This window comes from Clinocottus analis, unplaced genomic scaffold, assembly GCF_023055335.1.
Source record: "Clinocottus analis isolate CAN_PGR_092001 unplaced genomic scaffold, fCliAna1.0.p SCAF_13, whole genome shotgun sequence".
NCBI classification, from domain to species: Eukaryota; Metazoa; Chordata; class Actinopteri; order Perciformes; family Cottidae; genus Clinocottus; species Clinocottus analis.
In genome coordinates this window covers 14,640,001-14,692,500 of record NW_027175854.1, presented here as the reverse complement: position 1 = coordinate 14,692,500, position 52,500 = coordinate 14,640,001, and the positions used below count along the sequence as shown (strand labels likewise).

At 41.2% G+C, this 52,500-nt stretch overlaps 4 protein-coding genes across 11 annotated transcripts in view; 2 read left to right on the top strand and 2 right to left on the bottom strand.

Annotated features, from left to right (window-relative positions):
• The first annotated feature begins 9,293 nt into the window (after positions 1 to 9,293).
• On the top strand, positions 9,294 to 14,234 carry tacr1b (tachykinin receptor 1b). 2 transcript variants are annotated; one of them, XM_068574132.1, is made up of 8 exons: positions 9,294 to 9,380; positions 9,486 to 9,705; positions 12,068 to 12,243; positions 12,614 to 12,808; positions 13,040 to 13,190; positions 13,442 to 13,638; positions 13,761 to 13,857; positions 14,125 to 14,234. In XM_068574132.1, exons 2-8 carry the CDS (start codon positions 9,505 to 9,507, stop codon positions 14,224 to 14,226), a joined length of 1,119 nt encoding a protein of 372 aa, XP_068430233.1. In that variant the 5' UTR covers positions 9,294 to 9,380; positions 9,486 to 9,504; the 3' UTR covers positions 14,227 to 14,234. The 2 variants fall into 2 exon arrangements, with proteins under 2 accessions (XP_068430233.1, XP_068430232.1); XM_068574131.1 differs by lacking the exon at positions 9,294 to 9,380 and having other exon boundaries at positions 9,424 to 9,705.
• Positions 14,235 to 18,114: 3,880 nt separating this feature from the next.
• Positions 18,115 to 34,005, bottom strand: scarb1 (scavenger receptor class B, member 1). 4 transcript variants are annotated; one of them, XM_068574607.1, is made up of 14 exons: positions 33,886 to 34,005; positions 29,898 to 30,058; positions 27,026 to 27,167; positions 26,231 to 26,434; positions 25,931 to 26,026; positions 25,720 to 25,835; positions 25,471 to 25,637; positions 24,690 to 24,808; positions 22,039 to 22,112; positions 21,852 to 21,903; positions 21,300 to 21,446; positions 20,962 to 21,012; positions 20,351 to 20,420; positions 18,115 to 19,193 (listed from the first exon to the last, which is right to left on the bottom strand). In XM_068574607.1, exons 1-13 carry the CDS (start codon positions 34,003 to 34,005, stop codon positions 20,352 to 20,354), a joined length of 1,518 nt encoding a protein of 505 aa, XP_068430708.1. In that variant the 3' UTR covers positions 18,115 to 19,193; position 20,351. The 4 variants fall into 4 exon arrangements, with proteins under 4 accessions (XP_068430708.1, XP_068430707.1, XP_068430710.1 ...); XM_068574606.1 differs by lacking the exon at positions 33,886 to 34,005 and adding an exon at positions 31,973 to 32,273; XM_068574609.1 differs by lacking the exon at positions 20,962 to 21,012.
• An 8,993-nt stretch (positions 34,006 to 42,998) lies between these two features.
• grk5 (G protein-coupled receptor kinase 5) lies at positions 42,999 to 51,875 on the top strand. Its single transcript, XM_068573990.1, has 16 exons — positions 42,999 to 43,058; positions 43,698 to 43,781; positions 43,906 to 44,018; positions 45,143 to 45,220; positions 45,314 to 45,415; positions 45,580 to 45,668; positions 45,859 to 45,922; positions 47,342 to 47,482; positions 47,738 to 47,928; positions 48,801 to 48,838; positions 49,216 to 49,305; positions 50,090 to 50,298; positions 50,390 to 50,527; positions 50,779 to 50,916; positions 51,008 to 51,139; positions 51,439 to 51,875. The coding sequence occupies exons 1-16, from the start codon at positions 43,007 to 43,009 to the stop codon at positions 51,523 to 51,525; spliced, it is 1,746 nt and encodes a 581-aa protein (XP_068430091.1). The 5' UTR covers positions 42,999 to 43,006; the 3' UTR covers positions 51,526 to 51,875.
• A 295-nt stretch (positions 51,876 to 52,170) lies between these two features.
• Positions 52,171 to 52,500, bottom strand: part of ash2l (ash2 like, histone lysine methyltransferase complex subunit) — a 9,696-nt gene continuing 9,366 nt past the window's right edge. For all 4 annotated transcript variants that reach the window (XM_068574777.1, XM_068574778.1, XM_068574779.1 and 1 more), the window contains one exon: positions 52,171 to 52,500. This exon is cut by the window's right edge and continues 113 nt beyond it. The gene's annotated coding sequence lies outside the window, so the exon portion shown is untranslated.

Here is a 52,500-nt window from a genome sequence, read left to right as displayed (position 1 = left end):
GCGGCCCCGGCGGGAGGGGCCGGCAGCCCGCTGTCCTGCATGTTCTCTGGTCCTCTGAGCACCAGAGAGGGAAACCCAGTGCAGAGATCCTCAGAGCAGAACGTCTCACTTCCTGTTCTCTAGATGAGGCTGAGTATCCTCAGACGTTCCCCATGAGCGAGGGGGGCGGGGCATGGGGGGGTCGTGGATGGGGGATAGTAACTCACTCCCCCTCACATACACGCTGGTTTCTGAGTTTTAGTTATTTAAATGATCTAAATGACCGGTCTCTGCGCTTGAGGCAGAAATCTACTGAAGGCTGCTGAGCAGCAGAGAGCCTTTAAGAGGTTGACACACACCACAGAGCCCTGGAGGACCTCCTCTTAGAAGCACACACACCACAGAGCCTTGGAGGACCTCCTCCCAGAGGCACACACACAACACAAACACACACACACACACACACACAAACACACACACACACACACACACACAGAACCAGTGAGGACATCCTCCCCAACGTAATATCTACTTTCTGGCTCTGCACCAGCAGCTCCAACTCTCCACATGTCTGACTGGAATCATCCAAATAAAACACACACACACACACACACACACACACACACACACACACACACACACACATAAACACACGCACACAGCGTTCCTCGGCTCTAATCAGCTTACGGGCTTCAGACTTCACGGCCCGTTCAGGAACAGGACTGTGCTGCAAACACATTGACCACAAACGTGCAAATCAGCAAGCCTTGACCCTACCCCCAAACCCCCCCCCCCTCCCACACACACACACACACACACACACACACACACACACAGGTCAATCTAACCTCTGTGCAATATGCAACTACCTTCTTAAGGCCCGAGCACAAGAAACTTGTTGATTTTGACATACATGACTCAGGACTAGGGATGGGTATCGCTTGGGTTTTTTCCGATACCGGTGCTAAACCGATACTTTTCAAACGATACCAGTGCCTAAACCGATACTTTTTTATGACCAAGGCCATTTTTTTCTTCTAATTGAACAATATATTAACTGTTTGAAGTATACTATGAATATAAATACATACAAAACACTTCAAACTTTTTGACTTCAAACTATAAACTATATATATATATATATATATATATATATATATATATATATATATATATATATATATATATATATAGTTATATATAGTTATATATAGTTATTTATTTATTTTAAAAAAGAACAGAGCAGCATCAGGTGGCCTGATAGGGAGCGTTTGCAACAGAACACTGGTAAAACTTTTTGAGTTTGGCTCTATAGCACCCCCTAGAGTTATTTTTGGGCCACACCCTTCCAATGACCGATTGACTTGAAATGTGACACATATGTCCGGTTGTGTCTGCTCTACGAAAAAAGTCAATATTTTGTGAAAGAAGAAATTATTCCGAACTCCACTACACTCTGCCTGATAGACACCACATTGGCTGTTGATCTTAATTGGTTCAATGTCATCAAAGGATATCAAAAGCTTGTTGATATCTCATAGTGTTTATAAAATATAGACCAATGAACATTTAAGGGGCGTGGCTTAGTACATCAATCCACATAACGTCCTAAACAATTGGCCTATCATCACCAAATGTATAGCATATGCTCACATAGCATTCTTTAACTTACCCTATAATTTTCATTATATTCAAGCACTCGGGGGCGCTGCAATGAATCGGACAATGTCTGCTTTTTTGCCATTTTTCATAGTTTTTAGGTTTTTTATAAATAAACAAACTTCTTCTCCAAAATGTTTGCGATCAACCTCAATTTTGGTCAAAGATGATCTGAAGACCTTGATGCTCAAAAGTGATCAAATTGGTTAGTCGTCCTTGGACGGCCTTGACGTGGTGGCCATGACACGCCCATTTCCTGCAGTTTTGCCAAGAAAGGGGAAGTTGTTGTAACTCCAATCTACACTATCCAATCTGTGCCTAATATATCATGCATGATGCTGGTTCAAGAGTGAACACAATTCCATGCAAAAATGCTCACATAGTCATAGCGCCACCTACTGGACAAACGTGAATGACACATTTCATACGTTGATGTATTACTCGTGGCCAGTTGACCAGATCAGTGTCAAATTTTGTAAGCAAAGCCGTAACACATTGATGATACTTCATCGCGAATATTGTAACTTTTTGTTAAATGCGTCATTCGCCATGAAAAAAAAACCTTTTTGTGATTGTCCCTCACTGTTACTTTACTGTGTTCATTCTTTTGACTTTGTTCATTATTCTGTTTACTTTGTTCTTTTCCCTTGTAAAACACCAGCATTAGTTGTACAGTATATTATTACGTAGTGTTGCGTTCAGGAGACCACACACAAACCGTGGTATAGACGGACATGCAACTCTCACCCGAGGGGTCCGCGTGCCCGTGGCGCTCCGCGCCGCTCTCGTCGTCGCCATACTGCTCCTCTCGGTCGTGGGCGTAGCCGCGGGGCGCGTGCTCGCGGTGCGTGTGGTGGTCGTAGTGCAGGTGCCGCGAGTCGCGCTCCGCGTCGCTGCCGCTGGAGTGATGCCGGCGCCTCTTCCGCCTGTGAGAGGCCGGAACCCCGATGAACACCGGCTGGGGCTCTGGGGGCGGGAGATTTGTCAAAGTAAATATAAGTAAACAACAGAAGTGTAAACACACAAACAAACAGATATACAGGAAGGTATGTGAGCCCCCAAAACATCCCCGTAATTATTGTCTGATTTTCATCTTTACGATGGTCCTTGAACACATCATGTGTGGCTTTAGGAAAAGCAGCCAAAACGAAGCTTAACATTAGGATATTTCAACAAAAATATAATTTACCACAAATAAACTGTTTACTTTCACCAGATTGTGTTAAAAACATCAAACTCTGATCTTCTCAGTGAAACTATGACGTCACGAGTGATACACCTGAGACAGTCATGTGACCACATGAGGAGGAACTCTGACTGAACTTCAGGAAGCAATAATCTGTTCTTTTTATTTGTCTGCTGGCAAAGATATTTACTAAAATGTTGAGAGTTTCCTGTTAAATCGAGCGTGTTTCTCAGATCCAGAACCGTTAATAGAAATGATGATTGTAGTTCTTAATTTAACTTATTGTTTTCCTCACCGTCTTCGTCCTCGTAGCGCCGGTGACCTCTGCTCCTGCCGCGCTGCCAGTCGTGATGGTCCATGCTGAGAAAAGACAACACACTTCAACCTTTTGAACCCCATTCCCCTCCAGCAGCTTTTCGGCACTAACAAAAAATTATCTCTCAATTATCTCGGCAACCACATTGTTTATTAACTTCATTTAAATTTCTACAATACCGTAACCCTCGTGAGACGATGACGTTGGTTTTAAAAGAAATAATAAGTAACCGTTTTGGCTCAGAGGGTTTTATTGCTGCTTATTTCTCCCTGCTTGAAGATGTCGGGGCGGTCTGCTAGCCTCTGTGTGTAAACAGTGAAAAGTGATAAAATGTCGTATTTAAACTAACAATGAGGATTCAAAGCATACAGTAAACCTTCAATGATACAAATGAATGAGAGACAATAGTTTGATTAAAAGAATAAACATTTATAAAGATGCCTGTATGTATGCCTGCTTATATTTTGAGCCTCTTTCTCTTAAAAGCATATTCATTGTTTCAAACTCAGCGTAAATGAACAACATGAACACATGAATATAACATGAACACATGAATATAACACATTTACTGGACTTTCATTACACTTTGGGGGATTTTATTTTTCTCAAGGACTTTTCCAGGTTCTCTATGAGCATATCAACTCTGCAGAGGGACCAGACTGCGGCTCTAGTCCAGCTGGAAACCCCCCAAAAAATCAATAAAAAAGCTGGGATTTCCCAGCATTCAAAGCGAAAATGCTGCTGGACTTTGTTTTCCATCGTTTGGTTAAAAAGTACAAGTTGGCTATTTAAATGTAACTGCGTGTGATGAACCCGCTGGAGAGTAAATGAGCCTCAGAGACGACATTGTCATCATCAGCTCTGCTTCCTCTTCCTCTTCCTGAAGCTCCATGACGTTTTCTAGGCTGATCAATAAATGTCATTGTGATCGCTTCCTCGTCCCTGAAGCTGATCAGTGACTGTGAAGGACAGTCACATGAGTCTAGTCTCACACACACACACACACACACACACACACACACACACACACACACACACACACACACACACACACACACACACACACACACACGCACACACACACTAATGAGAAGCATTGGGTCATATTGAACCTTTTCAAATGGAAATCAGGAGAGAAAAAAGCTTTAAGCTTCTTTTCAAAGTGAAATTTTGCTTTTTGTTGATGTTCAGAGACGATGTCATCGACACAATTATGCTTTTTATAAAATATCTTTTGAGGAAAAACAGTAATTAGAAGCCTCGGAGACGAGGTTATAGTTTCCCTCTCCAGGCGTATATCCTGATAAACAGTGCCGGCCGCGGGGCGGTGAGCTGATGACCTGCAGGACGCGTTACACGTCACATGAATTCATGACATCATTTTGTCCGCTTGTGGTTTTTGTTGATGAACTTTTGCAGATAAAAACAACAATGAAAGAGTTGAAGTTTGAGTCGTTTCTTCTTCGACTGTTCTCCAACAAACCAGCAGCAGAGCGAGCGTGTATGTGCACGCGCATCGTGTACTAGTACACTAATTAGTACACATGCATTGACTGACGTGCTGAACGAGGCCAACCGGAGAGTCGATACCCGGAGAGGAATAATCTGAATGCTTGTTGAAATTCATTTATTTTTATTATATATATATATATATATATATATATATATATATATATATATATATATATATATATATATACATATATATATATATATATATATATATATATATATATATATATATATATATATATATATATATATATATATAGTTGTATTTTAGTAGAATACTAAAAGCAGCGCTGAGTTCACTTCAATCATAATATCACATTAACAACATTATGTTCCTCATCACGAGACGTTCTGTCTCTTTGAAACAAAACGAATGAAGATAAACTCAAAGGTTCATAATATTTTACTCAGTGACCTCCGACCCCTCATGATAATGATGATGATGATTATTATTATTATTATTAGCAGTAGTAGTAGTAGTAGTAGTAGTAGTAGTAGTAGTAGTAGTAGTAGTAGTAGTAGTAGTAGTAGTAGTATATAAACGCTTTTCTGAATATTAAAACCAGCGTGAAGCAGAAAGATAATGAAAATTCAGGACTCACCTGACGAGAGACGGAGCAAAGAATCAAAATGAAGAAAGTACCTCAGAAAGTATCCTAGAAAGTACTTCAGTATTTATGTCAAAGTATCCTGGAAACTACAAAGTATTCAACTAAGAAAAATACAGAAAAATACTGCGACCCTATTTCAACAACTGATCAGACGGTCTGAGCACTATATCCTGGACGCTGTGTGTGTGTGTGTGTGTGTGTGTGTGTGTGTGTGTGTGTGTGTGTGTGTGTAAAATCCATATACATTTTCCTCTGCTTTCTATATAACGAGTGAAAGCGCTTCATTCACTTTGTATTAAAGTATATTTCAGATAAACTTTAGCATAACTATTATTAACTATTATACTTTAGTATATTCATTATTTTACTTGCGTATAATAATATAGTATAGTATAATCTCATGCAGTATTTGCGCATCTTTATACTTCTGTATTACAGACATTTTATTCCGCTTCATTAGCAGGAATATTTTGACTTTTTTTCTGAATATTTTGTGAACGTAAACGTTTTTCGTGGGATTCATTGACAGTAAGGTTAATTCATAATAATAATATTTTCTCTCAAAAGCAATTGAAGAATAAGGAAAATGCACTTAAAACACAACTTATACAGACATAAAACTAAATACTTATAATTTTGAGTTTGATACACACATACTACATACTTTGAATGTGATGTATTGATCATAAGAATAATATAAACTGATTATCACTAAACACATCCTTTAATTAACAGGATGACGTGGTGCTGCACCGCGAGTCGCCGCCAGAGGGCGCTGTTTGGCAGCCGGAGATGATGACGTCGTCTGCTGCACACAGAGCAGAGTGAAAACAATTTGGCACAAGAAGCTGAAAATTATTATGTATTCATACTATGTATGTCTTCATAGATCCACACAGAAGGAAATTCATAAAGCAAACATAAGAATACGCGTTAATAAATAAATAAACAAACAAAAAAGACAAAAACAAGGAAAATAAAGGAGAAAAGTCATATTTAAGAAAAACTGTATACAATATAAACATCACATTATATTATATATAATCTAATATTCATAATTATGCAGAATACTCGTGTATCTAGGATGTTATATAGTGTATAACTATAACGATACTCAGTAGAAAGCACATAATAACACAGCATAGTATATATAATTATATATAGTTTTGTTCAAGAATAAATCTAAATCCTATACATTCGTGTAGCAGGAGATAAGATAAAACATGAAGTATATTTTACCAATCTTAATGAATAAAATGATCTCTCCTGACCACCAGGGAGCGACTCCTCTGGTTGTATAGAAGTCTATGCTTCATGTGTTAAAGCTGCATTCTCTGCATCATTATATTTTATATATAATATAGTATTTCTTGATTAAGGAAACAGAGTATATGTACACCATTTCTATTATTGAATGAATCCTCTCTGGACTTGTGTGAATAATCTGATTTTATATTTAATTCCAAATTGTTTTGTGTATTTAATCTATTTTTTCTTATGTATTCATAGGAGTCTTATTTGATATTCCTGACCGGCTCCGGCTTCCCGTCTCTCCGTCATATCTTTCCATTTATTTCTCATCATGTTCTTCATCTTCTTCATCTTCTTCTTCTTTATTTCTCTCCACGTGTTCGTATTAAATTTCTGCCGCTTCATGAATCAACCGATCAGAAAGATAAACACAACACGCTTTTGTTCAAAGAGCTTTCTGGAGGATGATCCGGTGTGACCGTGGCAATCACACACACACATGCACACGCACATGTACACACACACACACACACACACACACACTCACACACACACGCACATACACGCACACGCACTCGCACATAAACATTTCATATCTGATGTAATAACTGGAGCGAGGATCGGGGCTTCGGGACAAAAGAAGCTGATTTCACTTTTTTTTCTCCTGCATTTAGCCTTGACACACACACACACACACACACACACACACACACACACACACACACACACACACACAACATATTTTAAAATTGATTATGATGAAAATGTGTTTCAGTACATTCTTGTTGCAACAGGATTTTAAGATTTTGTTAATCACAGCTATAATTATGTTTCTTTATCATATTCTTCAAGATCTTCAAGACAACTTAAGCGATGAATAAAACGTTTTTATTGAATTATAAATTAATGTTTTATAAAAATTAATCAGTAGTTGAGGAAATACTCGTATCTTTTATTAAATTAAATTAGTATTACAATATTTTTTGTACTGAATGAAGTATAAAAATACATATGTTCTGTTTTTTGTATTATTATTATTTACACCCAGAATTACAGTAATGACTTCAATAAAATATGATATTTAATAAATTATGTATTTTGAATTAAAATCACAGTTCTTGTTCTTTTATGTCACGTATGAATACATGTAACACAAACAGCCCAAAGAGAAGACATATCTATATTATAATGTGTAATTGGCAACACAAAGCCGACGCCTAGTAAACTAAACAAAACTTATAAAATCACTTTCTGGCTTTTGTACTGTTGAAACCAGCTGTCGATGCAGATGAAACACCCCCCATGTGTCACTTCGCCTCCTCATCACTTGTCCAGACATGAGCTGTCTACCTGCTCCAGCCGCCAGCTGAGAGGCGCAGGTGATGAATGAGATTGAATTCCTGGTTCAGTGTTTAGTTTTCTTTCCCTCCAGTGGATTCTAAATATCTCCGATCTGATGCGACACACAGACTCAGTTAGTGGAGGAGAGCCAGGAGACAAACAAGGTTTTTATTATTTCTATGGTGCAGCTGACATGCAATCTAGTGACATCATGATCTTCATGACCTTCATGACCTGTGTGACCTTTACTCATTGAGCCTTTAATTCACAGCAAGACGGGTCAGACGGGGGCGAGCTGATGTAGCAAGAATATGTGGTCATACCCCGTTACTTTCGTGACATGCTACTTTGGTGACCCGCTACTTTGGTGACACGCTACTTTGGTGACCCGCTACATTCGTGACCCGTTACTTTCGCGACATGCTACTTTCGTGACTCGCTACTTTTGTGACTCGTCACTTTTGTAACATGCTACTTTCGTGACACACTATTTTCGTGACACACTACTTTGGTGACTCGTTACTTTTGTGACATGCTATTTTCATGACATGCTACTTTCGTGACTCCTTACTTTCGTGACATGCTACTTTCGTGAAACGCTACTTTGGTGAAACGCTACTTTCGTGACTCGTTACTTTGGTGACTCGTTACTTTCGTGAAACGCTACTTTCGTGACTCGCTACTTTCGTGACATGTTACTTTCGTGACATGCTACTTTCGTGACTCGCTACTTTCGTGACATGCTACTTTCGTGACTCGCTACTTTCGTGACATGTTACTTTCGTGACATGCTACTTTCGTGACATGTTACTTTCGTGACATGCTACTTTCGTGACTCGCTACTTTCGTGACATGCTACTTTCGTGACTCCTTACATTTGTGACATGTTACTTTCGTGACATGCTACTTTCGTGACACGCTACTTTCGTGACAGCTACTTTCGTGACTCGTTACTTTTGTAACAACTAAGTAAAACATTTAAAAAATGTGAAAAACTTTTACGTTGCAATTAAAAAAACTGATTGACTTTTTTTTATTGCCTTTTTTTAAAATAAATGTTAAAACAACATTATAGTGTCATAAACCATCTATTCATTATTCATAGACTGCCACCTGTTGTGGACATTTAAAGCCATCACATTACATAAGTCAATATCATCACAGCGACTCAGAGCGAGCTAATCCTGCTGAGTCCTGATGAATTATTCCGTATTTCAGAGAGATTTCCAATATCTGATATCGGCCAGCGAAGAGCAGGACGAGCACGTGTGTAAATGGGGAAGTGGTGAGAGAGAGAGAGAGAGAGAGAGAGAGAGAGAGAGAGAGAGAGAGAGAGAGAGAGAGAGAGAGAGAGAGAGAGAGAGAGAGTGTGTGTGTGTGTGTGCACGCGCGCGCGTGGGGTGTAATAGTGGAGGGAATGGGTGTGGTGGGTCTAAACAGCCTGGATAACGTCAATTGCGCGCGGCGTCGCTGGGTGTTTGGTGCGTTTTGGACCGCGTGCGTAAAAACGTCTCCACCACAAAATGTGGGAATTGCGCCGTTTATTTCTTTTACATTTCCACGGCTCCTTCTCCTCCCAGACAGGAATCCAGTCCCGTAACAGGACTCTGCTCTATTTTTAAACTCCCAGCGAGCCGAGGTCCAGAAACATGGACTCTCTCTCCAACGCCACCAACGTCTCCGCCAACCGCAGCGACGGCTTCAATCAGTTCGTGCAGCCGGCGTGGCAGATCTCTCTGTGGGCCGTGGCGTACTGCAGCATCGTGGCGGTGTCGGTGGTCGGGAACATGGTGGTCATCTGGATCATTCTGGCGCACAAACGCATGAGGACCGTCACAAACTACTTCCTGGTGAGAGCTTTAAACACTCAAGAAGAAGTCATGTTTACCTCCATGTCTCTGTTTGATAATGCAACTTGTGATGTTTGGGATGATTGTGTTTGATGAAAGCAGATGTAGATGCTGCTCGCACACAAACAGGTGCTCTTGACAGAGGACCAACTGCAGCAATCCATCATTTAAATATAGTCAACCAAATAACACGTGTTGCTTTTTGGTAAATTGTGTTTAGTACACAGTTGCACTGCACATGTCATTTTTCATTTTCTTGCTTCAATTGTCAAAAAGCACATTAAATTAGTTATAGCTCAAGTATACACAACAGTAATGATGGTGTAGAGTATTACAGACAAACAGAAACCAGTACTGACTTTTAGAAATTGGAAGTTATTGCTGTTATTAATTCCAACACAGCGTCAAGATAAATCAATAAATAAAACCGTCCGTACCACAGAAACACTTCATGAATCTAATGAGAGAGCTCAATTTAGTATCTTACGATCGGACCTCGAGCAGATTTGAATTTCTCCGGCTGTGTCGCCGCAGTGAGAACTGGTGCTGGACAAAAGGATTCTCCTTTGTGCCAAGAGGGGTTGAGAAGGCAATGATGTGTTTGTGTTTCTTCATTAAAGTCACCTCCACGCCCCTGAACACTGGAGATGCTCATCCAGGCGTTGGGTGAAATATTCAGATTGAGGGACTCTGATAGGACTTTGAATATTGTCTCCAGTAGTTTGTCAGGTGAGAGCAGAAGCAGAACATGTGAATGAGATCTGCTGGTGAGCCGTGACATCTATTCCTTTACACTGAGTGCCTTGAACTGTAGTACATTTAAACGTGCACACATTACACATTTCAGACCAACTGCACGTGACCGAGTTGATTAACAAATGCATCTCTCTGGACTCTCATTAAACCACAAAGAAGGAAAAACTGAAATGTATGAAGGAACACGATGCATCAAAGTCTTATTTTCAACACGTAGCTCTGTTTTGTGAAACCAGAAGTCCAACAGATCTTAAATCTACGGTCACATGAGACAAAGAAAGATGTAAATTATCACTTTTCTGAAGCGAATGTTTGCAAAATAAATGATTAAAATACTAATTGCCTATAATTTTTCTTCTGTTATGATTAATTTAATAAAATTTGAGCTCAGATAATTGTCGCCCTGCTACCTCACAACATTTAGAAAAGCACGGAGGATAATACACATTTAGTTCTTTCAAATGAAACGAGAGATATCAGAAGGAACCATCTGTTTTCGTATTGATCTCCTGCAGCAGCAGATCTCCATTCGGCCCTTTTTTTTCCTCCAGCAGCCAATCAGATTCATTCGTTTCTTCAACAACAAAAATGTCTTAGAAGATATTAGAGACATCTAAATTGAGTTGACAAAAAGTCAATATGTCTTCAGACACCTGCAGTGGCGGTGCAGCAGGAGGCCGGTCGATGTTTCTGTGGAGCTCCGTCACACCTGCAGCAACACGAGGCAACAGGAAGCTTCATCATGCTGACGAGCATTAATGTTCTGTTCCAGTTTACATCCATTCAAGTAATTAAATCATGAGGAATTGTTTTTATTCGCTGCTGATCTGTGCCATGTCATCAAGAGCCTCCTTAACAACATGTAGGCTCATGCACAAACAAACAGCCATTACCCAGAATGCCATTCTCCATACGACCCAGCAAGAAGACTTTTAAAGTCTGATGTTGAGCTGAAACAACAGCAATCACCTGGAACTCAGCTGCTTTCTCAGAAACAGAGAGGCTCATGGGACGACCATTGACTCAGGGGGGATTACTCACTCGTCCCACCGGGCTTAAAGGGTCAGGGCCATCCCACAAACACACTATGACAATTACAAAGAGACACAAAACAACTACAATGAGACACAAAACAACTACAAAAAGACACAAAACAACTACAAAGAAACAAAGAACAACTACAATGAGAAACAAGAAACTACAAATAGACACAAAACAACTATAAAGAGATACAGAACAGTTTAACAAAAGACACAAAACAAGACAAACAAGAGACACAAAATTACAAAAAAAGACACACACAGCAACTAGGAGACACAAAATGGCCACAAATGGAAATTAAACGACTACAGACACAAAATGATTTTAAAATCACAAAATGGCACAAAATGACAAAAAAGACAAACACTAACACAAACAACGAGCAGACACAAAATGGCCACAAAGAAAAATGAAACCACTACAAAGAGACACAAAACAATTCCAGAGAGTTATAAAACGACCAAAAAGGAAGAATGGTTTTGTGCCCTGGGTCCTGACTGACAGACGCGGAGCCGTCCCGTCCGTGTGTTCGGATGTAAAGCGCCTGTCCCTCGCTCTTCTGCAGGTGAACCTGGCCTTCGCCGAGGCCGCCATGTCGGCCTTCAACACGGTGATCAACTTCACCTACGCCGTGCACAATGAGTGGTACTTCGGTCTGGTGTACTGCCGCTTCCACAACTTCTTCCCCATCGCAGCCATATTCGCCAGCATCTACTCCATGACGGCAATCGCTCTGGACAGGTGTGTGTGTGTGTTATGAGACTGTGTGTACTGACATAAATGTGTTTATACCGTAACTAAACATCTTAAATCCGACAGAAGCCATAAATGTGTCCCTTACAACAGTGCAATGGAGAGGTAACGTTATTTAACATGAAGACATTTTTGGACTCTTGGATTGTTCTATGAGAGGTTATGAGCCCTGCTAGTAGCCATGTGAGTATTTTAGCACGTTAGCTCACATTTCTTGCAGGTATTTGGATGGAAAGCTTTGAAAAATGGTGCGAAATTCTGTAACTCATACACAATATGTAGTTATTTAAACATGCAAAACCACCTGGGTGTATGAAGGCAGTAGAGAGCAGTACCTGATGTGACGTCCTGGCGTTAGGTACATGGCGATCATCCACCCGCTGCAGCCGAGGCTGACCTCCACAGAGACCCGGGTGGTGGTCCTGGTGGTCTGGATGCTGGCTCTGCTGCTGGCGTTCCCTCAGTACTACTTCTCCGCCACCGAGCTGCTGCCGGGACGCACCGTCTGCTACATCGACTGGCCCGAATACCACGCCGCCGACTTCAAGAAGATGTGAGTACCTGACGTACCGAGGATGAATGCAGCTTTAACACATGAAGCATAGACTTCTATACAACCAGAGAAGTCGCCCCCTGGTGGTCAGTAGAGACATTAGTCTCATAATATAACAATCAGATAACAAAGAGATCTTCACCATGAATAATGATGCAGGACACTGAACTCATGGAACGTAGTAAAACTTTCAACAACACGTCATCCATATATTTTTACCTCTTGTCTCAGATACTATGTGTCCGTGACGCTGCTGATCTACTTCATGCCCCTCGGCATCATGGGATGCGCGTACACCATGGTGGGCATCACCCTCTGGGCGAGCGAGATTCCCGGAGACTCTTGTGACCACAACAAGGAACAGCTGATTGCCAAACGCAAGGTGATGCACACACACAACACAAACACACATATACGCTCACATCCACACAGACATCCACACACAGACACACTGGCACACACACGTACGCACACACATACACAGACATAAGCACGTACGCTCACATGCACAGACACACGTGTCTTCCTGTGTCTCGTTACATAAACATCTAATTTAATGGTTTTAATCCCTTAAACACTGAGCGGTGACTCTCAACCCGCTACACGCTCCTGGGTTTTTTTGCCCTGCGGCAGGTGGTGAAGATGATGATCGTGGTCGTGTGCACCTTCGCCGTGTGCTGGCTGCCGTACCACGTCTACTTCCTGCTGCACCAGTTCTTCCCTGACCTGTTCGAGCAGCGCTACATGCAGCAGGTGTACCTGTCCGTCATGTGGCTGGCCATGAGCTCCACCATGTACAACCCGCTCATCTACTACTGCCTCAACAGCAGGTCAGAGGTGGCGAGCCGTCTGCTCCTCGGCCCGCTCGTTAATCTGTCTGTAACCCCGCCCCCTTTGTCTGTAACCCCCGCCGCTTGTGTCTTTAACCCCTCCCTTTTAATCTCCCCTTCAGGTTCAGAGCCGGCTTCCAGCAGGTGTTGTGCTGCTGTGCGGCCACCAGGGCCAAGGAGCAGCTGGAGCTCAAGTCACCGCGCTACCTGCAGACACAGGTGAGGGGCGGAGCTCAGGTACGAGTCAAGTTAGAGACCGGCACAACGTGGACTAGACCCAGACCCTCTAGACCAGATCCTCTAGACCACATCTAGCTTCACCTGCAGCCGGAGCTCTGGAGGGAGGAGGAGAGCTCAGCTCCCGGCGGCAGCAGCGACTCTGTCTCCTCTTCACTTCTTCCTCCTCCCTTCCAGAACCATCACCACCTGAAGTTTCCTGGTCGTGACTCTCCTGACTGACTCCTCCCCTAACTTCTGTCTCTGCAGGTCAGCATCTACCGAGCCAGTCGGATGGAGACCGTCGTCTCTGTCGCCGTCCAGCCGGAGCAGAAGACGTTCACCAGGAGCCCCGACGGGACCCCGCAGTAGAGCCCTGCAGTAGACACCCGCAGTAGAGCCCTGCAGTAGAGCCCCGCAGTAGAGCCCTGCAGTAGACACCCGGCAGGGCCCCGCAGTAGAGCCCTGCAGTAGAGCCCCGCAGTAGAGCCCTGCAGTAGACACCCGGCAGGGCCCCGCAGTAGAGCCCTGCAGTAGACACCCGGCAGGGCCCCGCAGTAGAGCCCTGCAGTAGAACCTCGCAGTAGAGACCTACAATAGACACCCGACAGGGCCCCGCAGTAGAGGCCCGCAGTAGACACCTGACAGGGCCCCACAGTAGAGCCCCGCAGTAGAGCAGCACCGTCAGCTAAAGGGTGAACGTGTGCCGCTGGACAGGAAGTGGTGCTGGTCCGGTGGTTCTGTTCTTTACTTGAGTTTTTTATATTTGTTACGTTCAACACATTCTGTCTTCCAACGCGACACACAGCGGGTCGACACCAGAACATACGTGTGCTGAGAAGCTTCTAAAGACGCTGCAGCTTGTTTACGTTCTTCTTCTGCTCCACATTTAAATGTTCACAAAACCTGAAGAATATAAAATATATAGTTTATGACGTTATTTCATTTAATCTTCTTCACACCTTCTTCTTCTTCTTCTTCTTCTTCTTCTTCTTCCTCTCCTCCATTTCACTCGGCTGTATCTGATGACCCTCTCAGTAAACAGCCGCCTCCACCTGAACTCTGGTAGAAACTCACCGGCTAACGTGAGCCACCGCGACACTTGACTCGCGGCATTCTGAGGCTAGTTTAGGGAAGCGTGGTCCTCCAACAGTGTCGCGCCAAGTCTGTGACGCCGTGTGTGTGTGCTGTTGTGTGTGCGTGTGTGTGTGTGTCTGTCTCACACCTGTTGTTCAGGATTAGCTCTCGTTGTTTTGACAATGTGTTGCGCGGGTTCGGTCTGCGGCGGTCAGGTCGCTGAGCGGCCAAATATAGACGACCGCACATTCTGTGGACGGCGTCCTGCGAGGAAAAAGAAAATGACTGGAAAAAAACACGGGAGCAGTGCCGCCGCTCGAGCGCGACCTCGCGAGGACGACAATGGAGAGGACGTGGGCTATTTCAGCCTCGCAGACAACAGCTGCTGCCACGCCGGCGGTCACATGGCGCAGATTCCCGGCTCCGTGCATTGTGTCGAGCTCACAGAGGACCAAACAGTATCACGTTGTGACGTCTGTTGTCACTTGTTTGTTCCGTGTTATTTACACGGGAAACGACGCGGCGTCGACTTGCTGTTCAACATTAAGGACGCGTCGTTATCTGGGTGAACCAACCCTTTAAAACGCTTTAAGCCCGAGAGTTCTACAGTATATGACCACGATGTCAGTACCAGACGCTCTCGTCCTTGATCTCCAATGAATCCACAAATTATGTTTAAACTGAGTTTCAGCATAAATATAATCAAAAGTCAAGAGTCTGAGCAAAAGATTACTCCTCTGTTGCTCCACAAGTTGTTTAATTGTATTGTTTGATGCCTTCCCCCGTCCTACAGAGTAATACTTTAGAAAGATTACAATTTTAAAGCATCAGAATCTGCAATAATAATTACAAAAAACACAAGCATTGACATGTAAGGAAGCCTATTTAGTCCAGAAACACTGTTTTTCGGTTCAGTATGTGATGGTCTAAGTTGATTTTGTTTCCCACAGTCTCATTGGTTACAAGGATGCGTTTGTGACTGATTTAGTGAACTTGTCGTAACTTGATTTAGTGAAACTTTATAATCGCTTCGTCATTTTAAGCCGTTTACAGAATTTTTAAAATGTAACGATTAAAAAAAAAAAAGTAAACCGACACTTCTCTTCTCAAATGGGTTGCGGTACTTTAGCAATTTAAAAGAATTAAATCTGAACTGTGTGTGAGGAGAAAACACAGTTGCAGGCTTGAACAAACATCATTCTCAGAAGGGGCAAAAAGAGCTGCGGGCTCATGAGGTTCATGGTGGTTTTCAACCTGCTCTTTATTTTAGTGTTTTCAATGCGGACAACCGGTCTTTAAATTGGTCCTGTTGTGAAGGAAAGAGCTGCAATGTTCTGCAACTCCTCGCTGTCATTGAGGTCCATAGAAAGAGCTCGTTGTTGCCTCCTACAGGCTCAGATTTTAACTACACGTCTCACAAAATTATGTAAAATAAGACAAAGAGAACTCTGACTCTGAGGAATCTCTCGCTGGAGGAGAAGTCTCGTTCTGAAAACTGAACTATACAACATTTTCCTTTAATAGTGTTTGAGAACCACTGATAGCTATTAAGTACTCATGTGTTTGATGTCCATGTACACAGACATGTGTGACATTACTGTTTTTTACTGGCTGACATTCAACTTAGTAGGCATTAATAATCCTGAGAAAATAGTAATGTATAAAAGTAAACTGACACCCTGAAGAAGGTTCCACAGCCCAAATATTTTTGATAGATTTGCATTGAATATTATCGTGACTTGAATTTTGTTATTATAATTATTAACTAATCGTTTAAAATTCATGGTGAAAGTGAAGTTGATTCTTTTTTTCTTCACAAAGCTAAATATGTCCATATATTAAAAAAATGTTTTTTCTTCTGTATAATAACTGTAAATAATAAATGTTATTCCATTATCATCATCATGGCAGCTGCTGATTATTTAATTGTCTTAGTCATGCCCATTATATATATATATATATATATATATATATATATATATATATATATATATATATATACACATATATATATATATATAAATACATATATATATATATATTGTTTATATATATATAATTTGATAAAAATATATCTAAATATATGTATTTATAGATGTTTAAAAATAAATATATAATAAGCAGGACTGTAATATATATATATACAAATTTATTTTAATTTTATATTCATATTAATATATATATATATATATATATATATATATATATATATATATAAAACACATATATAACAAGCCAACATGGAAGATTTTAGCAGACTTTGACTTGTAACATCTAAAAAGATAACAGCTGCAGATAAAGAGGTCAAACTCCTCAATCTGTGTTCTCGTAAACAGATAACAATAAAGCATCTTGTGTCAACCTGTCAATCACTTTGTAGCCCCGCCCCAAAGGCGTCCCCTACTTTATGATCTGTTTGACTCTAAATGACCATCAATTACTAAATGAACATCATGCTGTATTGAAAAAGACATAACTAGAGATTGAGGCATAAACTCATGTTTACAATGTTTACTGAGGGATTACATCAAGAGAGAAGTAGAGTCACTTATATAGACTTCTATACAACAGAGGAGTCGCCCCCTGGTGGCCAGGATAGAGAATGCAGCTTTAACACATGAAGTGTAGACTTTTATACAACCAGAGGAGTCGCCCCCTGGTGGTCAGGAGAGAGAAGCTTGAGGAACCTTATGTAACCTTCAGGGAGGCGTTATTTATCATGGATTTTACAAGCAGCTGAGAAATCAAGGGATTCTTTATTACAATAATCAGAGTTCATATTCCCTGGAGGGCCTCCATGTCCTTTTTGGAATGTCACAATTGAAAAAATAAAAACTTCAGGTGGAAAGGCAATTTAGCCATTTGTTTTCCAACAGAATTTATTTTACGTTGCGTAAAGCTGTTTTGTTATACGTATAAGTTTAAAGTTTTCAAGAATATCTAAATAAATAAATATATAAGAGAAGCTTTAACTTTAGACATTGTTAAAGTTCTGTTTATTATATTTAATCTCGTCTGTTAGAAACTAATCTGATCAAACAAACAAACAAAGCATTGTATCAAAGTGATTTAATAGAAATGTCATTTTCATATAAAGCTACTTTGTTAATCTCACAGAATTATTTTTAAAGAAAATCACTCGTTCACAAATCAGATTTTTAAAAGAACATTTATTACCTCCATGTTTCTTTTCATTCATTCACTTTTTGTAATATATATTCATATCTAATAAAAAGGAGGCATTTAGACGCAGCCGTCATCATTCATCTCCATTTCAAGTAAAACACTCAAAAACATTCACGCCTTCACGAAGGAAGTTTGATTCTTCAGTCCTGAGTGCACGTGATATGCTGCGAGTTCCCTTGTTGTTGATGCAGAAACACGTCTTTCCAAAATAAAAAGAGGAAAATCACAGTGAAAAACAAACTGCTGCTGCGGAGACAACGGATATGAAATGTTCCGACCGGCGCAGATTTACATGGAATACTGAGCGGAGCCGGAGAGGCACGCAGGAAGGTTTAGGTTGTTTCGGTCGTTCATTGTACAAAAAAACAAAAAGAAAAGAGGCGTTGAGGGGCGTGGTCACACTCCTCTTCAACACGCTGACTGTCTGTGCAAATTCATCAAAACGTCGTCCTTCAAATCAGAAGTTCCGACTTTTATTTTGAAAGGATTATAGTGAATTTAGTTCTTCACTAAATTAGCAGAGCTTCATAGTAGTCTATTCGTGAATAAAACACGTCTGTTTATCCTGCAGGGAGGAAGAGTCTGCAGCAAACCCGCCGGGGGCTTTTATACTGAAAGAATCATCGTAAAAATTAATTCATGACTAAATTAGCACAGCTTTATGAGCGGCCTTTTTTTTTTAAAAAACCAAGTCAACGAATACTGCAGAAAGGAAAACCCGAGAAAGGACTTTTATCCTGAAAGGATTATCATTGAAAAAATACATACAAATATTAAAAAGACGAGTGTAACCATGGCAACAGATAAAACGACCCCGACCCGTCCGGTGAAAGAGTCGAGCGTCTTCTCGGAGAGAAAAACATGTCGTCTCTTCACTCGCGCGTCCGCATTCAAGGTCCTGGAGAATAACGTCAGTGAGTCCACCACACCTGTGTGTGTGTGTGTGTGTGTGTGTGTGTGTGTGTGTGTGTGTGTGTGTGTGTGTGTGTGTGTGTGTGTGTGTGTGTGTGTGTGTGTGTGTGTGTGTGTGTGTGTGTGTCTTCTCGTCTGACGCGTCGTCGTCTTCACATTCGTTTCTACAAGAAGAGACGCAGCGTTAGGAATCTTCACCAGATGAAACAAACAAACAAACAGCATGCTGCACAAAACAAAAAGAAACGCAAAAATAAATGCACCGCAAACCGTCTTCTGCATATTTAAAAAATGTAATAAATTAGGAAATAAAGACAATATTTGGCGCCTTTTTATGTAAAGATCAAGAGCACAGAAGAGACGCTTCTGTCGCCCGACAGGAAGTTGACATTGCTGGTTTCCTCGTCTCATCCTGTTCGTGGCGGCAACTATGTTGCTTTAATTGAAGTTGCAGCAAATGATGTTGCAGCAAATGAAGTTGCAGCAAATTAAGCGAGGAGACCGGTATCATCTCAGGAGGCTCGTTGGTTTGCAACAACTTTAAAGACTCCAAAAGAGTCAGAATCCCTGAGTCGGCATTATGAACCTGCCCCCGTGCAACTTTCCACCAATCAGACTCCAGCAGTCCACTCTGTTCTCCTTCGGGTCGAGCTGACATGTCGGCCGGTCATTGAACGCCTCTCAGTGAGTCGACTCATGTTTACGCAATCGATCCGGCCGTCAATCATTCACCGCAGCTCCAAGCTTCAGAGCTCACGAGGTGTCACCGCTCTGTGAGGGGCGTTCACTGACCCATTTATGAGTCAGACATGTCAACGTTAAGAGTCACTTCAGCTGTTGAACACACAGCTGATCACAGACGTGTGAACACAACACGTTTGACTGTGAGACGAGGAGACAGGAAGTAACGATTCTGACGCATGTCAGTGAACGCATCATCTTCATGCTCCATTCAGACACTTACATGTTGTGTCATTTTTACCTGATCCAGAATCAGACCAGAGGTTGACTATGTCGTCACAGAAAACTTGAGATTTCATATTCTGAAATCTGCAAAACTACTTATTAAAGCTGCAAAGTTTAACGTCGAGAAGATTCATGAAAACTTAAAAATGAAACATTTGTTTATGAACTTTGAATAATATTAATAGTGAGTCATAAAAAACAATTACATCAAAGTGAATAACTTAAGTGTGAAAACTAAAATTAAAGCTGCTTTTGATGATTTTTTTAAATTTTAACACCAATTTAAGTTTATTTAATAATGTGTGTGTCTTATGTATTCATACATGCATACATGTGTCTTTGTGAGTGCACTCACCTTAATTATTTCTGATACATTTCTCCTTTGTTTCCTGGTGAGCATCGTTTATCCGTTCTTTATCCGAGACCTAAAACACAACATTATTATTATTAATAATATAATTATTATTATTGTTACAGGATGTTTCTGCTGGTCTGGTTGGACTCTGCAGCAGTACGTTGTATTTTAGATTATTAAGTGCAGAGGCATTAGAATTTATTTCATGCTCTTACTATGAAGGCGGCGTGTGATTGGTTGGTTCAGTGTGTTTTTAAACATAAAAGTAATTTTTAAGTGTCATTCGGTGTGTTTGTAGTCTACTGCGAGCTCAGCTGGTTGTGCAGCCTGTCAGCAGCAGGAAGGAAGGACTTAATGGAGCCATTATCATGCAGCAGAGACAATGAGATGGAAAGAGGTGAGAAAATATGGAACAGAACATATGTTTGTGCCAACGGAGACTTCATACGAGAAGAAACAAAGAAGGTTCTCAGAATTTTGCAAAAATAAAAAAAGACCAGATTTTTAAAAGATCTAATCCTGCTGAAAACTGCAGTTATGAATCAACTGATCAACATTCAGAAAAGTCATTTGTGAGACTGAGGTCGGAGGTTTGGGAGCGACAGCTTTACCAACGCGGGGTTGTCTTCTCCAGAGCTCAGCGTTACTTGAGAGCGAGACCTCTGCAAACATAAAGCAGCATAAACACACTCCTTCTCAGCAGTTCTCCTTCCGAAGCCTAGCTTAGCACAAAGACTGGAAACGGAGGGAAACAGCTAGCCTGGCGCCGTCCCAAAGAAAATGGAATAAAATCTATCTCCAAACGCGTCTAAACATTGCAGATTATCTCGCTCTGTGTGGTTAGTTGAATGCTAAGCTAACATGCTAAGCTAACATGCTAACGAGCAAGGCGTGCATCAGTTAGTTGGGTTAACGGGCGCCGTGCGGTCAGAACGCCGCGCGGCCTCACCTTCACCCGGTGGTGCACCAGGGCGGCGATGAGGATGGTGAGCGCGCCGAGGGCGATGAAGCCGTACTGCATGGCCTCCATCACCTGCGGCAGCACCACCAGGTTGGTGTGGAAGGTGGAGAGGATCGGCCCGTCGATGAAGCCGCTCTGCAGGGGGCCGCCAGGGAACAACGCATTGTTAATAAACACTTCAATACCTCAAAACGATTTCTCTATCAAAAAATAAGTTAAAAAAAAACAACAAATAAATAATCTTACAGTTCTGATTTGTTTGATGAGTAAAATTAAAAGACGTAAATATTTCAGGATTTGAGGTCTCTTTATGGTTTAAACTGAGCAGGAAAGGTAAACTGACATGATTTATTATTTAAAATTAAGTTTTCAAAAATACTTTTTATTCCACATTATTCAGGTGCAGAGTTCTGCATCATGATCCTCTTTCTGCTCTTTGTAGAATGTAATAATGAATACTTTGTGTTTTTGCATCAGAGCGGCGGTGACAACCGCTTCCTGCCGCAACGGCGCTAAACTTTTCAACAACAGACAACTCACTTCCTCAAACCAGATCATGGGCATCACCACCTCGGAGATCTTGCCAGTTTCCCTACGAGGTCACAAAGCAAACAGGTGAGAACAGCAGGAAGCGCCTCTCGTAGTGACGGATGGACGGCCGCCGGCACAATGCATGACAAAAAGGTGTGACGCGTTCAGGCGCTCCGGGGAGCAGGCAACTTCTTACGTGATGGCCGACACTTTCTTCATGTAGAGGTTGAGCTGCAGGCGGATGGACACGTTCAGCGGGACGCCGGTCAACTGCAACGACACAGGTTCAAGTCTCAGTGGACCGAGGGAAGTGAACACACACACGGTCAACAAAACAAGGAAGCGCTCGGGTGTCAACGACCCTGTTGGGGATCTGGATTGTGATATCCAATACTTCTGGCACTCGAGAGACGAGACATTATAAAAACGACATCGTTGCGCTCTTTTGTCTTTGAGTTTTACTGCCGACTCCATTCTCTCCTGACCACGCCAGAGAAATATGAAAATACCGTCCACTTCCTCCAGGGCTTTATTCATAAATGTGTATAAATGAGGTCATGGATGCCTTGTGAACAAATCTCTTTAAAAGAGAAGTTTAGCTACATTAACACATCCTGGAGACGCTACAGGGGTGAAAACATGACCTCATAGATATCAGCATGACACTTCACCACTTCACTCACATTGAGACTGTTCTTTTTTGTTTTACACGTTTATTAAATATGCACATGAGGCATGGTCTATTAAAATATGTGCTAATGTTTATACATTTCAATAACAATGTGAACATCGTTTCATTCCGTTTTTATTTTCTGATGGATGTCCTGAAACAGCTCATTCACCATGTGATCAAAAATATAACGACTGAAACAAACAAACTGCTTAAACCTAGAGGAAATTAAACGTCCTCAAGGCCGGAAAAACTGCAGCTTCTCCATAATAACAACAATACTAATAATAACAAGCTGTCGCATGACTACGTTGAGGGAGTGCGTGGTACTAAAACCCAATGAAAAGCAGGAACCTGTTTCCTCAAGAGAGCTGAAACCCTTCAGGGCCTTCGAGCCGCTTTGTTCCACCTGACGGAGCTCTACGACTTCCTTCCCGCTTCGTGAACTCGTGAGACTCAACGTCGGGACGCGGCTGAAGAGAAAAGACCGAAACCAACAACACACCGACCCGCTCGTGTCTTTGGTTCTATACCAGGAAGAAGCAGAAGTCTCTTTTACACGGGTCTAGAAAATTGCCGACATCTGGTTTAGACAAGCAGCTCAACTGCAGCAATTTCAGAGGGGCGACTCCTCTGGTTGTATAGAAGTCTATGCTTCATGTGTTAAGGCTGCATTCTCTCTTCTGACCACCAGGGGGTGACTCCTCTGGTTGTATAGAAGTCTACGCTTCATGTGTTAAAGTTGCATTCTCTCTGCTGACCACCAGGGGGCGACCCATTGTGAACTTCTGTGATGCTCAGGTGTGTTTTTTATCTTATAAATTCATCTGAAATATGTCAACGATTGAGGGAAGCCACTCTGCGTGGGATTGTATGAAGCTGATATGGATCGACAGGCCTCTTGATTCCTGCTCTTTTCTACCTGGAGCCGGTTCATAAAGAGCTTTAATGCTTTTATTGGAGCCATAGAGAGTTCCCTGAACGAGGCCCGATTCACTAACAGCTGCAATTACTGAGAAATAGCCCAATTTCCAATTACCTTATCGCGATGCAGGCTGCAGGCAAGTGCTCTGCTGGTTACACAAGAGAGTTGTAAAAGTTATGACGAGCTGAATCACAACGATTACGGTCACGGTGCGGCAATAAAAATCAGATATCAAGTTCATTGAGATACTTCTGAGCGACCTTTTACTCTGAAGAAAAGCAAACATTAACCTCTAACCTACGTACATTATCAGCCATATATACATACATATAACATAGATATAGTATATAAATTTACAGTGTGGAGGAGATTTGAGGTTTGTTTATATATATATATATATATATATATATATATATATATATATATATATATATATATATATATATATATATATATATAAATAAAATATTCATTAACATAAGTGTGTCCCCACGTTAAAAACGCAATAGCCGAGCTGATGCTTACGTAAACGCTAACGATAAAAACACGGAACAAAGTAACTGAGTTAAAAACTACCAACATCAAAAGAAAATTATGATAATGTGGCTTAAAACTGGATACAAAAAAGTGATGCGACGTTTTTGTCAGAGCTCGCAGCTTCCTCTTGTTCACTAGACGATAAAAACTCGTCCTTGATAATCAACGCACAGATTGCAGGTGTGTGATGTATAATCAGTCCACCTGAGGACATGTCATGTCACCTGCAGGCTGAGGCTCAGGGTCATGTGACTCCTGCTGTCCTTAAAGCTGCAGTTATGTCACTCAACAAGAGCAGTGTCTTCTGGGAGATTTATATCAAAATAACACTTTTCATCTTCCAGTAAAATAATAAATACTTGTTTATTCTCTTTATACACATAAGTGCTATTGTGATTTTTTACTGTTTTCTTATATTTATTACTTATATATATATTTATTACATAACTGGTTTTGCGAGATTATGAATATCATAGAAATGTAAATAAATATTGTAAAGCCTTGTTAACATGTTGCATTATTTGGGGGGATGCCAACACATTTGTTGTGTAAGAATACATTTCATGCACACAAAAACGGTCGGAGAGGAAGTTTTTCTAACTTGATTTTATGGACCGAGAGACAAAGTGTTCATAACATTGATGTGTGCTGGCTGTCGACAGGAAGTCATAGTGCGTGTGCGTGTGTGTGTGCGTGCGTGTGTGTGTGTACTCACTGGATGGATGTCTATGAAGAGGCCGTGCTCTTCCTCCGTGGGCTTCAGGCCGTTCACGAAGTCCAGCAGCACCGGGTCGGCGTTGAAGAAGTGAGGATGAGAGATGAAGACCGGAGAATCTAAACAGGAACAACATTTCATTTTTATCTTTTTTTTCAGTAAACTCTGAAGCAGTTTTGGGCATTTATTTCCTCTGTGGAAACACAACCATCAGGACCTGAAGTAGAGAACTACAACACGTCTTTACTGCAGAACAATTGAAACAATAGAATCTATACGAGAAACATTTGTCCAAGTGTTAACAAATGTTGACAATTTTAGAATTACACAAAGTTCCATGAATTGAGCGAGTTCACTTTCACCAGATTGTGTAACGAACATTAGACGGTTTCTGCGTCGTTCTCTTACGACTGCAGCATTCGTCACACACGATGTGATGAAACTCTGAAGATAATTACCTTTTTTTTTTTTTTTTTACAGCTTCTGGCTGATAAACGGTGAAGTTCTGTTCGATTGTTTGAGAACATGCTGTCGCATCCCGCCGGTGGGTTTCTGGGCTCAGAGGTTAACCTTCTTTAATTTAACAATGTAAAGATTTAAAACAAAAACTAAATTGTTAAATTGTTTTTTTTTAAAAGACAATTTAAAAATTACAAAAGTTAACAATTTAACAATGTAAAACAAAAAAAAAAGTTAAACAAAAAAAAGACAATTCAACAATTACTCGATGCAATGTTAAATTGTTAATTTTCTTGATGAATGAAAAATCGCGTGGACTCACTGTGTCGGCAGCTGCTGACGTTCAGCAGACCCGACTGCCTGCAGGGGCAGAAGCCCTCGTTGGGCTCGTAGTCCGAGCCGTTGGCGAACATGGTCTTGGGGGCGACGTAGCGGTACAGAGGGATGCCCTTCATCACCCCGTCTCGCTGGTAGACCAGCTCCAGGGACCTGAAACCACCACGGGAGATCTGAGTTTGCAGAAGGCCTCGGAGGGAGGTGAGGAAGAGGAAAAGGAGGAGGAGGGGTTTACCTGCAAGCGTCCGGGCTGTAGAAAGGCAACGTGCTCTCTCTGGTCATGAAGGGAGGCCACATCTGTCCGGCGGTGCCGTTGATCATGTTGCACTGGGGAGTCTTCCAGTTGCTGAGCTGCAAACAGAGACAACTGTCCGTCAGACACCTGAACGCAGCGTGGTGAACGCAGCAGACACCTGAACGCAGCAGACACCTGCGGGCGGCCTCACCTTGGTCAGGCCGTTCCACGAGTCCACCATGTGAACCTTCCGGATGTCGTCCTTCCCGGTGTGGATGGTGAAGAGGCCGGTGTTGGAGTTGTTGAACTGAATCAGGACACAGGAGAACACGTTTTATGCAACAATCAGAGAAAACAGAGAACATTTCAGAGAGTGGAACTCGACAGTGATTGGTTCTTTGGGGTCCTTTAACCAAACCAAACTAAATGAAGATGAATTGGCGATCTTCACGATAAAGCCAATCCTCGTTTGTTGACAATACGGGGATATAAACCATATTCGAGCTCTCACTTCAGCAAAGAGGCCGAACTTCCCCGTGGAGGGCAGCATGCCGGGCAAGTATTTGTTGAGGAAGTCCACCAGCCCGCTGTCGTAGCCCCACATCAGCTCCCCCACCGTCTTGGTGAGGAAGGGCCCCTCCTTGAAGGTCTTGAAGGTGGCGCTTATCATTAAACGCACGGCGTAGGGAAGGTTCTCCATCATGACCGCTGCGCCCTGAACACAAAACAACACGATCAGAGGGGAACGCGTAGAACACTACGAGAGAAAAAACATTATCCGAGTTGTGTGAAAGAGCGACACGAGAGAAATGTAGAAGAAAGAACTTTGATATCGTGTCAAAGTATTTGCAGCATCCCAACACAGAAAACACACAAACACGAACCTAAGTGAAATATTTAAAAAAATAACAAAAAACAGCATCTCCCCCTCACCTGCAATACCTCCACGGCCCACGAGAGGGGTGCGCCCCACAGTTTGAGAACCACTGGGTTCATTTTAACACGATCATTTTCTTTATATAATTGAAGAAAAAAAAACCTAACGGATCTCCGCCCGATAGAGAGCCTTTGGATTTATACGAAATATAAATGAGTTTAAATATTATACAGTTTGATAGATACAAACGTGATCAATTAGCTGTTATTGGTTTCAAAATGTTTAAAGAATAAAAGAGCAAAGAAATTGGAACGTGATAATTCAAACTAATGAATCTAAAACATTTAGAGGACACCACTTTGAGAACCACTCTGGAGAACGTGTGTCGATGGTGAGGATGAGGAGGATGGATCAGAAATAAAGTCTCACCAGCACCAACATGTTGGGAATGGTGACGACTTCGGACTCGTTCCCTGAAGACATGGACGGCTCGAAGAAGAACTTTCTGTATTCGAGGTATGAAACCGTCCCGTTGGAGTGAAACGTGACGTTTTCCTTCTGGATGTATTTTCTGCAGAAAGAGGCAAGAAAACCGTTTTACTTTTTGTCCCTTCAGTTAGTTCAGAAGATCCGTCTGAACATTGTGCTCCTCATGCGCAGATGAGAGGTCTGGGTTCATAAAAATGTAATTATAGGTAGAAGTAGAAATAACTTTTAACAATTTAACAATGTAAATATTTAAAACACAATGATACTTCTTTTTTTTTAAAAAGAAGCAAAGTTTATCATTTAAAAAGTTCACAATTTAACAAATGAAACAAAAAGAAGCATTGTTAAAAAAAAGAAACAATTAAAAAAGGTAACAATTTAACACCTGATACATTTAAAAAAAATGCATTGTTAAAAAAAGAGACAAGTTAAAAAGTTAACAATTTAAACTTTTTTTAAATACATTGTTAAAAAAGAGACAGTTTAACCATTTAAAACAAAACATTTAAAATGTTATCAATTAAAAAACATAAGTAATACATAAACATTGAAAACTTAAAAGAAAATTTACATTTTTTTAATAGTAAAAAAAAGTTTAAGAAATAAAAGTATGTATCAAACATTGTTCATATTTCTGCTTGGTGGAGCATTTCAGAATTTGATGGGTTTTTTTTACAGAATTTGGTTCCTTTTAAATGTATAAAATGATTTTCATGAATTATTACCATTTTAAACTTTGACTTGGTTTATTTTTCTGGATGCAACCGTTCATCACATTTCGATATTGTTACCATAAAGAAATCAGCCTTTCCTCACATCCGCGTGGAAAAAAAACACGACTTACTTTATGCATTTTCTATTTAACTTAAAACATTTTACCACATTATCCATTAAAGGGTTCCAGATGCCTCGAAACATGCGACGACATCAGGGACGGGCTTTTTAATTGTGGCGATTCATTGTGGGGATTATATTAATAATATTATTATTATTATTATTATTATTATTATTATTATTATTATTATTATTATTATTATTATTATTATTATTGATCGCGTGTCGCCACGCTCCTGAAACTAAACCTTCGTCCTGCAGTTCAGAGTACACGTTGTACACAGAATACTAACGTGATAAAGTAATAGGATAAGCGGACGAAAGAACACAAGATTAGATGAAAGGAGGTCGAACACTATTTCACAAAATGCGGTAAAAGTACAATTATTAACTGGAAACAATTCAGCACTCAGCAGAACATTTAATCAATTGTTTCTAATCAGCAGTTCCTGCTTCAAATCTAAAAAGTATTGTTAGCATTATTAAACATTTTTTATTTATTTATTTAAAGATGCTTGTGGGGACTTTGAGGACTTTGAGGAAAACGTCAAACAAAAGTGCTTTTACCTGAAAATGATATCGTATTTTAGCAATTATTTAAAAAAAGAGAATTTAATATTTTATTAATATAATAAAGTGTGAACTTTGAGGTAATACCCTCTGCTCAGTAAAAGCCTTCCCTTACTGGTGAAACTGAGATTTAAAAGTTCACATTCTGGCGCCGTCAGCTGACCTCGCAGGGCGCCCAGACAGCAAACGTTACAAAAAACAAGATTAGATAAGACGCGCTTACTTAACACTCAATGTGAGGTGGTTAATTAGACCTCTGAACTCTGACGAGATAAGATTATTCTCGATGTCTTTGAATCGATGCATCTCGTAATAAGCCAGATGTCTCTTCCTCCTCATCATCATCGTCACGCTGAAGTTTATTCTGACTCAATCACACTAAACGTTTCCTCTCGTTGGAGTAACTATCGGTCAAATGTACGAAATCTGTGTTATATACTTGAGTGTTTTTAAGAGATTCACACAATGTTAAGGAGGTAAAACCATTTAACTTGATCCAATAACATGAAGCCGTTCTGTAGTTACTACCTTAAAAGAGCATTAGCTAGTCTGTTAAGGTGGAACGGCTTTCATGATGCTTTTCATGGGACAGTTAACTTAAACTGAGCCGATAATTTATTCAAACCTGCTTTTACAAACGGAATAAAAAACTTATCTTCATTCATTTCCCCAAAAACAGACGGAATCGCTGAATTTGAAGTTTAAAATCATTGATTTCTTTAGATAAAAATTAAGTTTTAGTTGCGATCTCGTACATTTAATGTCCTGCTGCCCTGTTAAATGGAAGCATCTGATTGGCTGCTTGCGGAGGGAAGAGGTGGCACTCGCTTCCTGTTGGCTACACAGATACATCCTCCCTGCTATGAAAGAGACGGGTTGCACGTTTCAGTCTCCTCGGGACAAAAGGAAGACATGAACAAGCATCCTTCAAGCTTTTTTAAATGCAAAGACTCCAAAGAATCTGCAACCTAAAGACAATTCACAACATTATTTGCAGCCTTTCTTTCTTCCTCGGAACAGAGAGCCGTGAACACCTTTCGTAACATCCACATTCCTCCGTTGCATATAATGTCGTCGGTGCAAGCGCAACATAAAGTTCCCGGAGACGTTGAGCCCCTGAACCCCCCGTGGGTGTGCAGATGGCAGCTTATGCAACGCTCTGCGTGTTACATGAGAGGTTCCTTCATGTGGGCTTGACCTCTTTATTGTATGTTGGGCACATTGTGTTCTCACAAGAGGGCCAGCCGAACATAAACACACATCTGGGCTTCGACTCAGCCGCCTATAGAAAGTCTAAGTTTAATGGGGCGCCATAAATTTTTTTATTTTTTGAAGACAACTAGAATCCTATGTGTTGAAGAGTTCAGTAGAGTTTGACAAAGGCAGGCAGGACGTGAGGTGTTAGTACCTGTAGACGAAGGGTCCTCGCTGCTCCACCATGGGCTTCTCTCCCTTTAGGATCTCCTGCGGGTTCAGGACGTTGAAGAAGTAGACGGACATGTAAAACGGCACCGGCACATCCTTCCACATGGTGTAGGACATCTTGTTGTTCGGGTCGATCACTGTGTTCTGAGAGGAAGAAAAAAAAAGTGAACAATGTTCAATTCATCGTGAATTTACTGCCTCAATTCAAAGATGTTGCTCCTTTAAAATGGAAGGAAAAGAGGGAAACAATTCTTTACACACACAAAGACAACGAAAGATATTCTGTTTTTTATATATAAAAAAAATTAAAGAGCAACAAATCTTCACATTTAAAAAGAGAAACACCACAAAAAAAAAATTCTAAATGAAACATGGAGACGTAAATATTTGTTTACAATAAAGCGATTCATTGTGTCGCTCTGGCTTAGTTTATTACTTCAGCATTGTATCTGATCCTAGAGGTTTGTATGTAACCTTCAAAAAAGGGTCAGATATTAAAAGTAGAGAAAGACCATGAGACATATTCTGTTCTTTTCATATAAAAAATATCATCAAAAGCGTGTTTGAGTCACAAAATATCAGAAACTGCTGGGAAAGACGTCTCCACACGTCGCTCTGTGTGACAACACACCAACAAGTCTTCACATTTAAACTGCAGCTGACGGATTGTACTCAGTTACTAGAGTACAAAAAGTATCTCTTAGTATCTCTACATCTTAGTAAAGTAGCTCTTAGTATCTCTTATCTTAGTAAAGTATCTTTTATCTGAGTAAAGTACAGCTTAGTAGCTCTTATCTTAGTAAAGTAGCTCTTAGTATGTCTTTTCTTGGTAAAGTAGCTCTTAGTATGTCTTTTCTTGGTAAATTATCTCTTCAAGTGCTGCAATGAGCGATGTCATATCTTTGGGATGGTCGTGTAGTTTATTTGGTTCCCGTGAGTTTGGTGTTCGATCTCCGGCACCACTTCGACTCGTTGGCTTTGCCCGAACATGTCAACATGTCATTCCCCGGCTGCCTCAACTTGTTGCATGACAACTTTCATTATGAAACCCAATAGAATAAAAAAGGAGGTGTAAAGCCGGCAACAGAGACAGCTTGCCTGTGAAATCAAAGCTGCAGGGTTTTGCTTCAGCACATCCACATGAGGAACAAAAGACCAATGGAAGTTTAAAAAAAAATGTGAAGAGTCTACATAATGAACATAAAAATAGTTTGGTGAATGTGGAGACTGCAGGACCTTCATATGAAAGAAAGGGAAAGAATCTTGTGTGTATTAGTTATTTCTTGGACTTTATATTTCTATAAAAAGATTTTTATCACAGTGCTGTATACTGAAGAAATGCAGATAGATAGATGGATAGATAGATATTTACTTTTTCTTTGAAGGAGAGCTGTCTCCGTTTCCGGCCCCAACCTCATTTTTTCTTTTTATTTATCAGTTTGTATGATAAAAGTTGAGTCACAAGTAATTGGTACCTGTAAATTGCATTGCAGGTGTTCGGTTAAAGTGGTAACGGGGGCAGGTATCTAACACTCAACTCACATGGAACATTTTTATTTCCATCAAGTGGGCAAATTAAAATGAGGCAATTACCCCCCAAATATCTGACCTTGTCAGTCACAGGACGTGAACAATGCAAATAAAGTTACACTTCATGCACGAACCCGATGGTGACCCCAGGATGGACACGTGCCGACGTTTTCAGAGTGTTTACAGACCAGTTAATCGATAATGAAGTAATAATATGATGTGTGCGCTTCCTCCCCGGTGTCCCCGCGTCCCGCTGCACGCACTGCCTCGTCCTTGTCACGAAAAGCCAACTTAACGTTCCACATTGACCAGACTCCATGCATTGTCTCGCCTTTTAGCCATTTGTTTGCGTGCACACGCCTTTTTATCGGTAATTTATCGATCCCCGTTTTGCTCACGTGACCGTCCGGAGCCCGTTTAGTCGTTCGGCTGTGATTTCAGGACGAACCGAACTCGACTCAGCACATGTATGACGCGTCTCTGTGTTTTCTGTCCGGCGCTCTCGTCCCGCGGCAGCGCGCTGCTTACCTTCACTACCTGGTCGTCGATGATTATCGGTCCCACAAAAGTAAGAACCGTGCCGAAGAACACCATGAGGACCCCGAACACCATGAACCCCACCGCCACTTTGGCTTTATTGACTGCCATGACTTGTCGCCTGGTTTAGAGGCAGCTGGCAGCCGGTGTTTGTTGTTTGTTTACGTCCACAAAGACAACCCGCTGGCCGGGCAGCTGGAGCTCTGGAGCCGCTCGAGACCCGACGCCGCCCCGGTGGAGCTCCGGTAAGACTTAGCTACGTCACAGGCTCGAGTTCAGGGAAATCTTACGCTTTCTGATCGATGTAGTTGACCGGCTGCCAGTGTGGCTGTATTTATACTCTGGTAGACACGCCCCCCGCCACGCTGAGGGTTCTGGGAAATGTGGTCCTTCAGCGTCTTGACCTTTTATATAACAGAACTAAAGTAGAAATATGAATGAAATCATGTAGAAATACTTCAAAATCCTACTAAATGTGTATATATACGTATAATTTAATTTTATATTTATATATATATTCATACACACACATTTTATATGTATTTTTATTCTATATATATATATATATATATATATATATATATATATATATATATATATATATATATATATATATATATATATAAATTACAAGATACCAGCAATACAAGTACAGCTTTTTCTTCTTTTCTTAATATTTTAATAAAGAAGAAAAAAAGTTCAACAGACTTCAAACAAAATCATCAAATTGCTTGAATGTAATAACTTGTGTTTAGTGGACTCTTTAGCGTAATTTATAATTTATATTTATAATTTAGCGTAACTATCTCGTGTCCCTCCAGCATTAACGTTCCGGTCGGAGGGATGACGAACATGATGCGTCCGCATGATGAACAAAGGTTACAGAGATAGTTTCTGTCCGTACAGCTCCCAACATGAGGGTCGAGACCCTCCAAAGGGTCACCAGATACATCTGAGGGGTCGGGAGATCATTAACGAGAGAGGAAGAGGAGGAAGAGGAGAAGGAGGAGGAAGAAAAGGAGGAGCAGGAGGAAGAAGAAGAGAAGGAGGAAGAGGAGAAGGAGGTTTAATCTTTACAAAACTGCAGTATTTTATAACCTATAGTGTAAAGCCTTCATCTTAAAGGTATACATGTAATACAATGTTAAATGTTAAAGTTACATAAAATAAAAATACAAGTACAAGTTCCTCTAAACTGTATTTTTGACAGTCTGTGAAAAAGTATTTTTTGTTGTAAATTATGACAGTTATTGTATAAAAAAATTAAAAAAGACACTCAGGATTAAGTTAAAAGTCACAGTTGCCTTATTAAGTTGCACATCTTGAATGCGTTAAATTCTAATTTATTGTTTCTTCTTCTTCTTCCCTCTCTTAATTGGAAGTTTTTTCCTTTTGACTGCATGTCGCCGCACGATATCACCAAAGTGATATTTGATATTTTGACATCATGGCCTCACCACAAAGTGTTAAAACCCATTCAGAACCAAGATGATGACAAACACAGTCACGATATGAGAAATAAGGTCATAAAGTAGGAAACGAGCATCCTGATTTTACTAAAAGAAGACACACTGCACACGTTTCTGTCTGCGCCTTACAGCCTCCAGCTGCTGCCTGCACATGTTTCACATTGAGGGGATTCATGAGTGGTCGTAAAGGAGCTGGTGAGCAGCGGGGTCCCACACCGAGACTCATTTCTGCAGCAAAGCAGCGTGAAGTCTGCAGAGAGCGATGCCGCTGCTGCACACATGAGGATTTTAAAATGCATGAAATATTAGAATGATACACATGCGACTGCTCAGTGAAGTCTATTTGAATTATGAAACTTAGTATATTTATATTCTGCTTTGCACGCAGAAAAAAAAGGAAATCGTTCATGAATTAAATGATGAAATGAAACTTACTTCAATCACTTTGTCTTTCATCACTGCTGGTCCCACAAAGAGGAACACGATTCCGAAAAGCAACATCAGAGTCCCTGCCACTATAAATCCAATGGCCACTTTGGCCTTGTTGATGGCCATGGTGGCCAATAAGTATCAATATAATAATAATAAAAGCAATAAGGAATGTCACGTTTCCTCTGCGGAGCCAGCAAGCGTGAGGGCTTCAAGGTCGTAGGGTGAACGGTGATGGATGCAGAGGAGTCAGGCGGGTCGGGTATGTTTATACTCTACAGGTCACGCCCCTTTCTGCCAGTATGAGGGGGCTTGGCCTCAAGAGCATAAACACATCCTGTTTCCTAAATTCATGTAAATTCATCAGTCACATTTTAGTCAGATGACTTGAATGTCAATTTGTCATATTTGAAGCGCGAGGAAGTTTCACTCAACCGCACAAAATCCTGCTGACGACGTTGATAAATATGAATAAATACACAACGACGTGATGACAAAGGTACAAATGAAGATTCAGAGCCTCAAACACTCAGGACTCGGCCTCATAGTTGTCAAATGTATGAGCTTGTTGCAGGTTTAATGGTGCAGTGTGCGGCATTCAGGGTGAATGGTCATCACTTTGGTGAAGGTAGCAGAGAGAGTGTAGAAGTGAACACTTTTACTTAAAGGAACAGTGCAGCATTTAAGAGGATTTTATAGTTTGGTTGAATTCCTCATCGCATCCTGACGCCGATCAACGAATCAAACGACCAACAGGAATGTGGTTTCTGCGGCTGTCACTCACAATGCCTGCCGTGTTTGTTGTTTGCGTTTTTAGCGATTGTTTTTGGGGGCGTGTCTTTGGAGGGAGGCCTGATTGGACGGCCTGTCAGTGCTGCCGACTTGGCGACACTATGTTTAAAATCCTGCATAATCGTGCTTGTTTGTCAAGATTACACCAACCTATAGCTATAATGATAAGGAGGTGTCTTTTGTAAGTAAGCAGTCGTAAATAAAATATCGTGCCGTTTCCGTTAGTTCCGAATGAGCCGGTTATATCTACACAGGGAGTAGGTCCGCTTCCTGGAGGCCGCGATGTTTTTTATACGGTAACCCAGAGTGGACAAACCAAACACCGACTCCAGAGAGCGACGTTTGTGTTTTCACGTCTGCCGCCGCAGTTCAAGAGGTAGAGAGGCTTTAGTTGGTTGCAACCTGCAGCTCACCGACAATCCTGCGTGCTGGCCCTTTAAGTGAAGAATACACAACGTCCGAGTTGTGAAAACAAATTTTCTTGTTAAATGTTTACGACACAACTGCAATTCTCCCGGACGTCTCTGCAATTAAAGGGTTGATTACCAAGATGCGTCTATTATTACCTCGATCCTTGTATTTTATTGTTAACGGTCAGAAGGCATTTCCAGCTATTGTTCAGGCTTCAATTACAATTCAACATGTCCATTAATCACTTTTAAGAGTGACAACGCGCTTTCCACCATTAAGTGTTTTTTCCTTCCAAAACATTCAACGGGGCTTCTGAGTCCACGAGTCTTTTCCAGCAGGTAAACAAACAAACAACAAACAAACTGGATAAATGCAACAAAAACAACTGCATGCGGACAGTGATGGAATTTAACAATCAAACTATTGTCAGTCAGAAGATACATTTCTACACTGAATAAGTCAATGACATCATAATAACTAAACAAAGTACAAGACAACAGCTTTATTTGTCGTCTTTTTGTTAGTTTGTTAATTGATTTTTGATACACAAATTGACAACAATGTTAAAGCTCTTGTGCAATACAAATCATAACCACTACAAATTAATCCAAAACATCTCAATGATGAATAACTTCACGATGCAGGTCAAATACCAATTATAAAAAAGGATTTGTTTGATCTGCATTGGCAAAGAAAGTCTCCCACTACTTTCTGTCTTTCTTGGAAGAGCTTTTTATTTTGTCGGATTTTTTTTCACATTGTAATTTCCAGAAAATGTAATTTATCCACAGTGTGAGACGGCTGTGTTGGTGATTTCCATCTCATTATTGTTCCACGTTTAGCCGTTAGATAACTATTTGCATAGCACCTTTCATGCAAGTATGCAGCCAAAAGGGCTGCTACAAACAAAAATAACTTCATAATTTAAGGAGATGTGTGAGAACAATAACCGTTAAATGTTTAGAACAATAACTTTTTATCATGACCAAAATATTTGGCCATTTTGAATTTAGTGAAAAACACATTATTACAGTTTTTTCCTACTAAACTTGCAGTGCATCATGAGTAGAGCTGAATCATAAAGCCTGGATTGAAAGATTGTTTATATCTTATTGCATTTAGAAGATAACGACCAATGAACCTCTTAGGGGTGGGTCTTGTTTCAATACTCATAACATAAAACTATTTGGACAAATTATTCAAAATTTGCTGTACATGTGCACATTGTATCCTGTAACATGCAATACATCTTTCGTGCAATTTAAACACTAGGGGGCGCTATAGTAATTTGTCCATTTGTGTGTTTTTTTTGTCATTTTAGGCATTTTTGGCCTGTATTTGAGTTTCTACTGTTGAAAACTCCTCCTTGAATATTTATGTGAGCGACCTAATTTATGTTCAAGGATGATCATAACTTACGTAAAAAACAGGGAAATTGTCTGTTTCCTTTTTTTTCCTTTCCCGTCTTTAGGGTAAAATATTTAAGTTACAGCCAGGGTATGTTAGCTTAGCTTAGCATAAAGGGGAAGCAGCTAGCCTGGCTCTAACCCTCTGACCTTTATATGGATTAAACAAACCAGACATGACTTGTTAAATAAAGGTGCTGTTAAACTGATTTGTTTACCTTTGTACAGAGCTAGACAAGCTATCTTTGTGCTAAGCTAAGCTAACTGGTTACCGACTGTAGCTTTGTATTTAACAGGCAGATATGGAAGTTTGGTATCACTGTTCTTGTCTAACTCTTGGCAAGAACGCAAATAAGCTTATTTTCCAAAATGTGGAACTATTATTGATTAACTGCATGTAAACCAGTTTTATAAAAGAAGTTTCTTAATCATGTTTATTAAAGTATTGTGTTTTATTTGTGACCATCGTAGTGTGTCGAGTAGGAAGGTATTGTATTATTGAAAACGAGGTGTTCAAGACGATGTGGGAATACAAACGTTTGAATGACGTCCGTCAGATGGGAACCGCCGAGCACAAAGAGGGGAAAGGATGCGGCAAACGCTGCAGAGGAAGAGGAGGAAGACGCGGCAGATGAAAACGAGACGCCATTTTTGTTTCATGTTGAGAGGACACAAGGGCTTGGACGAGGCGTTCAAGGTCAGTGTATAACTCTGGAGTGGTTCCTTTCTATTAGAGGAGGAAACAGGATCGGGATGTGTGCGCGGGTGGATTTCCCAAATGAGATGTTTAGGTCAGAACAGTTGACAGTCGGCATTAATTATTGTTAAAGTTAGGAACTTTAGGTCGTGCGGGGATACAATATTTATTCTATTATTGTTTTGTATATCATCAAAGGGGTAAAGTCTCAAGAGGCACATTTCAGCCTTTTGGAAGAGTTTTACCATTGAAACATCTTGAGCATGCTAACATTAAGGTCTACTAATTAGAAGTACACAGTTAGTACTATACTTATTTATTTAAGTATTTCCACTTTACTTTATAGTTTTATTTTGCCATGAATGACCAGGAAAAACTGTCGTTTTTAATCTCTACTCCATATTAGATTAAAAATTAGCTCGAATTTAACCAGCTGCGACATTCAGGTGATGAATGAATGAATGGATCAATAACTACAATACAAGAATATAATACATTATTGATATTATTCTGCATGAAGAGTACTTCTACTTTTTATGAAGTAATCTTTTGAAGACAATCTTTGTACTTGAAACTGAGTATTTATACATTGTGGTATAACTACTTCTAGTCCACCACATCTCAAAAGAAATGTTGTAATTTTTACTCCAAAACATGTATTTGATAACTAAAAAGTTACTCATAAAACTATCATTCCTTGGCAAATACAGCAGCGAGGAGGATTTGGGGACACCTAGTGGTGAGGCTGCAGATGGCAACCATACGAACCAATTGGTTTGAGTAAAGCTCTGTTTTCAAAGATGCAATGTAAAGAAATTTATATATATGTTGTTCTTATTATTACACAATTATCTGGTTTGTTTACACCTTGTTTTTATGATTTGAACCTCTCGTTTATTACCTGTTATTATTATTTTGAAGAACTACCATCTCACACACATTTGAATTAAGTCAGTGTCGAGGATCTAGGATCTGATCGAGGATCTAGGACATCTAGAATCTAGTATCTAAAACATCTAGGATCTAGTATCTAGGAAATATAGGATCTAGTATCTAGGACATATAGGATCTAGTATCTAGGACATATAGGATCTAGTATCTAGGAAATATAGGATCTAGTATCTAGGACATATAGGATCTAGTATCTAGGACATATAGGATCTAGTATCTAGGACATATAGGATCTAGTATCTAGGACATAGGATTTAGGACATATGGGGCATTTAGGATTTAGTATTTAGGACATATAGGACATCTAGGATCTAGTTTTTAGGACATATAGGATCTAGTATCTAGGACATATAGGATCTAGTATCTAGGACATATAGGATCTAGTATCTAGGACATATAGGATCTAGTATCTAGGACATATAGGATCTAGTATCTAGGACATATAGGATCTAGTATCTAGGACATATAGGATCTAGTATCTAGGACATATAGGATCTAGTATCTAGGACATAGGATTTAGGACATATGGGGCATTTAGGATTTAGTATTTAGGACATATAGGACATCTAGGATCTAGTTTTTAGGACATATAGGATCTAGTATCGAGGACATCTAAGACATGTAGGATCTAGTGTCTGAGAGATCTAGGCCATCTATCAGAATCTCTCTGATCTCTCTTGGATCTCACAGATCTCTGCTCTCTGATGTAACAGCAGAGGTCCAGTCCCGTACATTCTGCAGTCTGGATCCGGTCCCGGGCGTTGCAGCTTCAGTCGAGCAGTCTGAGCGCAGTGGATCACGCTGAGCTGCCGTGATCACTGTTAATGGGAAGTGTGATGATGAACTCTGAGTGTGACTATTGGTCACCCCCCTTCCCTCTGGGGCCTCTGGGGCTCCAGGAGACGCAACATCAATGCAGATGATATTAAATGCTCCCGCATCTTTATTCATGGATTTGGTGAATTTGGGGCGATGAAAAGCTCCTCTCTCTGCGAGCGCACACATGACGGCCTCGTCCGGCCGGAGCACACAGCGCCTCAGAGCCGCCGTCCACCACAGAGCCTCATCTGACTGCGCTGTGAAATCTCCCTCAGCCTCGGCTCGGCTCGGCTCGGCTGCAAGGAGCCAACCTCACATGCCTTTCCTTCCTCCATGCTGACGCCGTGTTCCACAAAAAAAGGAAGTCTAGTGCAAAAGGCCCCCGAGCTTCCTCTTGTTGCGTGATGTGATCTGGTCTGATGCACATGTGTCATCGATTTAGAGACTTTCAGGTGATAGACGGGTCTCTGGTTCAGCCCCCAACAACACTTTCTTTTTCACAAAATACACAAAGATACAAAAAGAAAAGCATTTCTGAACAAACATCATGTATGTTTAACACACACACACACACACACACACAGACAAGTTTATTGTTTTTGTTCCTTTGACACGTGAGCCTTTAAAATGAAACAATATCTGCTCGTGACTTGAGATGAAAGGAGGAAGTTTCAACCTAAAGAAACTTCATGTGTCAGGATCATTTGAAAGATATTTAGAGGCTGTGAAATAAAAAAAGTAAAAAATACAATATGTACCTCTGAGATGTAGTACAGTAAAAGTACAATAAGTACCTCTGAGATGTAGTACAGTAAAAAGTACAATATGTACATCTGAGATGTAGTACAGTAAAAGTACAATATGTACCTCTGCGATGCAGTGAAGTAGAAGTATATATCATTGGAGTACTTGAGTAAATACACATAGTACTAGTTTGGGGACTAAATGTTGGATTTAAAATACAAAAGAAGTTTTGTCTTTTTTCTCTTCAGGTTTTGTGTTTTTTTAACGAGAGCTTCTTTGAGTGTCTCTCTCACTGGGAGCACTGGTGAGAGCACTGGGCAGACAGAGAGGCCTTGTTCCACAGCGCTGGGAGGAAGATGAAGCTTTGAATCTCCCAGTTGGACACGGATCACAAACTTTTCTCAGACTTGTGAAGCGGCTGCAGAGGGAACACCGGCTGCTTGTCTGGATCCCGCTCACCAACGCTGCAGAGCAGCTGATTGGTCCACGGCTACTCTGCTGGCATCATGGGAGACGCCCCCCATTAAGTAGAAACTGTGATTTATATCTGTGCCCCTCACAGATATAAATCACAGTTACAACTCAAAAGGAGCTGGTTTCTCCAAAATGTTTCTTTAAAAAATACTGTAACAAATATGTTTTCTTGAAATCAGTTTAATTTAAATCCGGCCCAGTTGGGTCACGTCACGTGAGTTTTTATCAGCTGACAGACTTATATTCAGGGTAGTGAGTGATACACAGGTATTGTGTGTGTACTCATATAGTTGTAGTACTACAACCGCACTGTGAAAACGCTCAACTATGAGTTTAATTCCTGCATTCAGAACAACACAGATTTATTTTAATGTTTTCATAAAGAAATTACAACATTAAAATTTGATTCTTGCCAGTGGGAACAAAACAAGTGGATGTCCTCTCATCACGAAAAGGTTTTTACTTGTATTGTTGCACTTAGCACATTCTACAACTAGAGGTCACTAGCGCTTCTGGGGATTTTTTTTATCTCTGGTGCTGAAGTTGAATTACTGTAAACACCCAAACATCTCAATAATCTTAGTTGAAGAGATTTAAATGTTATTTATTCATACATTTATAACTGACTTGACTTCAAAATCATGTTTTTGACATCAGTGCAGGTCATTAAAGGAAGCCCTGAGAGACCACAGTCACCTGGGAAAAATAGCAAATAAAAAATAAAAAAGTAAATCTGAGTGTCGTCTGCGTAGCTGCAATAAGAATCGTTGGTGTCCAGTTAAATAACAGGGGCCCAAGAATCGACCCTTGGGGGACGCCACGTGAAACGGATTCCATGTGGGCTTCAAGAGAGTGAATACAAGCAGCTCGAAGGGTGGCGTCTGCTTTTGTCACCTTCCAGAAACGTATCTTATCTGTCTCAGCGCTTCAGGTGGATGTATCTTTTAACAGAGTCCAGGCTAGTTGTTTCTCACTACCTTCAGTCTTTATGCTACACTAAAATAATCTTAACTTTTGTTTTATAAATACTTTTTTTTAAAGATTTTGAATGCATGAATTTTCATGTCTAAAGGGACATATTTACAATGTGATGTGTTAATATATGTTTTTACTTAAGTAACAGATCTCAGTACTTCTTCCACAACTGAAACTGAGCAAAACTTTGGCCTCTTTCTGCTTCTGACCACGTCAGGTGAGAGAACTAGAATGGACGCTGGTAAAAGAGTGGACAACATAAAATTGTAAAGCTTTTGACAGATACATACATCTCTCTAACTGTTCCTGCTTAGAAAGATATTGTAACTTAAGATAAGTGAACTATATTCATTGTTTCCCCAGTGAACATCATCCTTATATTTCTGCTGACACGCGTGCTTTCAAATTGCCGATTTTCACAATCACATTAAGCCCCGCCCATCTTTGTCCTACTGGTCCATTCTGGAGCGTTTGAGGTGAACACGGCTGTGATTGGCTTTCAGCAGCTTTGACGTCACTGAAATACAGACGCGAAGAGAGTCAGACATTCTGAAACGTGTTTGTAAACACGGGAAAGCCCAACGTTTTCTCTGACGTCATTTTTCATGGACTTGAAGCTGGCGGGACACACATCAGACGATTAACTTATATTGAACTGTTTTGTTTACACCCATCTCTCTAAATCATTTGCAAAAAGGCTGAAAGTGTGTGTTTTTTTGTAGCCAGCAGAACGCTGCACTTGTTCACTGCATGCAGAGGAAACCAGCGGGTCTTTCCTCACGTCAGCAGGAGCCAGAATAACCAGTTGCAGAGCGTGAATAGTGACTCAGGGAGTGCTGCCAACACTGTGATTACTGAGGAGGAAGTGAGGACAAAAAGAACTCTTGTGTCACATCAGCAGCATTGATCCTGTGAGCGTGCAGAGCGGCGTGACGAGGAGACGCAGACACTTAACGTTGATCGATGCAATACTAAAATAAACTTCAGTGACCTCACGGGATTTTAATGTGAGACGCTCTGACGCGCTCGTTACTACATCAAGCTCTAATTATGCTGCATCTCAATGAAACAACTGCGTCTTCATTTTACAGGGAATTGACGTGTTTTTGTATCAATTTGGTGATTTCATTTTACTTAAAGCAAACAATAACCGCTTTGAGTAACTTGTAATCATATTCTAATGCATTATAACAGTGATTATAATGCACGACGATCCTTGCAATGAAATGTCAGTTTTGACACATTATGAAACATGACCTTATCATTAATCATAAACTGCTTTGTACCATGAATACGGTTTCAAAGCATTGTGAATATGTATGTGTTTATTCTGATAATAATGCGGCAGTATGAAAAATAGGAAATTATAACACGTTATGAGTATGATTATAATTTGTTCTTAAAGGCCAGGACTACCTGAGGTCTATAGAGGACCAGGTTTGGGTTCCTCATTTTAAACCTTGCCAGACAGAGGAATTACATGCACCTGAACCTCCTGAGGCTCAGCCCCGCCTCCAGAAGAGGTCGTGTCCCGCGGTTGAAAGAGGGCGTGTCCCGCGGTTGAAAGAGGGCGTGTCCCGCGGTTGAAAGAGGGCGTGTCCCGCGGTTGGAGCACTGTGTGCTGGTCCCGCACCTCCATTCATAGTGACAGGCAGCAGGTTAGACCTGCAGCCGGACACACCTGTCCTCACCTGGACTGTCGCTCTTTACTCATTGCGCATGGTGATTACTTTTTTTTTTTGTATATATATATCATTATTGTTTTTATATCACAGTCTTTGTGCATGTATTCTGGATTGCACCTCAGCTTTGGGACCAATAACCCGGGACACCTTTTAGAGGGAACACTGATTCCAACATGGAGATTGAAAGCATGATGGCCAACAACACGCTGATTAAAGCCAGAGAAGGTAAGAGCTTCATGGGTTCATCATTCAGGATGTAAGTTAAATAAAAACCTGTAAAACGTATGTTCTCCCTTCTTGAAAGCAGCCGTCACGAACAGGTAACAACCAGGTGTAATGTGTGTAAATATATCACAATAATGTGTAAATATATTCATAATACATCAGACCAGAGGCGGGTTTGAACACAAGTTTCTTCTTGTCAATTAAAAATGTCTGTCCATCATTAACATGCTCATGCAGAAGAAGAGGAAGGAAAGCAAGCTGAGCCTCAGAAACACGTGCCGCCTCCTCATCAGAGAGGAGTTTAAGAGGGGAGAGGAGTCTTTAGCGCGTGCATGTGGCGGGATGTGAGCCCAGAAGGTTCTGTTGTTAAACACTGCTGGTTCCGTGAAGACGTGAGCGCTTCCGGCCGCAGCAGAGCAGAGCAATGCGGTCGCACAGGCTCACCTCCTCCAGCTATAAATAGTCTCTAGCGGAGCTGCTATTGTCTGGAACCTGACGGGCCGGCGCGCAGCGGCAGCGCTGCGCATGCGCGGTGAAGACACAGCGCTGGTGACAGACGTGTCTCTAAAGGAAAGAGTGACGTGCTGCTATGATGGATAGATAATTACTTTATTGATAATTACTTCATTATTCCCGCAGGAGGAGGCAGCAAAGGACGCAGCTGCAAGTGGAGAGACATGCTGCGATTCCCCCACATCAGCCTGTGTGGAGACCTGGCCATAGGTGTGTGTGTGTGTGTGTGTGTGTGTGTGTGTGTGTGTGTGTGTGTGTGTGTGTGTGTGTGTGTGTGTGTGTGTGTGTGTGTGTGTGTGTGTGTGTGTGTCTCATACATGTGTCTCCTCCTCAGAGAGAGACTACCTCAGTGTGTGTGTGAAGCAGCCGATCGGGAGGAAACTGTTTCAGCTCTTCTGTCGGAGTCGAGCTGGTCTGCAGAACTACATTTCCCTGCTGGACGCTCTGGTACTCTGACACTATGGAGAATAACAATAACAACAATAACAACAACCGTGTTCATATAGCACCTTTATATCGCATGTTGACAGACAGAGCAGCAACAGTGAGACCATGAATCAACAGAAAGAGTTAAACGCTGCAGCTGAAGCAGAGCAGCAGAGGAACACAGGAGCTGTGACATCATTATAACACATGGAGTGTATTTCTGAAAAACAATCACGTTATAAAATAGCTACAACTTTGTGATTCTGGGACTTCTGGGAGAAGCCAGAGAGGAGAGAGTAAGTATGTGAAAGACAAATAGAGGACTTTGTTCCAGGTGAGAGAGGACAGGTTTGATTTGAAAGTTTAAAGGAAACAGACTGCGTGCATTTGTAAAGAGAATCGTAGTGAAGCCTCAAATGTGGAGAACAATTAGAAACTCCTCAGATAAGTTCATTGTGGTAGTGCAGGCAGTTAAAACTAGTTCACTTATTAAAGTGTTTCCGGTGTCGATGGATTAGTTTCAAATGAAAACATCTGAGAGAAAATTGTTTGCATTTCATTTACTCAAGAAAAGGGAACTCTTGGTGTTGATATTGTTGATATTACCTTTTTGAAACCGTGCGCGAAAATCCTCCCGCGCCAGTTTTAAGTCCCAGCATGTCCCATTCAGACAATCTTTGGCATAAAATACGTAATATCTTTTCATTTTTGAACCAGTTTTTTGACAAACTTCTTCATAACAGGCCAATTCTTGTTCAAATTGTTTTATTGAGATTTTTGTTGCAGATTCAGATTCTTTAGGTCCTAATCTTTCCAAAAAGGTGTCTTATTGACTGCTCCAGGAGGCATTTTTGGGGGAATCTGGCTCATATCATGCTGGATGTTCATAGTTTTAACAAAATATCTTTTAAAAGTGTTTTTTTTTTCAGATATACATTTTTTTCCCAAGACTTTGCTCAATACATACAATAAACACAAGTATTGGAATCAATTTGGGGTTCCAACAACAACTCAAACACAGGGAAAAGAAGGTCTGGAGACAAAACTGGTCCCACAGTTTATGGGTTAAAGCAGATCTATAGCTTTCCAACAGCACATAAAACATATCATGAAGACCTTCCTCACTGTCTCCTCGTCTTCTTCAGGACGCGTTCGACACAAAGTCAGACGAGGAGAGGAGAGACTTCGGCCTCACCATCGTCAAGAGGTTCCTCCGGCGTCAGGTCTGACGGCGACACAGAGCCACACGCGTCACCAATATTCCTGTTGTTTTTTTACACCCACAATGCAACACTCCCTGTCCGTGTCCCCCTCAGTCCAATCAGTGTGTCCTGCTGGTGGAGCGGCACGGGCAGAGCTGCATGCAGAGCCTGGAGCTCGACCCCTGCATGGACGTCTTCCACAACTGCAGGGAGTCAGTTCACTTCCCTTCCTGCTTCCTGTGTGCGTGTGTGTGTGTGTGTGTGTGTGTGTGTGTGTGTGTGTGTGTGTGTGTGTGTGTGTGTGTGTGTTAATATGTGTTGTTCCTGTTGTTGTTGTTGTTCTTAAACCAACGTCTCTGTTATGTGTGTGTTTTAGAGAGCTGCATGAATACCTCTGTGGCGATCCCTTCCTCCAGTACCAGGACAGTCTGTTCTTTGACCGCTTCCTGCAGTGGAAGATGCTGGAGAGGTGTGTGTGTGTGTGTGTGTGTGTGTGTGTGTGTGTGTGTGTGTGTGTGTGTGTGTGTGTTTGTGTGTGTGTGTGTGTGTGTGTGTGTGTGTGTGTGTGTGTGCATGTGTGTGCATGCTCTGCTCACTGTTGACTCCTTTAAATCACGTTTGTCTTGCCATTGAAGCTGATGACCCTCTGTTCCTCTCAGGCAGCCAATCAGCAAGCAGGCCTTCAGACAGTACAGACTTCTGGGTAAAGGCGGGTTTGGTGAGGTGAGCCTCCATCTCCTCGTGTCCTGTGTCACCTTCAGAGCGGCTTCACCCCAATGAAAAGCATTTATATCATTTAATTCACCTCCCGTGCTCTCAGATCATTTTGGTTTCGTGTGTCAGGGTTTTAAAGATATCTGTTTCCACCGGGACCGACAACACATGAGATGCTTAAACCTTCAAATTGCGTCATCGTGGAAGCAAAGCAGCAGCTTGTTCCAGAATCAAGTTTCCCTGTTTTTACCAGAAACATTTCTCCACTGTAATGCTGTGTTCACAGCAAAAGAGTTGCCAATTAATTTGCATGAGTAGATAAGGTGTAAAGTCAGCGCACAGACGCCGATGGTTGCAAAAAAGCAAATTTCCCCCCGCCCAATGCTGAACCCGGACATAAGGGCGTTTGATGTTCTGACGGTTGCTTTGGGTACACGCACCAAACTGCTTGGAGAACCCGTCATACTCGGAGGAGGTGAGCAGTGAGCCGATCACCACCTGGTCGTGGGTTGGATCCCATGCGGCTCCAACCTCCCGAAGACGTTTTCATGCATGCCGGGGACATGGAGGTCCAAATGGGTCATGTTCTGATGACTGCATTGCGGAAGAGGCTGCTGGGACTCGTGGTTGGAGGGTCTTCCGTGTCCGTCAAGCAGAAGAAGAAAGGCCTCCAGGCGTCGACGGCCTTGGCCGGGATCCAGTCGGTTCCAGGCGGGTTCCGGTCGGCCAGATTGGCTCCAGCGGTCGGCCCAAAGCAAAAACACGGATATGGTTCGTGAGAATTACAAAGAAGGACTTTCAGGGTTGGCCTCGAGGAAAGTTCTGGCAAACAGTCAGAGGACTCAAAAAGAGGAAAGCAAGACGTAGCTCAGGTTGTGTTTGGACCGAGACCCGAGGATGTTGTCAGGTGGCAGGGAAAAAACTGGAAGGAATGAGTCTGGAAAGCAAAATCAGTCTGCAAATCATTTCTGTCCGATGATGCCTTTTATCTCTCTGATCAAAACGTAAAAAAATAACCCCGCACGGTAAATTCCACTAAATCTGCATGTGCGAGGTCCGTCAGGGAGGAACAACCAGCCGGTGAAACTGGTATTCAAGTCATCATCTGTCGGAGGTTTTGTCAAGTCGAGGCCACGGTTGCTTGTAAGAAAGTGGATTTAGTTTCTGGACTGAAGTTATGAAGCCTCCAGTTGGACGAGTTTGGCATAGACTTCTATACAACCAGAGAAGTCGCCCCCTTGTGGTCAGTAGAGAGAATGCATCGGTTTCGCTGGGCAGAACAGGAGGTTGCCACCTGAGTTCAACCCATCCTTAATATTTCAGGATATCTCTAAAAAATGATCCTCCGACTTAAAGAATGTGTGATACTAAGTTGTGTGCCACGTTCTGAACCAGTCGTTTGATGTTCTGTTTGTTTTCTGTTCTCAGGTGTGGGCTTGCCAGGTGCGAGCCACAGGAATGATGTACGCCTGCAAAAAGCTGGAGAAGACTCACGTGAAGAAGAGGAAAGGAGAATCCATGGCGCTCAACGAGAAACAGATCCTGGAAGGACTGAACAGCAGATTTGTGGTGAGATGATCACGCTTTATGTTTTTCACTTTTCATATATATATATATATAAGAGTTATAAAACGTCTAAAACATCATATGAACAATACACAACACTGTGGTTGCTTTTGAATCAGACACCAAATGTGGATTAATCCGCCGCTCAAAGTAGTCCCCAACAAAGTAGTCCCCTGTTTGTGTTTTAGTATATTTTTTGAATATTATGGAACATTGCCAGCCTCATACTTTGAATCTTCTTCCTGGCTCTCCGTGCAGGTAAACCTGGCGTATGCCTACGAGACCAAGCACGCGCTCTGCATGGTGCTGACCATGATGAGCGGGGGCGACCTGAAGTTTCATATTCATAACATCGGCGTTCCCGGCCTGGACGAAGACCGAGTGCGCTTCTACGCCGCGGAGGTCTGCTGTGGATTAATTCACCTGCACCAGAACTCCATATTGTACCGGTCAGTGTGGATCTCTGATGACTTCATTATGAACTAGCAACTCATTATTATTTTCATCAGGCCGGTTGTGATGGTTATTTTAGATTGATTGTTATATAAATAGAAAGAAATGATGTCATAATTATCACATTTAATTCAGACCAGGCGTCAACGTAATAAATAATATAATTAACATTATTCATAAAACATTAGCATTATTTAAATTATTCATACTGTATTAACATAACTAATACATTAACATTATTTTACTTATTCATACATCATTACTAATAAATTAACATTATTCATAATACATACAGAATATTCACATTTCTTAACATTATTAACATGATTACTAATATATTAAAATGATCCATAATACATTTACATTATTCACAAGCCTTAACATTATGAACATTACCACTAATGCACTTACCTTGTTAACATTATTGCTAATACATTAATGTTGTAAAATGTCTTACTAAAAAAACAAACATTATTAACATAATTACTAGCACATTTATAATTAATTAACTAATTATTCATTATTAACATAAGGACTAATGTTAGCAATGTTACTAATATATAAACATAATTCAACCTGGATGCAGGGAATGATTTTACTTGTAAAGTGGCTTTAACCATAAAAACAGTTTTACATGAATGTTCTTTATATTGTCTCATTGTTTCAGATGCAAATTAATAATAATAACGCATCTTATCCTATAAACTCTCTGTTTTGTATGCAAACATCTTGCGTTATCGAATAGAACACACTAAAACGTTTAAGTACCTCACATTTGCACAGTACTCCAGTAAAAGTATTTAATTATATCGTATTACTGAGTACTAGCAATGCATCTCTGAATAAAATTATGTTTTTTATCTTCCAGGGATCTGAAACCAGAAAACATTCTGCTGGACGACCACGGTGCGTTCAGGAACCTGAGAGCTCATTACCTCAGTCAAATGTTCAGTCACATGTTTAATCACAACTGTCAATAAACCGCACATTCCCGATGCAGAATGACGACATGTTGTGACAGCCACCTTCGTGCTGACTCGGCTATTTTTAGACAATTTGTCCTGAGCGGCGGAACGACGTGATGAGGAAGTGACAGGCGTTCAGGGACCGGGCGTGCCAGCTATTTTAAGAAGCTGTTCTGCACCTGTTTCTTCATTCCTGGCAGCGTGTTGTGGTTATTAAAACATTGTCTCGTAGTTATGGCATTCCTCAGCAGGGGATAATTGAGCGAAGGGAAAGTACGTCGTAATAACTGAAGATTCTTCTTTCTTTGTTCCCTGAAGGCCACATCCGCATCTCTGACCTCGGCCTGGCGGTGAGGCTGTCTGAGGGCAGCACGGTGCACGGCATGGTGGGAACACTGGGATACATGGGTACGTACACACGAGGGCCTTGAACCGAGAACATGTTGAACAATGTAGCACAAGGGCCTCGAACCCAGAACAATGTACGCACAAGAGTCTCGAACCCAGAACATGCGAAACAAAGTATGCACGAGGGCCTCGAAGCCCGAGAACATGTTGAACAATGTACGCACGAGAGCCTCGAACCCAGAACATGCTGAACAATATATGCAGAAACGCGATTCAAACACTGCAGAGTCTGATCTCTAAGAAAAACAAAAACCTTGAGAGTATGAATCACTTCTTTGTTTTAGTTTTTTGTAATACACATTTCTGCCACCAGAGGCTAAATCGCACCACTTCCTGATGTTCTGAATAGGACTAAAAGCTTGCTCACACACAATGTGTAGACATATGTGTGTGTGTCTGTGTGTGTATATATATATATATATATATATATATATATATATATATATATATATATATATATATATATATATATATATATATATATATATATGAAGGTAAACGCACCTGGAAGAAAGCTAGGGTGCTTTTAGCTTCAGGGTTAGCAGCGCAATGCACCCTCTTGTAGCCAAAATGACTTTTACAACAACAATAAAAAGTGTTTTACCATGTTCTAAAATAAACATGACCACAGAAGAGGAGACTATTTAGATCAGACGCTTCTCCCCCCTCACCTGCTTCTCAGAAAAAACAATGTGAAGTTCTTTGAGAACGTGTTTAGTGTCTCTGTTTACAAACTAAACGAAACGGAATTAAAACAGGAGAGTTCATGGATTATTCGTTCCAGCTCCTGAGGTGATCGGCCACAGGCATTATGGGATGAGCGTGGACTGGTGGGGCCTCGGCTGCCTCCTGTACGAGATGACGGCGGGCCAGCCGCCGCTCCGGCAGCGGGGCGAACACCCAAAGCCCGCTGAGATGGAGCGCCGCATCCAGAAGGAGGAGCTGGAGTACGGGGACAAGTTCAGCAAGGAGGCCCAGGACCTCTGCTCCTCGGTGGGTCCAGAACCAGAGCGCAGTCAGGGTTCGTCTTTTTAAACAGTCCTAACAGGTTGTTATTGTTGTTGTCGTTGTTGTTGTTGTGCAGCTGCTCATCAAGAACCCCAAAGAGCGGCTGGGCTGCCGGGCTTCAGGAGGGAGAGAGGTCCAGTCGCATCCCTTCTTCCAGAACATCAACTTCAGGATGCTGGAGGCCGGACTCGTGGAGCCGCCATTCAAACCGGACGCAAGTGACCGACTTTTAAAAAGACTGTATATTTACTAGAACCAAGAATAACCTGCTGACGGGTACAAATACATTAAAAAAATACATAAGAAGTGTAAAATACATAACAAATACTTAAGAAGGTTAAAAAATACATGTGTAAAAATACATAGGAAGGGTAAAAATACATAAAAATGCAATAAAAGTGTAAAAATACAAGAGAGGATGAGTTTGAGTGTGTTCTTACTCTGTGATGTGGTCGCCCCCTGCAGCCCAGACTGGTGTACTGCAGCGACGTGCAGGACATCGAGGAGTTCTCCGCAGTGAAGGGCGTCACACTGGACCAGAAAGACAACGACTTCTACTGCAAGTTCAACACCGGCAGCGTCAGCATCACCTGGCAGAACGAGGTGAGGGCACAATAACCCATCTTAGTGTCGGTCTTCAGAGCCTCCTCACCTTTACTCACCCTACCTTCCTCCTCCTCCTCCTCTTCCTCAGATGATTGAGACGGGGTGCTTCAGGGAGCTCAACCTTTTCGGTCCTGATGGATCTCGATCTCCAGACCTGGACTGGTCCCTGAACCCAGAACTCCCCAAACGCAGCCTGCTGGACCGGATTTTACGCAGACAAGTAAGAACCTCTTAGTGCTGCAGTACAAGTACTAATACCACTGTGAAAGTACTAATACTATACCACATTTAGGGTTTAAAAAAATCTGATGAGTAGCGTCTTGGATACAAGAGGCCTAGATGTGTTTCCTCTGTAGGGCTCAGCCTTAGAGATAGAGTAAGGAACCTCAGAGATGTTACAGTAAAATAGTAGTGTAGTGTTATGGGGGTGAAGCATAAAGTAGCAGAAAATAGAGACGCTAAAGTACCTTGAATTAGTACTTCAGTCCAGTACTACATTTACGTGTTTTTTCCTCTCAGCATCCTTCAGACTCGTCAGACGAAAGCAAACAAGGGCTGATCAGTGACAACTACATGAAGTCAGGGATGGTGAGCACGACGCTCTGAGGACGGAGAGATAGAGGGATGGAGACTCTTGAACACTAAACACAGCATCTGTACAGAGTACACGTTTACAGAACAAACAGCGGCGTTATCACGCCCACGTCGTTTAAAATGAAACGTCTTTTAGACAAGTAGCTCTTTGTAAAGATACTTCAGTGTAAAGATACTTTACTACAGTGTAAAGATACTTTATTTCAGTGTAAAGATTCTACAGTGTAAAGATACTTTACTACAGTGTAAAGATACTTTATTTCAGTGTAAAGATACTGCAGTGTAAAGATACTGTACTACAGTGTAAAGATACTTTATTTCAGTGTAATGATACTTCACCAGTTCAGTTGTTTTTTATTTGTAATGTGTTGTGGTTTAAATGAATAAATATGTATATATGTATGTTTCTGTCTTTACCCGCCAAGATAATAAACCAGCAATGTAGCAAAGTGTCTTCAGTTCAAACTTTCATGACACAATGTTATTAATAGTTAATACAATGTTGCAAATGTATTCTGAATCTTTTCTATTCATTTTACAGAAACCTTTATCTGAGTAAATAATCTGCAGATTAAATCAGTAAATAAATAATCTTTAGTTTCTTTGTTATAAAAGCTCAGAAACGACTCGTTCCATGTCAAGAATTCACGAAAGAACTTCGTCCATGTAGTTTTTATTGTTTATTTATTATTATTTAACTCAGAGTATAAAACAGGAAATAACTGACAAAACATTATAAAACAAAACAAATCATCAAAAGGGGCGGAGCGCACTACAGACCAGAGCTTCAACGTGACCTCTCCTCAGCAGGACGTGCACAGAGGGGACACGAACACATGAAATGAGCTCCTCATCAACAGACTAGTAGAGATCAGACGCAACTTCCCGGAGCCTCGCTTTGATTGCAGCTTTGTTTATTCAGCCTGCTGGAGGCGGGACAATGTGTTGGCGTTGGAGGGAGAGGCGGGGCTAGAGGGGAGAAGGGGG

Excerpts from the sequence above, each read along its gene's own strand:
- grk5 (XM_068573990.1), top strand. The coding sequence starts at position 43,007 with ATGGAGATTGAAAGCATGATGGCCAACAACACGCTGATTAAAGCCAGA. Across the intron at positions 44,019-45,142 it reads TTTCCCTGCTGGACGCTCTG|GACGCGTTCGACACAAAGTC; the intron begins GTACTCTGACAC and ends CGTCTTCTTCAG. Across the intron at positions 45,923-47,341 it reads GTAAAGGCGGGTTTGGTGAG|GTGTGGGCTTGCCAGGTGCG; the intron begins GTGAGCCTCCAT and ends TTCTGTTCTCAG.
- tacr1b (XM_068574132.1), top strand. The coding sequence starts at position 9,505 with ATGGACTCTCTCTCCAACGCCACCAACGTCTCCGCCAACCGCAGCGAC. Across the intron at positions 12,809-13,039 it reads GCCGCCGACTTCAAGAAGAT|ATACTATGTGTCCGTGACGC; the intron begins GTGAGTACCTGA and ends CTCTTGTCTCAG. Across the intron at positions 13,191-13,441 it reads AGCTGATTGCCAAACGCAAG|GTGGTGAAGATGATGATCGT; the intron begins GTGATGCACACA and ends GCCCTGCGGCAG.
- scarb1 (XM_068574607.1), bottom strand. The coding sequence starts at position 34,005 with ATGGCCATCAACAAGGCCAAAGTGGCCATTGGATTTATAGTGGCAGGG. Across the intron at positions 25,836-25,930 it reads CGTGGAACGGCCTGACCAAG|CTCAGCAACTGGAAGACTCC; the intron begins GTGAGGCCGCCC and ends CTCTGTTTGCAG. Across the intron at positions 21,013-21,299 it reads TGGTGCACCACCGGGTGAAG|AGGTCTCGCTCTCAAGTAAC; the intron begins GTGAGGCCGCGC and ends TTATGTTTGCAG.